Raw genomic sequence first — 71,171 nt, forward strand, 5'->3', positions numbered from 1 at the left:
CATGGATTCTGATTTACATTTCGACAGTCACGTTAAATCAGTAACAAAATCAGCCTACTATCACCTCAAAAATGTAGCAAGACTTAGAGGGCTCATGTCAGCACAGGACTTAGAAAAACTTGTACATGCCTTTATTACTAGTAGGCTAGACTACTGTAATGGTCTCCTTGCAGGTCTTCCAAAAAAAACTGTCAGGCAGCTACAGCTTGTTCAGAACGCTGCTGCAAGAGTTCTTACAAAGACCAAAAAATGTGAGCACATTACACCAATTCTTAAATCCTTACATTGGCTCCCTGTATGTCAGAGGATTGATTTCAAAATCCTCCTGCTCACATATAAATCACTACATGGTCTAGGGCCGAAGTATATCACTGATATGCTCCCACTACATAAGCCTTCTAGACCACTAAGATCTTCTGAGACCAATCTGTTAGTGATTCCCAGAGTAAACAACAATCACGGGAGAGCATCATTTAGTCACTATGCAACAAATAGCTGGAATAAACTTCCTGAAGATGTAAGACTTGCCCCAACTCTGACCACTTTTAAAACTAGACTGAAAACTTTTATGTTCACCATAGCTTTCTGCTAAATCTTTTAATGTCTGCACTGTTTTTAATTATTGCAAATATGTTTTTATTCTCCTTGTCTTTCTGTAATGCATTTTAATTTTGCCTTTATTTTATTTTAATTCTTTTTTCTTCACTTTATTGTATGACATGTCATGATGTGAAGCACTTTGAGTCTGCCTTGTGGATGAAATGTGCTATACAAATAAAGTTGCCTTGCCTTGCCTAAAAATAACACAGAGACACTGACTTCTTATAATCCACAGTTTTATTTTAGGACGGTATAACCTTTTTGAATGTATCAATCATTTAAAATGTTTATTTCGTAAAGTAATGAACATAAAGAAGATTATGGAAAATCAGCTTTCCTTCCTCTCGGACGTTTGTGCCGTTATCTTCACCGACTGCCTTCCTGTGTACCGAACCTGAAGTGGTTTATTGAACACTGAGCCTCGGCACTGCAACCTTGTCTGTCTGCATGTGTGGGTCCTGTCTTCTCTGTCTGATGGATGGAGGTGAAGTTTCTGCAGAATCCTCCCTCAGTTTCACATCTCTGTATTATTGTATTGTAATGTAGAAATATGAATTTTTATAAGATGAATCCAAAGCTTTAATTTTCTGCAGGGAGTAGAACCAGTTGATATGAAACCATTTCATTCTCCAGTTCTCTTCATAAAATAAAGCACCAAACACTTTATCATGTTATTCATCAGTGAAAGCTTTATTATTATATAAAGACAGTTATTAAACACATCTACTTGCTGAGCTACACACATTACTCTCTAGCTACTTTACAGCAGTCACACAAGGCTTTATAGTTTCCTCTACAAACGTTGTCCTCAGATTGTTCAGAGCAGCAGGTGTGTTCCTCCTGCTCCCCCCATGCAGAGCTCCTGTCCTGGCCTCCATCCAGACCCTCTAGGCCTTACACTGGCTCCTGTGGAGGGACTGCATCTGGTTGTGGTTGTGATGGAGGACCTTGCAGGAGTACAGCTCTCCTGCCATCCAGCGCTCCTGGCTCAGGCTCAGGGTGCTGCTGCTGCTGTAGAGTCCGCTCTTCTCCTCCTCTGAGCTGCTCAGTACCCCCTCCGTCACCTTGGTGCCGTCCACCTCCCAGCTCACCACGGCTCCCTGAGGAGAGTAGCCGGTCAGCAGGCAGGCCAGCGTGGCCGAGCCCCCAGAGAGCTGCTCAGAGGAGGGGGGAAGCAGGGAGACTGAGGGCCGGATCATGGAGCCAGCTGGAGGGGAGAGCAGAGACACACGAGGAGCAGATTAACTTCCACTGTAGGAAAGACAGCTGAACATGACAGAGGTGACGTTACTGAGGGTTAGCTGTGTGCATGATGCTGTGGTCACACAGAGACATGGGATGGAGGGAGGATTTAACAAATACAACGCTGACTGGAGTTCTGTCATTTACAGGAACCAATCTTCTCCTGCGGCTCTCCTCATTAAATCATTATAGAATCATATACAATGTGACTGAGGAGTCATTGGAATAGAAAAGTTTCATTAATCATCTGTAAACTGTAAGCAGTGAAAGACTTTGACATCTGTCTGTTTCACTTCCTTTTCATCACTTTGAACTAACGAACCGTGAACACAAACTGCAGCGACACTGAATGTACAATAAACCCTCTTATTTGTTTGATCAACATTAGATTTTATAACGTACAGCTAACACACTAACAGATGTTTCAATGTTACAAAATAAAATACTGCATCTACTTCATCAAAACATAATCTATAATAGGAAAATAATATGCAGTGTTTTCCTAAACTCCAATATCAGCCTAGATTAATGAATAATAAATATCCAAAAAGTATAAATGATCAAAAATAATGATTCGTTTCATCACATTTACTTTTGACAAAGCGATTATAATATTGAACGTTGTAGAAATCATAAATCTGTGATACTTACAGTTAACGATGAGTTTGGTTCCTCCACCAAAAGTCCACCACAGTGATACAACCTCGTTAAGTGGCCGTACAAAAACCTCCTGCACTGTGAACAAGCATCTGTCCACTGAAAACAGAGTTATTTTATAGTAAGAATGCATAATTAATCATTTATTTGAATTAAGTAATGATTCATCTCCTATTCCTTCAACGTCTACATCTTTTTTTTTTAACAATTTTATAGCATATTTTTAAATTTGAGAGACAAATCTATCCACTGAAAACACTTTTTTTAATAATATAGAAATAATTATATTTAATTAAATCTACAAAATCTTTCAAATTATATGGACATAATACATATGTTAAATGTATTATAAAAATAAAGACTGATTATACCATATTTTTTTTTAACTTTTCTACTCCAGACAGAAAAAGATTAAATCCTCCTCATAAGTCATATTTTCAGTCTTATTTAAGTTCATACATGGTTAAATGAACATGATGTTTATAGATAATGATGATTTACAAAATCATATGATGAAAAAGTGAAATATCTGATAGATTTGCATTAAATCCTGTCAGTAAATGAACAGCAGACAAACGTTTCATACCAACCACAGTGAACACAAACGTATCCTTAAATCCTCAACTGCACTTTTAATGTGAGTGTTTTCCTCTGTTCCATTAAGATCCTCCATGTTGTTCATCCGAGCCGTATTCCTCCTGATTTTGTGTCCCACGTTGCCTTCAGTCTGTTGAGAGCAGAGAAATCATTTCCATAGAGAGGAGGCTTTGCATCGTCAGCTGATCCTCCAGTGAACTGAGAAGCTTTATAGTCCTGTGAGTTCAACACTGCAGGACTCAGATCTGTCAGTCAACACAGCAGAGACCACAACCACCATGACTCTCATCACCATCCTCATCTGGACGCTGGCCTGCTGCTGGTTTACAGGTTCGTTGGCTCGGCAACATCTCAAACACGACGCCTCGCCTTTTCTCTCCTTTCCTTCTGCTGATGAATGAATGATTTGTTTTGTCCTGCAGGATGCAGCGGTCAGGTGACTGTGACTCAGCCTCCAGTAGTGAGATCTACTCCAGGATCCACTGTCACTCTCACCTGTAAGACTAGTCGACATGTTTACAATGGTATGGTGTTGAACTGGTATCAACAGAAATCTGGACAGCCTCCAAAGCTCCTGATATATTTAGCTATCTATCGTCAATCAGGAACACCATCTCGGTTTAGTGGCAGTGGAAGCAGCTCTGACTTCACTTTGACCATCAGTGGAGTTCAGGCTGAAGATGCAGCAGTTTATTACTGTCAGAGTCTCCATGAGATAAACAGGGCCCGGGTGTTCACACAGTGATTTGTCGTCGTACAAAAACCTCCCTCAGTCAGACTGCAGAGAAGCTGAGCTGTTCCAGCAGGAACCTTCTGCAGCTGCTGAGGAGACACAGACCAGTAAACACAGAGCTGACACAAACCTCACCAAGCACACACTAAACCTCACAAACCCTTCTGCTACAACTAGTTATTTACCATATTTTCTGGTTATAAACTCTCAGACGCCATATTTAACTCATATACATTAAGGAGCATTAAATCAATGGGATTTTAACATCCCTGAGGGCAGTAACTAAATAAAAGACTCTACCCTCATGGTATAAAACGTTTTTCAAAGTGAAATAAAGGTGATGCACATGATCATTCTCCACGCTGTTGAACCATTACCAGCCACGGAGTACAAGAGCTGCCTACATTCACTCACAGCTGAACTAAAGTACAAATTTGATTATACTTCTACTCCACTACATTTCTGGTCAGGGAAATATACTTTTCACATTTGTTTTGTACCTCTAGGTCTACAATTGTTGCTTTGGCTATTCAGATTCTTTATATCACAAAATATAATCAGTTTATAAGATATCATATGTTATTATATATCCAATGTATTAATTCACTTAGCTTGATCTTATTAAGTGCTTGGGTCATAGTAATGAGGATCAATTACAGTAAAAGTGCACATAATCATTATTTTTATATTGTTGCTGCACAATTATTGAAGTCACTTCTTCATGCAGGACTGTTACTTGTATTGGAGTAGTTTGATGTTTTTTTGTATTGTCCCCTTGTTTTACTCATTTCAACTCTCTTTGTGGTTATATGGCTTATATAACGTCGCCAGAGGGCGCTGTTTACCAGAAGCAGGAATGCATTGACGGTGTTATTACCAATAAATTACATCAGCACAGCCACCCAGGTGATCACTGGACTTCATGCCTTGTCTTCACCTTCAGATTCACGCAGTAGCATAAAAAGTCACAGTTCTGCCTGACCTCCGACCCTTGCCTTTAAATAAAACAGGCTGCTGTGCTGCATTACCGCCTCAGACCTCAGAGATGTCTAGGGGAAGTTGATCTTTGGCCTTTGCGGAAGGAAAGTTGTTATTGTAAAAAAAAAAAAGAAAAAAAAATCACGTGCCTCAAGCCTTCAGATTGCATTTTCCTCACACACAGGCTTCTGATTATTATGCCTTGGTTGCGTCGACTACACTGGACGTGTGAACATGATCGGGCAGAGAACAGCGCTGTACAATTTAAGTTTAAAATAAAAATAAATAATGATTAGCCTATCAAGCTAGCTAGCTAGACCTCCTGGCATGTGTATTTACAGCTTCTTCGTTCCCTCCTTGTTGTTGTTGGTGGAAATTCTCAAGTTGAAATCGACGCGCAAATCGCAACGGACGACGACGGGAAATGCAAGTTTTGAAGGTTTTTAGTTGTTGAAATGAAATCACACACACTCTTCACACACTCCCGTGTCACATACCTCAGGCGGGATTCGAAGCGGCTTCCCTGCGACGGCGGTCTGCGTTCTTAACCGCTGGACCACCTCTGGCACGGCTCCAAGAAGCAGAGACAGAAGATGAGAGTGAAGCTGCAGAGGCACGACGTTGACAGCCTGAGACCTGGTCTGGTGTTCTTTAGGGCGGTCCTACAGGTTCCTCTGGTGGTTATACTGTTCTTTCAGGAGGTTTCAGTGAGGGTCGTTCTGGAGGTTCTAGGATCCTTCAAGATGTTCTAGTGGTCATGGAGGAGCATCTCTTTTAACACACTGGAACCTGTTGTACTTCTTCTCTGTGTGACAGTTTACCTCTCAGACCATCAGGTGGCTCAGCTGTTAGAAACACAGCTTCATCGTCTGCATATCGGTGGTCCAAACTTCAGTGTTTGTTCTTTCTTTCTCTGTAATTTAGTATATTTTTGAACATGAAGTCGTTTTGATGTTCTACTGCTTGTCTGGTCTTTGCCCTTGAGGTCAGGAATCAGGGTTTTCAATCGGGGGAAGTGTGTTCAAGTCCGGGTTAAGGTTAAGATTGTGTGTATGTTCTATTTAATTTTTGTGTTTTTAAATATGGGAAAATCTATTCCTCTCATGTTTTTATGGGGTAAATCTGTGATGAACACAAAAATGCTTTGAAGCACAATATCTGGTGGAGTTAACCCTTAAAAAACATGCTCAATTAATATTTTTTTCCACTTTAAACGAGTCAGTCTTCTTCTACTTCAGCCTGAAATATACATACCAAATATGAATTATATTTTGAGGATTTTAACCCTTTAAAGGCCAATATGTTTACATAACTTCCCCGTTTTTTTATTGAAAAAAAATAATAACTAAAAACTAATAACTAAAAAACTAAACTAATTTCCATGAAATAAATTTCAAGTAGTAATTGATTAGTATTATTATTAGGCCCTGAGATGGGTCAATGATTGGCAGCAACATCGGTTTTTATGCATTGTTATTTTTTCTACAGTGTCAGATTTAAAAAAAACTTACACTCGTGTCCCTAAGTACAGAAAATGTCACCTTCCCAAAAAGGGCTGTAAAAATATGGTATATTAACATTTTTTCCACTTTAAACGAGTCAGTCTTATAAAACTACTTCAGTCTGAAATATACATACCAAATATGAATTATATTTTAAGAATTTTAACCCTTTAAAGGTCAATATGTTTACATAACTCCCCATTTTTATAGAAAAAAAGTAAAATAATTTCCATAAAAATAAAATTAATTTCAAGTAGTAATTGATTACAATTATTATTATTAGGCCCTGAGATGGGTCAATTATTCATTTTTTGACCGGTAAACACCTGCCAAAATGAGCAGCCCCACATAAACCTGCAGTTCCACCAAGTAAACATCTCGCCAGTCTCGGATTGAGCTTCTCCCATGCTGGTTTGTCAGGTCAACAATATGCTGCAGGATTTCCTCTGTCAGCAGCAGCTTAAATCTATGCCACCGCCAGAATCACTGACCCGGCCATTGTGTCAGTCCCGGGACCAAACCGCTGGGATGTAGCAGATGTAGCGGAGCATCGCAGAGTTCGTTAGGGACCAAATAATTCTTCCAGTTTTTGAAGTCCATCCTGCCCCAACTTCATCCATCTCCCCTCCACTCTTATCTTCCGATGAGTCGGAGTTGGACTCCAGCTGGTCTTCTACCTCGGCCTCCTCCATGTCAGCCTCAGAGTCCTCGGAGGAGGATGAGGAGCCATCCTCGCACTCGGAGTGCATGATAATGTCCAGAGCCTCCTGTGTGCAGTAATGTCTGTCTGCCATCTCCAAAATGACTACTCCTGCACTACTGCTCATACTTTTGACCATGGCTGCAGTGCACCTGCATAAACAACCAGAGTGAGAACCAATTTTGTTTTGGTTCTCGTGCTACTAATTTTTTTTATTATTTAATTAGTTTAGAACGCAGAGTGTGGCTTCTAAGAGAAAAGATTTATGAAGACGGACACACACACACACACACCATTATCCAACATCAAAGATGACACACACTTGTCATTTTAGTAGCAAGGGCCCTTGCAGAAAACAGTAAAAAGAGTGACATTTTGAGACATGCTTAAAATGGGGAAAAAGTAGCGCCACCTGGTGGATTTAACATATAAAACTGTTAAATGAAAAGCCAGTAGTCCAAAAGGAAATATTAACATAAAGGAATGCATTAGTTATGTTGAGATAAATGTGGGATAAAAATAGCCATTTTCAATGGTTTACAATGGGACATTTTTTGTCACTAGGAACAAATGTGTCGGTTTTTGTGTAGCTTAGCCATTTTAGGCTAATTTAACAAACTGAGATGAAAATTCTAAAATGTTTCAAAAATGAATATCTTCTGGAAAATGTGAGCTATATTCATTTAAACGAGACAAAATGGCTTGAAAATAAAAAACAGAATGGCACAAAATGTCCCCAGGAACTCTTAAGGGTTAAGTACATGTTTGTGTGTCCGGGTTTAAAAAGGTCACAAAGGAACAGACAAACATCGGAAACGTTGCGTCACTTTCGCAGCTTTCGTTGATGTTGCTGAGATTCAAACTGACAACGTTTGAATCTTTGTGAACTCAGTTCCTCTCACAGCGTCCTTACAGCTCAGCTGGTAGAAGAAAAACATCCCACCTGTGTGTGTTTTTCTTTCTGTCAACCAACTGTTTCATAAAGGTTTCTTTTATTGTGAAAAGCCTTTCTTGAATGAGCCAAGCGAACTGAACCAGGATTAGCATCTTTCAAAAAGACACTCGGAGCAGAACCTGAATTCACCAAAACGCCTCAGAGGAGGAAATGAATCTGAACTGAACAAAAGTTCTCTGAGTGACACGTTTGGTTTCTTCTTTTAGGACAAATAGCAAAAGCATGTTATCAACTTTATCAACTTAAGATTCAACCTGTTTCACACTGATGTTTTTGGAACGCTTGATGACAACTTGATGAAAGAGCTTTTTCACAAAAAGCAGAGTGATAGTATTTATTTATCCATAAACACAACTTTGACATTGATTGAAGAATGACAGTCCCTTTAAGGGATTATTACCCATTTAAAAAAACCTTAAACAATGCAGATAATCCTTTAACCTTCAGAGGAAAGCAAGGACATGCTCAAAATACTAGCCACAAGTAACCTAAAGGATTTGAAGGCTTAAACAAATCTTGAATGGAGAAGATAAGCAAGTGTGCAGTTTTCTAGCATTCCCCCTGAGACCTCTATAGTATCACAGCTGAAGCATCCAGATTAGACTGATGTCATGATCAGGAGAAGAGCAAAGGTCTGTACAAATTAAATGTCATGGTAATATGGAGTCAGCCAGAAGAGGGCGGCCTGTATCTATTTACCAGCAAAGGCAGAAGGAGCAGAGAGATGCAGAGTCCAACGTTTCTTCTGAATCAGTCCACAGGGAGATGTAGCCTCTACTTCCTCCACCTCCTCTCTCCCTTTCACTTCCACAACCACAGCTGGGCCCAAACGGGTTTTGCATGATTTGAATGCATCGCTGCTCCTCGCAGTTTTAAGTTCTCGTGTCACCGTGAGTCTGAACTGTTTTCTCGTACTCACACTGAAAACTGCTTCAGGATGATGTTGCCAATAACTCTGATTGTCATGCTGGGTTTTTTGAGTCAGGGTGAGAGGTTTTGAAGACATATGTGATCATTTTTACAGCTGATGTCTTCTCATGTTTGCGTGCTATTTTCTTTATGTCTTAATCTCTGTATGATTGTTATAATTTAGACTGCTGCTGCATGTTGTTGGCTATTCCATTTCATTCTCAAAATCTCATTTCATTTCTCATTTCAGAGACTTCTGCCCAAAAATTTCTGACTCAGGCCGACAAATCCAAGTCTGTTAGTGTTGGAGGGACTGTGGAACTCACCGCCACGGGGAGCTCAGATATTGGTGGTGATCTCAGTTGGTACCTTCATAAACCTGGACAGGCTCCCAAACTTCTTATATATGGAGTATCAACTAGCTTCTCTGGAACGCCGTCTTGATTCAGTGGCAGTAGATCTGGTTCTCGCTACACTTTAACCATCAGTGGAGTTCAGGCTGAAGATGCTGGAGATTACTACTGTCTGGGTTACCATACTGGCTATGTGTTCACACAGTGATTTGTCGCCGTACAAAAACCTCCTTCAGTGTGACTGAAGTGAGAACGGCCTGCTGCAGGTCATGATATAAAAATCCATTCAGTTTCTTCTTCAAAATATTATATTCTCTTCAAATGTCACAGCAAAATAAACAAACGACTATTAGCTTTCATTTTCTGCAGGGAGTAGTACTTGAAGTTGTACTCTTAAAAAATGCCAACTCCCCAACATAAATACCAGCTAAACTCCATTCCACGCAGAAATGCAATGAGTTTGCATTCTTTTATACTAATAAAATTGAAGGCATCAGACGCGCTATCAATATCTCAAACAAAAAAGTTGGATCACCACTCTGTTCAGGCAAAAGTAACACAGCAATGATGGCCAGCTTTAATGCCATAGACTCTAAAACTCTAGTGGAAACGGTGCCAAATCTAAAATCATCCACCTGCTGCCTTGATGCTTTACCTACCAACTTTTTTAAGAATGTTTTTGACTGCCTATCAATAGACGTATTGCAAATAGTTAATAACTCCATTCAATCAGGCAATTTCCCAAAAACCTTCAAAACTGCAGTCATTAAACCTCTTCTAAAAAAGCGGAGCCTAGATGCCTCTATTATCAACAACTACAGACCAATTTCAAATCTACCCTTCATAAGTAAAATAATTGAGAAAGTTGTCCTCAGACAACTAAATCACTTCCTGGCTTCAACTGGCTGCCACAACAACTTCCAGTCAGGATTTCAACCTTTTCATAGCACCGAGACGGCCCTTATTAAAGTTGTAAATGACATCCGTCTTAACACAGACTCTGGCAAAACTTCAATATTAATGCTATTAGACCTCAGTGCTGTATTTGACACTGTCGACCACTCAATACTTTTGGACAGGTTGGAAAACTGGGTGGGGCTCTCAGGCACAGTCTTAAGCTGGTTCAAGTCATATCTACAAGATAGGAACTATTTTGTTTCCATTGGCGACTTTGTATCAGAACCTACCAATGTAACGTGTGGAGTCCCCCAAGGTTCAATCTTGGGGCCGACTTTATTCAACATCTACATGCTCCCACTAGGACAAATCATGCAAAATAATAACATTGAGCACCATTGCTATGCCGATGACACCCAAATCTATGTAGCACTATCACCAAACGACTCTCGCCCCATAGATCTTCTGTGCCAATGCATTGAGCAAGTCAAAGACCGGATGTGCCAAAACTTCCTACAACTAAATGAGGACAAAACTGAGATAATTGTTTTTGGTGCTAAAAAAGAAAGGTTTAAAGTAATTCAACACCTTCACTCTCTGTCCCTGAAAACCTCAAACAAAGCCAGAAATCTTGGGGTTATTATGGATTCTGATTTACATTTCTACAGTCACGTTAAATCAGTAACAAAATCAGCCTACTATCACCTCAAAAATGTAGCAAGACTTAGAGGGCTCATGTCAGCTCAAGACTTAGAAAAACTTGTACATGCCTTTATTACTAGTAGGCTAGACTACTGTAATGGTCTCCTTGCAGGTCTTCTGAAAAAAACTGTCAGGCAGCTACAGCTTGTTCAGAACGCTGCTGCTAGAGTTCTTACAAAGACGAAAAAATGTGAGCACATTACACCAATTCTTAAATCCTTAAATTGGCTCCCTTACACTTACACAGAATGCAGTGTAAGTGTCTTCAATCCAGAATACAAGGTCCTTTAATAAGTCAGTTAGTCAACAAAAAGAAAATAGTCAAGTTTAGTCATTCAGAAGTCCTACCACACCGGTGAACTCCAAGTGTGAAAGAAAGGATAGGTGATCCTTCCTGCAGGACAAACCCTGTATCAGCTCTAATTATCCTTCGTCAAGGAGAATTCAGAATCCAAATCCAAATCAAGTGATCCCAGGAAAAACCTAGCCTGTGTAAAACAAGGCTATTACTTTTAATGTCATGAATTCAATCTATGGCCATAATGAACATCATAACAAACTCAAAATACTATTGTAATTCAGTAGTATTCAACTCATGAATGCTTAGCTTTTTAACCATTAATTATGATTACGGTAATATTAAGTCATGAACTAGTCTAAATTACATCAAACATATACATCACATTCACATTCAAACATATTTCAAGTACACATCAATTTTCTCCTTAACAGGCTACATATTAATATTAAACACCAGCAGCGCACAATGACGCAGCTGCGCCGCACATGTACAGCATATAACACAAATGTACAGAAATATCCATCACACCTTGTTATAACTACAGCATGAACATTACTTTTATATAGTAGCAAAGCAACAAATACTCTCCATGACAGCGCACGTGGAAAAACACCAAAGCTAATAGTTAGCTCCTGATTTCGTGTCCCACGTTGCCTTCAGTCTGTTGAGAGCAGAGAAATCATTTCCATAGAGAGGAGGCTTTGCATCGTCAGCTGATCCTCCAGTGAACTGAGAAGCTTTATAGTCCTGTGAGTTCAACACTGCAGGACTCAGATCTGTCAGTCAACACAGCAGAGACCACAACCACCATGACTCTCATCACCATCCTCATCTGGACGCTGGCCTGCTGCTGGTTTACAGGTTCGTTGGCTCGGCAACATCTCAAACACGACGCCTGGCCTTTTCTCTCCTTTCCTTCTGCTGATGAATGAATGATTTGTTTTGTCCTGCAGGATGCAGCGGTCAGGTGACTGTGACTCAGCCTCCAGTAGTGACATCTACTCCAGGATCCACTGTCGCTCTCACCTGTAAGACTAGTCGACCTGTTCACACATATGATGATGGAGATAGCGCTTTGTTCTGGTATCAACAGAAATCTGGACAGCCTCCAAAGCTGCTGATAAAATACGCTCACACACGTCAATCAGGAACACCATCTCGGTTTAGTGGCAGTGGAAGCAGCTCTGACTTCACTTTGACCATCAGTGGAGTTCAGGCTGAAGATGCAGTAGTTTATTACTGTCAGAGTCTCCATCTCATAAACAGTGCTTGGGTGTTCACACAGTGATTTGTCGTCGTACAAAAACCTCCCTCAGTCAGACTGCAGAGAAGCTGAGCTGTTCCAGCAGGAACCTTCTGCAGCTGCTGAGGAGACACAGACCAGTGAACACAGAGCTGACACAAACCTCACCAAGCACACACATTACTGGGATCTCTGCCTCTCACTTCAAAGTATTATTTCTTAACATTTTCAGATATTTCTCCAGTTTCATTATCAGCCCAACCTTGGTTCAGAGTGATCGGGCCTCCAGCTGCAACCGTGTTGTTTCTGCTCCAATTCAGGGAAATATTTTTTGATTTCATCTGAAAAAAAACATCAAACCATTGTTTAGACAAACTACTGTCTGTTCTTGTGTCTTGGTGCTAAAAGCAGTGTGACCTGGAAAATGTTATACTTTTAAAGAAGTGTTTACCTTTTTAGTATTTGTTATCCCTTAAAATGTATCAACTTTTAATTAAATGCAAACAGACCGTTAAAATGCAGGAGACAGGTTTCCTCCTTCATGTGTAATATGCAGGTGAAGGTCACATGATCAGCTCCTGAAGAGAGTGTAACGTTAAACAAAAGCAGACAGGAAGGCCTGTCTTGAATGATCCTGATAAACTGAATCAGGACTTAACTGTGGGTATTTTGCTGTATGCAGATGATACTGCGCTGCTGGCTGAATCAGAAGATGATTTACAGATTATGTTACATTTATTAAAGACCTGGTGTTACAGATGGAGGCTGTCAATAAATCAGAGTAAAACACAGATAATTCATTTTTGGAAAAAAAGGGTTCCAAGAAGTGGGAACATTTTCACTTTCTGGAACATGACATTGGAATATGAATCTGAGTACAAATATTTGGGATTCCCTCTTGATGAATTTATGACTTACGAAAATGGAATTAAACTCTTGGCTGGTTCAGCTAGCAGAGCTTTGGGGTCTGTTGTTAACAAGTTAAAAATATGTAAAGACCTGGGATATTCCACTTACTCTCAACTGTATGATGCATGTGTTTCTCCTATTATGAATTATGCTGCAGGGATATGGGGATTTAAAGAAAGGTCAATTTCAGATGCAGTACAAAACAGAGCTATACGTTGTTTTCTGGGCATTCATAAATGTGCTGCTCAGGGTGACATGGGTTGGATTCCTGGATCAATAAGGAGGAAATGTGAAATGATTAGACTGTGGAATCGTTTCATTAATATGTCAGATAATAGGATCAGTAAGAAGGTTTTCCTTTGGAGTGAAGTTCAGAATGTTCCATGGGCTGCAGAGCTTCATGCTGTCTTCAGAGAAGCTGAACTATATTACTGAATATACTGAATAATATTTTTGATTTGATTCATTTAACACAATTAAAATGCACAACAGAAACAGAGGAGACAAAACAAGGAGAGGCATGAAACCCATAGTGTCACACAGCGGTGAGGGGTGTCCTGTCTTGGGTTTTCTGTCTTGTGAATGTTTTATTTTGAAAAGTAACTCTCCTCTCGTTTCAGGTCACTTGCTCTTCCTCATGTGTCTCTGGTCTGACATCATCCCTAATCCCTGATTGTTGTCCCCTGTGCTCCCCTCCCTGATGTCTATATAGACTGTGTCTTCCCCTGTCTCGTTGCCAGGGTATTTCGTCCCACGTATACGTCCAGCCCTTGACCACAGCCATCGTTCTCGACCAAGTTTTGTATATTCCAGAGTTTCAGGTTTTCCTCAAGACGAGTGATTTTTGGTTTTGTAATGTTTTAAGTTCCAGGTTCATAGTTAGATATTCTCGTAGTAGTGATTTACCTTAGTTTGTATTCTCGTCGTAGTTTTTGTCCTCCTCTTTTGGGAGCGTTTTCTGTTCTTTAGCCCTGTTAGCGATATTGTTATATTCCTCCCTTGCTGGAGCGTTTTCTGTTCTTGAGTTCTTCCTAGTGTTAGTGTTGCTATTCCTTTTCGTAGCCTCGTGCCCTCCCTTTTGGAGAGTTTTTCCGTTCTAGAGTTATTCATAGAGTAAGAGTAGTTAATCCTTTTGTAGCCCCGTATCCTCCCTTTTGGAGCGTTTTCTGTTTATTAAAGTTCATAGATTAGTCCTCGCTAGATTAGACGATTAGTTAGCCTTTTCTTTTGTATCCTCCCCTTCGGAGCGCTTTTCCGTTTTGGTGTTTGTTGCGTCCGCTGCCTACCCTTTCCCTTCCCCGTCTCTCCCTTTTTCCTGAAGGCAGGGATCAAGCATTTCATAGCCGAATTTCGTTGTCACTCTGTTTATTGGAATCTTGCAAAGTCTGTGAATAAAAGCTTGGTTCTACTGTCCTCACTCTGCGCCTGAGTCCTCCTTCAAGTCCAGTCCTGACACATAGGAGCTTACAATAATATCATATATTATAAAATCAGTAACAAAATAGATCAGAGACATATAAAGCAGAATATGATTTCATAATCCAACTATCGATGACCCACTATCCTGCACCCCCAACATCACTGCTGTGGCCCGATCCTGCAGATTTGCCCTCTACAATATCCGCAGGATTCGGACTTTCCTCACAAAGGATGCAATGCAACTCCTGGTCCAAGCACTGGTCATCTCCCGCCTTGACTACTGCAACTCTCTCCTGCGATTAAACCATTGCAGCGTATCCAGAACGCTGCAGCATGCCTTATCTTCAATCTACCCAAATTCTCCCATGTGACCCCCCTCCTCCGTGACCTCCACTGGCTCCCTGTTGCAGCACGCATCCAATTCAAGACGATGGCACTGGCCTTCAGGGCCATCAATGGAACAACACCCATCTACCTTCAAATACTGGTCAAACCTCATGCCCCGAAGCGAGGACTTCGACTCTACATGACCCACTAACACCCCAAGGATAAGCGGTAGACAATGGATGGATGGATGGATGGATGGATGGACATGATTGATCCCCCAAATCCATCAGTGTAACATCTGGAGCATCTCCATTAACAGCCAGCAGAGGGCAGCATGCAACTATTTAAAGTACAAAGGCCTTTGGGAAAATTGACAAAGACAGAAACAGCAGAGAGGTGAGAAACAGAGAGTCAGCAGTTTCTTCATGTTCTGAATCAGTCCACAGGGAGATGTAGCCTCTACTTCCTCCACCTCCTCTCTCCCTTTCACTTCCACAACCACAGCTGGGCCCAAACGGGTTTTGCATGATTTGAATGCATCGCTGCTCCTCGCAGTTTTAAGTTCTCGTGTCACCGTGAGTCTGAACTGTTTTCTCGTACTCACACTGAAAACTGCTTCAGGATGATGTTGCCAATAACTCTGATTGTCATGCTGGGTTTTCTGAGTCAGGGTGAGAGGTTTTGAAGACATATGTGATCATTTTTACAGCTGATGTCTTCTCATGTTTGCGTGCTATTTTCTCTTCAAATGTCACAGAGAAATAATCATACGACCATCTCCTCTACTAACAGATGTATTAGATACTGAAAATATCAAGACGGTATTTTTCATGTTGAATATGTAAAAGAAATACAAACACAGGCTCATTATGATCCAGTTTTATTTAATGATGGTTTATGGTTCATGCTACATTCTTGATGAATAAATCGTTTCTCTTTGTGTGAAACAAATAAAACTCAGAGAAATCATTCCCATAGAGAGGAAGCTTTATTTATTGAACTATTAGTTTATTTAATAGGGACAGTGCATATTTATGGACATCAGTTTAAATACACAATGTAAATACTCGATAGTACAATGGCTAGTTTTCATCTATTGTACCCAGGCAGAAACCATAGAAACCATAAAAACAAAGTAACATACATACAACACCCTCATATTTAATCTGAGGGTCAAGACAAACACTAACAACAACAGACAAGACAAGATGCAACAGGACATGTGAGTGACACACATAATGAAGTGTGTGATGCAGTGAAAAGTGAGTGCAGCTTTGATTTTCCCTGAGCCACAATTTTAAATGAGTCTTAAAGTTCATAAACGTGGGACGGTCCCGTATTATGAGGGGCAGGCAATTTGCATCGTCAGCTGATCCTCCAGTGAACTGAGAAGCTTTATAGTCCTGTGAGTTCAACACTGCAGGACTCAGATCTGTCAGTCAACACAGCAGAGACCACAACCACCATGACTCTCATCACCATCCTCATCTGGACGCTGGCCTGCTGCTGGTTTACAGGTTCGTTGGCTCGGCAACATCTCAAACACGACGCCTCGCCTTTTCTCTCCTTTCCTTCTGCTGATGAATGAATGATTTGTTTTGTCCTGCAGGATGCAGCGGTCAGGTGACTGTGACTCAGCCTCCAGTAGTGACATCTACTCCAGGATCCACTGTCGCTCTCACCTGCAAGACTAGTCGACCTGTTCACAATAATGATTTTTTGTCCTGGTATCAACAGAAATCTGGACAGCCTCCAAAGCTCCTGATATATTACGCTAGCACACTTCAATCAGGAACACCATCTCGGTTTAGTGGCAGTGGAAGCAGCTCTGACTTCACGTTGACCATCAGTGGAGTTCAGGCTGAAGATGCAGCAGTTTATTACTGTCAGAGTTACCACTATATAAACAGTGCTTCGGTGTTCACACAGTGATTTGTCGTCGTACAAAAACCTCCCTCAGTCAGACTGCAGAGAAGCTGAGCTGTTCCAGCAGGAACCTTCTGCAGCTGCTGAGGAGACACAGACCAGTGAACACAGAGCTGACACAAACCTCACCAAGCACAAGCTAAACCTCACAAACCCTTCTGCTACAACTAGTTATTTACCATATTTTCTGGTTATAAACTCTCAGACGCCATAGTTAACTTATATACATTAAGGGGCATTAAATCAATGGGATTTTAACATCCCTGAGGGCAGTAACTAAATTAAACATTTGTTTTGTACCTCTAGGTGTTGCTTTGGCTATTCAGATTCTCCATATCACAAAATATAATCAGTTTATAAGATATCATATGTTATTATAGATCCAATGTATTAATTCACTTAGCTTGATCTAATTAAGTAATGAGGATCAATTACAGTAAAAGTGCACATAATCATTATTTTTATATTGTTGCTCCTGCAGAATTATTGAAGTCACTTTTTAATGCAGGACTGTTACTTGTATCTGAGTAGTTTGATGTTTTTTTGTATTGTCCCCTTGTTTTACTCATTTGAACTCTCTTTGTGGTTATATGTCTTAAAGTCGCCAGAGGGCGCTGTCGACCAGAAGCAGGAATGCATTGACGGTGTTATTACCAATACATTACGTCAGCACAGCCACCCAGGTGATCACTGGACTTCATGCCTTGTCTTCACCTTCAGATTCACGCAGTAGCATAAAAAGTCACAGTTCTGCCTTACCTCCGACCCTTGCCTTTAAATAAAACAGGCTGCTGTGCTGCATTACCGCCTCAGACCTCAGAGACGTCTAGGGGAAGTTGATCTTTGGCCTTTGCGGAAGGAAAGTTGTTATTGTAAAAAAAAAAAAAAAAAAAAAAAAAATCACGTGCCTCCAGCCTTCAGATTGCATTTTCCTCAGACACAGGCTTCTGATTATTACGCCTTGGTTGCGTCGACTACACTGGACGTGTGAACATGATCGGGCAGAGAACAGCGCTAAAAACAATCCTGCAGTTGACGTGTCAGCTTCTGTGGGTATGTAAGACATGTAAGACTTCACCTGAGCGTTTTGTTTCTCTGCTGTGTCACCAATAATGGTCGGCCCTAATGACGTCACCATTCATTTATGTCTGTTTAAGGTCATAGAATAACCGAGCTGCCATTAGGAGACACGGATGCATTGCTCTGTATTATCTACTACATGGGGGATAGTTGATTGAGTCTCACTTTTCGGACGTCACGTGACACAGGAGTGCGCGCGCGTGTGTGTGTGTGTGTGTGTGTGTGTGTGTGTGTGTGTGTGTGTGTGCGTGTGTGTGTGTGTGCGCGTGTGTGTGTGTGTGTGTGCGCGCGTGTGTGTGTGTTAGAGACAGGAACTAATACAATTCAGACTCCCCTTCCTCTTCCTTAGAAAGTTATGGTTCTTGGCTATAAATAAAATGTTTCTAAATTCATCAGATTCGTGATGAAACTCGTGTTGTGCATTTGTGCGAAGTAACAAAAAAAAAAAGAAGCAGCCTCTAGGAACTAGTGTAACATTTAATTCAAACAACAAGAAAACATGAACACTGAATAGAATATCTGCCCATTTTAAAACCAACCCACATTTTAACTACTTACTTCGTGGGCATGCATTTCACTGACCTTTCAAAACCATAATAAACTAACAATATAAACATTGTTTTCAATCTTTCAAACATATCATTTAATCTCGTAAAATACCTCAACGGAGGTGTGTGTGTGTGTGTGTCTCACAAAGCTAGTAGTATTCTGTCTGAATAGATTCCCTTTGTTTACCAGGTGGTGGGGTTGCTGGTGGGCCTGAGTGGAGTCTACCTGCTGCTGCACCTCAGACACAGCATTTTATTTTTTTCTCACAGCTACATCGTCCTGCCAGCTATCCTCGCTCTCGCCAGCGCCACATTTCTGTTGGCGGCCGGCTGCCTCGGCTCCTGGCTCAGCCTCAGGGACTCCACCTTTCTGCAGGGACTGGTAAGGTTTGTGTGTGTGTGTGTGTGTGTGTGTGTGTGTGTGTGTGTGTGTGTGTTGGGACTGTACACACAGTAATACAGTGTTTTCTTCTCCAGTTTGTTTATCTGCTGGTTGTAGTATTTTGTCTGGAAAGTACGGCTTCAGCGTTGGCTTACTTCCACTCTACAAAGGTACAAAAGACACACAAGCAAACCATGTGCTGCACTTTCGTGACTATTCTGGAATAATTGCACGTTTACTTTATTCACGCCTTCTGCCTTCTTGTTTAGTTGGATTCAGAAATAGCTCCCCTCGGAGGAGTGTTTCACGAATACACCGGCAGCAGCCAGGACGCCGACTCTCGAGCTGTGGATGCGACGCAAGAATCGGTGTGTTCGAGCATCCGATACCTCAAGCATGTTTGTATCCGTATAATGTCTCTTTATCAAGGCAGGTACTTTGTCATTTAAATGTATTTTGTCTTTCGATTCAGTTTCAGTGTTGTGGCGTCCATGACTACAGGGATTGGCTGGAAACCTCCTGGTTTAACCGTACAGGAGGCCTCAGGGTTCCTCACAGCTGCTGCAACTCTACTTTCCCCTCCTGCAATGGCACTGTGGAGCAGCCATGGCTGCTTTATGCACAGGTAGATGTATCCAGATAAATTCAACACCAATAAACACTTCAAGCTCCAGCATGAATGTCTGTTTGAACCCCCCCCTCCCCGCGTCTCTTTCAGGGCTGCCAGTTGAAGCTGGAGACGAGCTTACAGTTTGAGCTGAGGTTTATCATCTGGGGCTTCCCGCTGGTTTTTCTGGTGGAGGTGCGAATTACTTCATACCATTTTCTGAATGTTAATTATCTATCTGGCTCTATTCTAATTATATTCTACTTGGTAGAAAACTGGGGAACCCAAATCAATTTCCTATTGGAAAAAGTGAATTATTGAGCATTGTTTAATTTGGCTGTTAACTGGAGTATGTTTCTCCTTTGCTTTCCTCTTATCATGCAGGTTGTTGTGTTTCTGACAGTAGCACAGCTGATGAGGTACCAACCACTCGTGGATTATCAAGTACTGGACAAAGACTAAAGACACTGTGAAAGATGGGACAGCGTTGTCATTTTGTGCTATAATGCTACATAGTACAGAATGTCATATTGTGTCATGCAATCTCTCACCTGCCCCGAAACGGCTGAATAATACAAGTTCACTCCAGTGCATCACGACAATTGTGACACAGAAGTGGTGAAAGATGCTGTATTTTGTGAAGTTGTATTGTGAATTATTTCTGTATGTCTGACACCAAAAATCATCCAAATGTTTTATGGAAAGCTGTTGATTGCTTTAAATATAGTGTTGCACCATTCAGACCAACAATGTGTCTGTTACTGATTAATTGGAATAAATAACGTTGTTGGTCCCCAGTGAGATTAAGCACAAAATGAATGACTTGTTGTGAATATGACAGTAACACACTGTTTAGCTCAACGTTGGTGCGTGTGTTGATTACTGTACGTTGGCCACGCTGTCTCTCCTGCAGAGGCGTGGCTGGACGCGAGGGGGCGTGGCGGGCTTTGTCACGTAACGCGCGCGCGCTCCTTCCTCGATTTCTTCCCGACGTGAGGCTTGACTTGGAGGAAAGTCTACGTCGCTCAGAAAGGAGAAATAGGAGACGGACGCAGACACACCAAACACCCTTGAAGCTGGTAATGCATACGACGTCGATAAATGTTTCCCGAAGCGTAGCCGTGCGCGTTTATATGTTCCGATGTGTGCTGTTTGGTCAAATGCGAATCACTGCCATGCGCTCTCGTGGCCCTTGTAGCCGTTGGGTTAGCTAGCCGCGGCTAACGTTAGCATCCGCGGCCTGTTAGCAGGCCGCTGGGGTTTTCGGCGCGGGGACGTGCATGCATTCAACCGACGCTCTCCAAAAATAGGGGCACGGTGCTTTGCGTTAGCTAGCCGGCAGGTGACCGCCACGTTAATTACTTGAAGTGCCTACCGGGGGCGTGTTCGTATCTACGCAATGTAGCCTCGAATGTGCCCCCCCCGGTTTGTTGGACACGTTTAACGTTACCCTTCACGTTAGAGGAGGCAGCGAGCATGTAGCTAGCCTGCTAGCTTTCTCATGCTACTTACGCTAAACGGGCCTCTGTCCATTTCCGAGTCGCAGATCCACTCGTGAAATGGCTCTGCTCTTGGTAATGAACGCAAAATAGAGCTAATTGCCTTTCTATAAACTGGAGGTAGTGGCTACAGAAGACTATGCTAAGCTAATACAAGAGTAAATATAATGGTAACCGTCGTTAATGGCTCAACCTGTGGGGTTAACCTGACACGCCTCTTTCCACTGGATGCTGGACAAAATAATGTAACACGACTAGTTTTCCCCTCGGAGGGCGGCAGCTCATTGCTCAATATTATTATTAACAATAATGGTTATTGGTGTTTATAATCCACCAATGTCTACCTTTTCTCTCCTGGCAATGGTTCATGGGGAGAGCTTCCCATCCTTTCTGTTTACCATGTGTTGTGTCAGCAACGTTGAATACACCTTTTTTTTTTCTTGGTAAACTGTACATGGCAAAACCATTTTTATATAAAACGTAGATTTTTGTGTTGCTGGAGGTGTGAGGAAATAACCTTTTATGATCTGTTTTATCCAAGTTGAACTTTCATGAGACAAGCTGAACTGGCTACAATCCAGAAAAGTCAATACTGCACTCGGTTATATTCCAACTAATTTCATAATGTGCACTGTGTTGATTTTAAATAAATAAAATTAAAAAAAGCACTAGCAGATTTGGCTTATAACTGCAGTAGTGAGGGCCAGTAATGACTTCTCAAGCCCACTCAAAATCATAGAGGAAATTTATGTAAGTTTGCAATGATATAACAATACAAATTGGTCACTAAAAAAGACATCAGTAGAAATTGGAGACAGTCTTCTGTTTTACATAATTTCTGGCAATGTCATGCTTTTGCTTCTTAAGAAAACACTGTTTGTGTCCGTGTCAAATGTATGTACTTCTCAATGTTTGCTTGTTTGATCAATGCAACGTTGACAGAGCTGTTTTTTGTCTTCAGCCTCAGGAGCAGTGAAGTGTCTTCATGGCAGTTCGTCGAGGACACATTAAGTACTTGAAAGTGAGTATGAGCTCTCAGCTTGCATTTCAAACATCACGGAAATGTGTAATCTTATCAACAGAATGTACAATCAGATATTTTTGGTCTCGAGGTGGTTGACAAAGAATTCGATGTTCAGATCCAGTAATCTGGTTGCAAAAATTTGGCTGCAAGAAATTTGAAGACTACAAAGTGTTTCCCTTTGGACAGAGCCTTATTATAATATTGCGTAAAGGCTGTTGCGACTGTACACAGTGATCTGTTATTTTTTGATGCAACTAATGATTTGATTTTTAAAATGACGGGATTAAGAGAAATCAAAAAGTGATGCATGCCAGCTCCCATCAGCTATGCCCATGTTTACGGGTTTAATACAGGACTCTCATTCATTCTCTCGGGCAGTGTATCTTACCCACCAGAATACACAATTACAACCCTTCTCTCGCATGAATGGACCTCTGTCAGGTTGGCCGCTAGACTGGTTCCCTTTCAGGCCTGATCCCGTTTGAGCCACCAGCAAATGTGTCCACCAGGACACACTGCTGAACAGAGAGTGGAAGTAGCTTTTTAATGTATTTTGAAGTCGGGCTCCATTCTCAGTGTGGGCACTTTTACATTGTGAACTAATTTCAGGCCCTTTGGGCTGGTTCTCAGACTAGACTGCAGACCAACATGTGACTGAGGTTATCTTGGGTTAAGAGAGTTACTTACCTTAATGCAAATGTAAAACTTGTTTGTGCTCTTTTATATCGGTTTTCTCAACCTTTTGTAGCTTGAGCAAGGACCACCTTCCCAAATAAATGAGAAAGTATAACATTATGAAATGTTCTACTCTCATCACTGTCTGCCATTATGAATACAAATATAATGTATATAGGATCACACATCCGTGGGAAAGTTGGCTAGCTAACAGTGTTACAACACGTTTGTCTCTACCTGATGATGTGTCGTGATTGGTGTGGTGATACTTAACAACAAAATATATTTTTAATCTCATCATTTGGCAGTACATCTGAGGTCCACTAGATCTGAGTCCCACCAATTGGCTCCTGCCCAGTGTTTGAGAATAGCTTCTTTATATTACATGACATTCCATTGTTTGAATTTCAGTCTGGCTTAGTGTAAACCACTACTTTGAGACCAATTTCTGGTTTAAAACCAGTCACATGCTTGTGCAAAATAATAAGTTCCCATTATGTAGTCTTCAAAGGTTTTAATCCATGGTTTTCTGTTGTATTGAAAACTGTATTTTTTTTTGTTGCATTTACTGTGGTGTGATCCTGTTGTTTGAGTTGGATGGAATGAATGAATGGAACAGACAGACACAGAGGTTGAAAAGGCTTTGGGAAGTACCCCTCCTGGAGTAGGGACTTTTTCATGTAGGAACTAAATTCAATCCGCTTCATCCGAACCAAATTGTAATTCTGTGTACTTTTCATGAATTTGCTTAATGCTTGAGGTCATCCACAAACATTCTTGTCTTTAAAAAAACAAACATGGGATTAGGGATTTTTTTGTTCTTAAAATTAAGGTACTTCTTTTCAGAAAGCATGCATTTTTTGTGCAGCAAAACATTGTAAGACCTGTGTAGTCTATGTATTGTTTAAACTATAGCCCTGTGTACTAGGGCTGTTCGATTTTGCCTAAAAATAAAATCTCGATTTTGTTCTCTCAAAATCCAATTTTCGATTACGATTACGATTATTTTGTGAAATGAAAAAAGGCAAAGAAATTATTTCAAATATGCTGCTTTTTTATTGAACATTTCCCCCATTGGGCTTTAAATGCAATTTGCTCTTATTAAACAAAAAATGAATGAATAAAGTGCAAAACTCTTTTTGTAAAATAAATAAAGTTTGAAAAAATATAAGAAAAAAATCAGCAAATCAGCACTTGCAAACATACAGTAAGTTATATTTCCAATTAAATAAAACAAGACATTTTCTAATTAAACTAAACTGGGTCTTTGCATGCTAAATAATAATGTAACCCATGAAGGAGGTAGAGGTGTGTGAAAAATCGATTTTACGAGTTTCACGTTTTAACATCGTTCTAAATACATAATCGCGATTACGATTTAAAATCGATTAATCGAACAGCCCTACTGTGTACTTACCCCGCTTTGTGCTTTCCGGCCCACTTGGCTGACCTACAGGAGGTGTATGACATGTCGAACGGTTATGAAGACCACATGGGAGGGGACGAGGGAAAGGACTCGAAGACCAACCTGATAGTGAACTACCTGCCTCAGAGCATGACGCAGGACGAGCTGCGGAGCCTCTTCAGCAGCATCGGAGAGGTGGAGTCTGCCAAGCTGATTCGAGACAAAGTCGCAGGTATGCTACTCTCTGAAGCGATAATACCTGTGACAGACCAGAGGGACGCTTAAACACAAGATTTTGTTTTAAATGGCAAAGGGTTTGTGTTACGATCTCTGAATACATCAGTGGTGGTTCAGCTTTATGACTTGAGGTATGGTTTGGCCTGTCGCTCATTTTCAAATGACCTTTTATTGACAGGATATCTACTGAAGGGCCTATTTTCTGGCCCCAGTGTCTTAATTGTAACTTTTATTTGAAATATATCCAAGATTGAGTTGGGTAGTAGTTTGCTCAGTTTTTCACCACCATAGACTTGTTTTTATTCATTTCAACCTGCTCTGTAGACAGTCTATTTGTTTGTTTAGCTCAGCATGCAATGTTAAGATTTGTTTTTGTTTTAAAATATTTATTTGTTTGCAGATTTTTTTAACTATACAACGTTTTTTTTGTTTTATTTTATTGTTTTCCTTTTTTTTTCTCTAGGCCACAGTTTAGGGTACGGATTTGTTAACTATCTTAACCCTAGTGATGCAGACAGAGCTATCAGTACTCTGAATGGACTAAGGCTACAGTCCAAAACTATCAAGGTAACGTGCAACAAGGTGTTCTACAATTCTCAAACCAAAGATGTCATGTCGTATAACTCTCCTGTGGCTCCTGTGCTGTCCGCTAACTAGCTAGTACATGTCAGCCCGTGGAAGTGAGACTGCTTTTACAGCTCACTGCCCTATCTGACATGTCTGTAGAGTTTGAATTTAATTTGAATTTGACACATTCTGTCAAATTGTATTTCATGTATTTAAATCCGGAAAAATTGCTTTTTCGATCAGGTGGAGTTTTTTTTGTTTTGTTGCTGTAATGTTCTTTTGTGCTTCTAATATTTGCTTATATACATAAAATCAATCAGGTTTCTTTTATAGTCCAAAAGTTTTAAAACTTTTCAGATGAATTAGTTATCATTGTCGATCCCAAAAAGTGCTAAAAATGCCAACAGTTCATTGTACTTTTTTAGTGTTTATTTCTTTCTTTTGTTTTGTACGTTTGCACCCGTAGAGTTTTAATCTGGCAATCGTTGCTTCCTGTTGCTAGGTTTCTTTTGCACGGCCCAGCTCTGATACAATAAAGGATGCCAACCTGTATATCAGCGGCCTGCCAAAGGCCATGACCCAGAAGGATGTGGAGGACATGTTTTCACGTTTTGGACACATCATTAACTCCCGTGTACTTGTTGACCAGGCCACGGGTACAACAGGTAAATGACTTGCTTACTTTTAAAAATTCTCTTTGCTAACATATGTTGTTGAAAAGAGGGAGTGCTTGTATCAGAATAGGCACTCACCAGCTGCTGTCTCATACCCAGGCTCGTCCCGTGGGGTGGCTTTTATCAGGTTTGACAAGCGTGCGGAGGCGGAGGAGGCTGTCAAAACCCTGAACGGCCAAAAACCACCTGGAGCCGCCGAGCCAATCACCGTGAAGTTTGCTGCCAACCCAAATCAGGCGAAGAACACACAGCTCATCTCTCAGCTCTACCATAACCAGTCCCGACGCTTCGGAGGGCCAGTACACCACCAGGCACAGCGCTTCAGGTAATACACTAACTATGCATTTATTTTGTTTTCCAAAGTAAAGAAGGCAATGTTTAAATCAAGCCTGATGTTGCCTATAACATAAAAGAATGATGATCCATTCAGGGTATTGGGAAATTGCGATAGGCATTTTATTTATATTTTTTGGATAAGGGAGGTCGATTTTTGCGATGTGCCCTGTCTGAACAGCTCAATTGGTTAACCTATAGACGACGTTTGTAACTGTTCTCAGTGGTTAACTGACGCTGGTTTAACGGTGACATCCCTGACCACACAATTAATCCTGAAAATAATCAACAAATGAATCAGTTAATGAAAGTTAGCATTAGTTTAAGATTGTAAAACAAAAAAACAGGTAAATATAATAATAATCAAACTGTTGATGTGGTGATAAAAATGCAAATATTTCATTTCGGTGTTGATTAATCCACAAGTAAACAATCTCTTCTCCAGGTTCTCCCCCATGGGCGTTGATCACATGAGTAATGTCGGAAATGTCAGTGTCCCTGGCAACGCCACCTCCGGCTGGTGCATCTTCATCTACAACCTGGGCCAGGACGCCGACGAGAGCATCCTCTGGCAGATGTTCGGCCCCTTCGGCGCCGTCACCAACGTCAAGGTGATCCGAGACTTCAACACCAACAAGTGCAAAGGCTTCGGCTTCGTTACCATGACGAACTACGAGGAGGCAGCCATGGCCATCGCCAGCCTGAACGGCTACCGGCTCGGAGACAAGATGCTGCAAGTGTCCTTTAAGACCAGCAAGGGCCACAAGTAGAGAGAGCTGGACAATCGGGTGTAGAGGAGAGATGGAAATAACCTGCGCCAGGCTTTTATAGCAGAGAGCAGAAGTATGAATTTTCATAGTCTGGCACATCTGTTTGGGTTTTAGTGTATTCAGAGTTAAACGACACGCTTCTGCACCTTTGTACTTGTCTAAAAGAGTGTTTAGGGTTTTTTTTCCTTCATCTTTACACTCATGCTTGGAGCTTGAGGACACTCAGTAGTTTTCATTTTTAGTGAGGGGATGGCAAGTGCAGAATCCCATGATAACCTCAAGATAACTTAATGAAAATTATCTAAAAAGTTAAAAAATACTGTCCTTACGTGTTGCATGTTTAACTGTAGGGGACTAGATAAAGGAGGCAAGCACGTCGTTCCGAGCAGCGCACTAGAGAATACGGTGCAAAAGGAAAGCCCCTTAAAATGTTCACCAATTGTTGACATTTTTGTGGATGATATAAAGAAGGAGACAAACAAGAATTCGCTTGTAACCAGTGGTTTAGTTTTGAGAAAGCAGTGCTCTATCCTGGATCCTCCTCATAAATAGAAATAGATGCCTTAAATTATCATCCATTGGAGACACAGAACTACAATACCACTCACTGTCTTGAGTCAGTCTAAGAGCAAAGCACTTTGAACCAGTCTGCTTTAGGTTACTATGAATATCCGTCTTTTTGATGTTGATCTATGACTGATTACCCTCCTACCATGTTAACACTTTTAAGCATGACAAGCTTTGGAGGTTGATGTTTTTGTTTTATTATCCCTGTTTAAAGTGTCTTTTTACTATAAGTTGTGTTTCAGGAGAGTCCTGTTCAATATGAACCCCATTCAATGAGTAGGGAATTAAGATGGACCAAAGTCAGGGAGAGATTTGATCCCATTACAGAAGAGTTTTCTGGGCAGATTGAAGGTAAAGCTTTTTTTAAAGAGGTACTAAGGTTATATCTGAGAACAACATCACTTTGGCTCAGTATGTCGTTCTGTTTTTTCTTTGATTTTGAGTTAATTTGTTTTCTTTTAGTTTGGAAAATGTTTTTCTTTTTCTTTCTCAAGGCATTGATTTCTATTTGTTAAAATGTAACTCCCAAACTTGTTTTAACAAGTGCTTACTTCAAGTTTGGAGACAAATTAATGGCCTTTTGTTAATGATTTCAGTTTTGATTTGCTTTTCTTTTCTTCCTTTCTTTTGTTTTGGTTGTTTTACTTTGAGCATAAACCATTAAATTTTATTTCTTTTTGCCGAAAGTTTTGTTTGGTTTGTTTTTTTTATTTACCTTTTTAGATTTGGTTTGGCAATTTGTTCTATTATTTTTCTTGTAGCAAATCTGCAGTGTTCATCAAAGATCCACGGTCACAAGAAAACAGGCTTTTACCGAAAGTGTTTTCATGGGACGCTTTTAAATGAAAGAAACATAGGGAAGACATTTCATAAGCAACTATTCTAAGATGTGTTTGAACCTCTGAACAATAACTAGTAACTAGCTAAAAATAATTAGCAAGTTTATGCTGTAAGTTGGAACTTTTGGTGCATTTTACTTTATTTTAATTGTGCATTGGCGTCGGGCTCAGTAAATTTGATTCCCGGGTGTTATGGGCGGGTGATGTATATTCACATTTCATTTAATTTGCCAACCGAAGTGTAGTTATCTCAAGTGAAGCCAGATTTGCTGTGCATCCGCAGCACTTGATATTTCAACACGGCATATAAGTACAGCAGTACAAGGTTTAGGCTTTTACCCCCGAACCCATGGCTCTGATCGTTGTCGAAAGGGGGATACTTTTTATCCAGCCAGGCTTCGGACAGCTCAGTGATACATTTACATCACAGTTCGTCTTTTAAAAGTGATGATTCTGGTGCATTGTCTTGTTCTTCGCGGCGGTTGAAAGGTGAACCATTACCATCGGTACCACCATTGTTCTTGATTTAACCACAAATTGAACAACATTTTAATATCGTTTTTGGGAGCAGTATCTCCCACACTTTAAGGATTTGCTTTTAAAAAAAAAATGTTGTTGCAAAAATCCACCTGAAGCTGCGTTAAATGCCTCTTTAATCTGTGTGCCCCCTTCAAAATGGGGTATGCCCTTTGCAATCTTCTGATTTTTGATCTTAAAAGTGCTTTGATTTAGTAATTCCATGTTATTTTTGTGTCATAAACCTTAACTTTGTGCAATATTTTGTGGCTTGCTCAAAGCAGCCAATAGAAAGTCGTAGTCTTGGACTGTCATCCTTTTATTTTCTATAATTTCTTTTTTCTACTGACGTTTATGTTACTGCTTGTTTTTGCAGCAGTCTAGTTGAAGTTGCATGATTAATGCAAGTGAATTTGTTTCAGGGGCAATCAGATTAAACTGCATTCCGCCTTAATTTATAAATGGTGTAAGTTACATCGGGAGGCGCAACTATTTATTTGACAATGTATGCTGTCATACTTGTTACTACTTTGAGTGTTTTTAAATGGATTATTTTGTTTCCTTGGTTTTGAAGGACACTAAGTTCAAGTCCAATAAATGTCTTCTAACATTGGATCATTTCAATAAAAACACAAAGGCTTTTCAGAGTTTAAAGAATTAAATCTCTTCAGAAGCCTATTGAGAATTTGCTGTATTTTATTGACAGGTGCCACAGGTATGGCCGTGCACAGTTGGACTTTTATTCAGATCTTAGATATAATTTAGCATTATTATCAGGTCACTTAAGTTCTTATTACCCTTAGACGATGTCAACTAGCCTTCAGCTGCTCACATTATATCTGCCCGGTTTTTATGTTCTCAGACCAGTTGTGGGAGACGTCTGCATATTTACTCCTGCAATATATTTGAACACAGTACATTTTGTGCGGCTTTTAGTGGCTTTTTGCATTTACTTTCCAGTTCATAGGTTAGAATTTATTGTGGAGGGGGAAACCGCCTTCACCAGAAATGTTTTCCATTATATTATATATTTCCACCTCCAAAGTGAGGCTTTATTTGGCACAGGCTCTCAAATATTGGATAATAAAGATTGGAAAAGCGTTGCCTGGTCTGATGATCAGAAAACGAGAAAGGTGTATCTAAGAAAAGTGGCTCCACAACGTTGTCACATACCTTCTAATATATGCAGAAGTACTGCCTGAGGTACACAGACCTCACGGATCTAACGCTTAACGGATCCTAATAAAGTTCTAAAAAATGAAGTCTAAAAATAAAAGCACTCATTGAGAGTATTTGGAGTACAGCAGGTGTTTATTAGAAAACATCAACACAAAATTTGAAGGTATAAAAACGATCATCTTAGTAGGACAATTTAAATATTGAATCATATCATGAATGTTGCTTTTAATAGCTATAAATACCAAGTCTTAACATAAAGGTTCACTTCATGAAAATGAATTTGCTCCTGGTCAGTTTTCGTTTACTTCCAAGTCTTTCGGGTTCTCAGAATTATTGTCAAAAACTGAGATCATTTTAAGGCAACTCAAAACCTTGATCAAACTTCATTAGGAATGTCTAAGTGTCACTGTCTGATCAATGCTAATCTCTTCTAACGCATGTCATTGCAACACATTAGCACGTCTGCCTGAGTGTTTAAGATTCAGGTTACATGTAATGCAACTCATCACAGTCGAATACTGGAATCATACAGTTTATCAAGTAATCACCAGTTGTTGGGGCCTCAGACGATGGCCCCCTTGATCCGAAGAGGTGGATCTATGTGCTGTAGAAGGCGGTGTCCTTTGCTGTCCATCCTATCAAAGGAGTCTCAGACTTGGCAGAGGTTGTAGCAGGCCAGAGGTCTCTCCAGCACGTTCTCGCCGTCCGCCTCGCACACGTAATCGCACCGGTGTGCGATCAGAGGAGCATCGGACATCGCCACACTCTGGTTGCCAAAGGAGATTACCGTGTCTCTCTGTAGGGAAGAGGTCACCAAGAGTACAGTTAGTTAAACGTCTCAAAGGTTTGCTTTTTCTCAAGAAAAACATCAATATTTATTACAGCTTATGAAATTGAATGAGGTAAAAAAAAAAAAAAAAAGTCCCCTATAATTAGGAGTAGCATTTTGTATTGCTTCTATTCACGTCAACGTGGAAATGTGATTTGATCTGATGACAGAAATGTGTGAAAGGAGTCAAAAATTTGCAATGTTTTTTAAAAAGCCAACCAAGCACAAACTAAGGCACCATCAAAATAACCAAATTATAACAAATTGTGATTATCATTTAGTAATAACGCCCGGTTTCAAATATGAAAATGACCAAAATATATCTCAAAAAATCAGAACAGGATCCTACTAAATGGCTAATGCACTGAAAACATTACTTTATTTAAAATTCAACATTTCAAGGGACATGACCAAGCATAATTTCTGTTATCGGGTCCTACATGAGCAGATACAGAAACAATTATTTAAATCAAGAATTTGTGTAATAATCTGATCACAGTTTTGACCAAATACCTACATGAATTCTTCTCATCAATCTCAGCCGTAGCCTTCTATGCTAACATGCTAATCTGAGATGGTGAACATCGTACCTGCTAGCAGCAGCATGTGAGGTTTTCTCATTATGATGTTCTTTCTTAATATTTCATACTTTAGAGGGATACTTCAGTTTTCGGTGGTTCAAATCCAAAATAAATGATCCTCTTACCCGGTTTGGGCCGCCTCCGTTATTGGCGGCAGCAGCGGCGGCCGTTGAAGCAGGAGTGGCTGCCTTCTCAAAGTCCTCCTTACATAGATGAGCCATAATCCCTGCGGCTAAGGCATCGCCAAGAACATTGATCATCGTCCGGAACCGATCGCTGCGAATGAGAGGGAGAAAATAATACACATAACTCCGACAGTCCTATAAGATCTACGTCTGTTCTGTATAGGAAGCCGTCATATTCTGGTGGGACTCACAGAACCCAATCGATGGCCACGATCAGTGAGATGTCAGCAGGCGGCAACCCCACAGAGGTCAGGACAATCACCATGGTAACCAGACCGGCCTGAGGAATCCCTGCTGCGCCGATGCTGGCTGCCGTCGCCGTTATACTGACGGGATAAGAGCCAGGGGAGGGGGGATGTGAGACCAAATGCTTCTCAACACCGAGAACTTCATCCCGACCATGAGTTTGTTCTCACCTGATGGTGACCAGCTGGCCAAAGTCCAAGTCATACTCGTTGACCTGAGCGATGAAGATGGCCGCCACCGCCTCGTACAGAGCTGTCCCGTCCATGTTGATGGTCGCTCCCACCGGCAGCACGAAGCGAGCGATCTGCCGGTCCACTCCGCAGTTCTCCAGGAGACACTTCATGGTGATGGGCAACGTGGCGGAGCTGCGGAGGGAGAGAGCAAGGAGGTCTGGTCCAGGTGCTCAGTGGACTTCAGTCTTTCCTTCTCAAACAGCCTCCTCTTACCTGGATGACGTGGCCAGTGCAATGACGAGAGCCTGCAGCAGCCCCCGGATGAAGGGGAAGGGGTTTTTGTGCGTGAAGAAGAAGAAGAAGAGAGGCAGCAGGATGAGGCCGTGCACAAACAGACCGGCGAGGACCGTGATGAAGTACATGCCCAGCTTCTCTCCCAGGTGGGCCGGGTCGTGCATGTCCAGGATCTTCCCGGCCACGAGGAACACGATGCCGAAGGGGAAGTACCTGCATGGAGGGAAGTCAATTCTTTATTTCGACAGCGAATAACATTAGGATTCCCTGCATTTCAACGCTTAAAATGCATGAGCTTGTGACAAAATACTCGACTTGAATGATTCATGACAACATTTTGGTGCTCCAGTCCACAAAGTTTTCCAAGTTTGCCGTGGAAGAACGTGACCGGCCTGACCTCAACCGCTTTGGGATCAATTGGATTGCCGACTGTGAGCCTTGTTTGCCTTTATCCCCCAGCGTCAGCGCCAGACTGGGGGCGGTTACAGCAGCAGATCCATGCATTTGGAATGAGCATTGGTGACAACATACTTTGGGCCACACGCAGTGATGCTATCCCACCCGCTTTTATCTATTTGTTAGATGACTCACTACTAATCCTATTCATGCCTGCCGTGAGAACCAGCAAGGACACTTGACTCTTCCCTGAGCTGCTGTGTGAGATTTATTTGAAGGAGTAATCCGGCTCTGCCGTGTGTTTGTCTGTCGTCTTTTGGGACACGTGTGTGTGTGTGTGTGTGTGTGTGTGTGTGTGTGTGTGTGTGTGTGTGACACAATGTGTCTATTTTTGAAGGTGTGTGTGGGAGAATGCAATCTTACCACATAGCCGCGTTGATAATCTTCATGACGCACTCGTTGATGCACTGGCACACGTTGACCAACGGTGCTCCACGTTCTCCCATCTTCCCCAGCAGCAGACCTGAGAACAGGCGGTATATTCACATGTTTGAAGTTAGTAATGATGGTGCCACTGTCTCACTGATAAAGGGTTTCCACTTACATAATTAAGGTTAATTAACAGCTACTTTGTTCTACTCCATTTCAGTGGGAAAAAGTGCACTTTTATTTCCACGTTTACATAAAATAAACCATAAATAAACAGAATACAGAAAGACGATGGAAAGATTATCCAATATTTCACAAAAACAAAAATATGACAAAAAGTTACAGATGTGTCGTATATAAAGTAGTCCACCATGAACAGCTACAACAGTAAAATTCTTCTTATTAGATCAGAAACCATCTATAAATACAAACAATCTACAAAATATATTTTATCAGTTATAGAGACCATTATTCCAGCTGGGAGCAGCCGTTGCCATGTTTAGAGCCACGTGGAAGCTATAGATATGCTCTGTTGAATTAAGGACTTTTTATGTTTATATAAAAAGTTCTATACTTTTCCATAAGTAGAGAATGTTTACTCACACAATAATAAGCTTGTTGTATGCAAGATAATATCTTTCTAATTAACTAAAGAGCCAAAAGGACAAAGCATCATATTCAATCATTTTTATAGAACCTGGCAACCCAAAAATAGTGTTTGGAGATGTTTTCTGTGGGATTGTCTTACCCATGGTGGCGGAGAAGATGACAATCCCCAGTACGTTCATGCCCTTGCTGCTACTCGGGGCGATTTTATACTTGATGTCGGGAGCGGGGGTGATCTCCAGGAAGACCGGGTGGCCCAGCTGAGGGTTGTGGTAGTCGGGCATGACGTACACATAGTTGGCCTGAGAGTCTTTCACATCAGAGTTCTGAACAATAGGTACCAGGTCCGTCCGGTACTGGAGTTGGGATGGAAGAACACAACCACAGAGGTTTGTGAATATGTGTTGAACATTGAATTAATGACCAGTATTGTACAATCCATTGTGAGTTTCCTCCTTTATGTCCACTCACCTGCTGAAAAGTTGCTTCAATTAGATTTGAAGGGATCATGTTCCTGTGAAAGACAATATACAGACGAATCAGATCATACATAAATAAATAAACAGACTTTGGCTATTATCACTGCTATTGTTTGGTGCATAACATGAGCTGAAGACTTTTGTATATGCTTTTATGATGTCTTGCAGCAATTCTTGTGCTGTACTTGAAAAGTAACTATTTTTCAACGTGGACCCTATTTCCCCATGTGTTTGTGCCTAATAGGGACAACAATTGGTCCAGTATTGAACAAAAGCATCTTCTCTGTCTATTTTATACTTTTTATTATTTAGAAAGTTTGTCTGTATGAGCGAACGTTTTGGAGATTCACTTAAATCTTTTAAAGTAACGTGTTGGATATTGGATATTCAGTTGTCTTCTACTTGGACACAATAACAAACAGATTGGATCCTTTCCATAATGTACTGGTTCAATTTAACAGAAATGTTTGTCCCCATTAGTCAGTGAGACACAAAACAATTGGAAAATCTGGTTCAAGTGGAAAAATACAGAGGTCAAATGTCAAGCTTAAATGAAATATGCCTTTATTTATTTATTGACCATTTGGGATCACATCCTTGGTCATATTGTGCTCTTATTTAACAATTTTTCAAAGCAGAAATTTCTATTATGTGGAAATGCTGCTTTTATTTATGTAAATAATTGGAATATTTCTTATGCGACTGACTGTCATAATCACCATACATTCTCGATTGACTTCTGGGGCCATGCATAAATTATATGTACCCACAAAAACCATGCATAAGCCATTCCCCACACATAAACTGGTATTTATAAAAGAAATAGTGTTAATATCAGACCATACACAGTTTTCTAGAAATACCTGCAGGGAGAGTCATAACCATATAATGTAACCTTATTTTTAGATGATACAAAAAACGAGGAGGCTTCATACTAAAATCGTGTATACTTTTCTAACAGAGGGGATTATAAACTTCAACACAACCAGGAGAAGCAGAGAGAGGCGCTCACGTGGACAGACATCATCATACTGAGGACACAAGCTTGTCAAACATGTAACTAACGTGTTTGACAAGCTTGTGTCCTCAGTATGACGACGTAAGACGGCTGAAACGTACACCCGATCTTTGGCTTACAGCAACAGATACAGCCTACTAATAATAATCAGGTTTAAGGAGGAGGAATTAGTGGATCTTTGACATGAATTGCCCCTGCAGTAAGCCTGGGCGCACACACACCTGACTGCAGTCTACCTGACACGACGTAATACTGCGCAAGGACCTTCTGAGAAAGGGCAGGCTTAACAGATCACAGCTAAGTGTCTCCCTATTCTTAGCCGACCTGCTGCGTAGGTGTGACACTGCACGTGTGTTTTTTTTCCTATTTCTTTGGATATAGCGGCAAAATCGCTCCCCCGCTGACAAAAAAAAGGTGCATATTCACATTCTGATCGATAGAAAGGTGCCATTTTTGTTGATTTTATTATATCTTGTGCCGTTTGGTCACAACAAACCACATTTCTAGGCGAATTGAACGCTTTCTGTTCTCATCGTGAAGTTGTGAGACATATTCGGCTCTCCAAGAACTCAAACTGATCGCTTGCGATCTTGTGATTAGTAGCATCCTGTTCCTTGGGGAAGCACAGCAAGGTCACAGCAAATCCTCATCCTGGAAAAACAACACTAATAAGATTGAATCGGAAAATCTGGAATCTCCGGAAAAGCCGGTACCAAGAGTCGGCTTTTCTCCATCTCATGGAAGAAGTGAAGCTGGAAAATACTTTTGTCACCTGAGCCTTTCCAAAAATATCAGAGCCCCCGTCACTATGTCGTCCCATTGTATTTAATGTGACATCAGCTTCCAAAAATCTGTTGTATAGTCAGCTGCTCTACATCCAGATGGATTGGCACCAATGTTCATGGTTCTTTTCCTCTGTTAACATTGTCATTGCCAGCATGTTAGCATGCTGAGATTAGCATTCAATTAAAGCGTTGCGATGCCTAAAGCCCTGATTATGCTTCCGCGTAGTGACAACGCAACGGCAACGCAACGGCAACGCAACGGCCACGCAGTTGCTTGGAGACCGTGATGGTTCTGCGTTGGGTTTACGTGTCGAAATGCAATTCAATGCCACACCGGTAAAGGGCGCTATGTTTTTTGTAAAGACTGACCGACCGACTGAGACTCTTGACGTATATCGTCGTTAGCCTCGTTATAGCCTATTTGTTTACTTTCCGGCTTTAAACGTCCACAATTTTTCAGAACTTGGTGTTTTATTTCTTTGTGCAAAAGCGAGAAGGTGCAAACAATAAAACGAGGTGCAAACAATAAAAGTAGCCTTTTAAAAGTTTAAATGGCCGTGTTTATGAGTGGAAACCGGATAGCGGTCTCCAGCGGATGTAGTTAGCGGACCAATCACAGCCAATGCCGCTGCGTTGGCGTTGCGTCGTCTCGACACGCGTCTAGGATTTTTGGGAGGTGCACGTCAGGCCCTTGCGTTGGACGTAAGGGGTCCGCAAGCCCCCTTGCGTTGTGTCGACGCGGAAGCATAACTTGGGCTTAAGAGCAGCTGCACTGAGCCACTGGCAAGGCTGCAAACTGGTGTTCGTCACGGAAGAAGGAATTACATCGAATCGTGCCAGAGGTCAGGTGCCGAGCAGCGCGGCCATGTTGGAAATCACATACTTATAAGCCGTTCCGTCTGATCGTGACGTAGAATCGAGTATGTAGCGTGTAAAAATTGGATAGTGTGGATTTTGTGTTGGTGAGAAATTCCCCGATGGATACATTTGCGAAGAGTTTCTGAGTACGAGACGTGAGCTTCTGCCCCACAATGCATTGCACCTGGGTGCCTCGAGACTGGGTGACAGTCTTAGCCAGGCTAAATATGTTATCATGCAAGAAAGTAAACATTCGTTTTAATAACATCCATTTGTCGGTGTTTACCTGATGAGGTCCAGCAGGGCGTCGGCGGAGGTCATGACCGGCCCCGAGCTTGAGTGGTGGCCATCTTTCTCTGAGCCCGTCCCCGGGTGAATGATGAGCACCAGTACGATGCCGACGATGACAGCGATGAAGGTCGTCCACAGGTAATAGGTGATGGTCAGGACTCCCAGCCGACCGCTTGCCTTCGTGTCCATGGCTGACAGGCCGGACATGAGACTGGAGAACAGAAGGGCTTCTGGTTACAGCTGCTAGGAATTCCAGGTGTGAATATGTGAATACAAATATTGCATTGGGGCTTAATCTTACAGTTGTAATAACATGAGGAAGTGTATCTGTTGGTCTAATGGAGGAGTGATGCATTTCATAATTCTTCTCTGAACGGGGTACGAGAGAATGAGACCGCTTTAATCTAACAGCTTCAAAACACTGCGGCTGTTGGCTGGTGTTTCTGAGCCTGGACCTAAGCAGATGAGGAGTTTTCTTACCTGGAGGTGATAAGCGGCAGAATCAACATCTTTAGCATCCTCATCAGCAGCTCTCCAGGGAAGGAGAAGTAGATCTTAGCCTGCATGAGAGAGAAACGCCTGAAGCAAAACCTCATTTCTAGTAAGGGCCCAAGACCAACACAATGCTGTTTTAAATTATTTGGTGACGTATTATTTAAAGCGCCAACATTCACTCTCTTTTACTTCTGTTTTTGGTCTCCACCAAGGGAAAAATATCGGGCTTTTAACTGCTTTTAACTATATTAATATCCCTTCACTCTGTCTGTCTGATGTGTGAAACCTCTCTGTGGGTTCGATGCCTTTCTTCTCGATTTATAGCAGCTTTGACTATTTCTGCACTTGACACCCGTTTCCCTGTTATAGGCCTACGTCCTGCTTCTATCTGCCTTCCTGTTACATTAAATGACAGAAGTGACCAGGACAGACTGGCTGTCAGAAGTTCCACCGCATTCCCGTAAAGGTGACAATATATATTGAGAGTCTGTCAGATCCAAAGACATATTCTACCCATCCATACCTGTGTGGACAGGTTGAGCGAGCGGAGGCCAAATCCAAGCACACAGCCCATCACCACGGCGAAGACCGAGAGCGTCAGCAGGCCGTTCCTCTTGCCGTAGTCTTTCACGTACTCCCTGGCTTTCACCGACACCAAGCTCGCCATCCACTTCTTCAAACATTTCGTCATGATTCAGGTTTTTCGGACTGTATTCCAGCAGGGACGCCCCCAACCCCCCTCCCACCCCCCCCTGCCCCCCAGCCCGTGTGACTGCGGATGTCCCGAGTGAATGCAGGGTCGATTCAGCGGGGGCTGTGTGTCCACACAGGGATCCGAGGGCTGAGGACGGCTAGTGGAGCTGATCAAAGGTGGGTCCTGTCTGACGCTGAGGAGCTCATCCCGACTGTGAGAGGAAGCGGTGACTCGCTGATTCCTGGAGAAGCGTCGCCTAAAAGGATTATCCCTATCCCATGCTTCTCCACGGGCCAACGCGGCTCATTACAGAGGCTCAACACTGATAAGCTCCACCATGCATGGCTCATTATGGGTTATTACTACCCGCCTCCCAGAAACAAGTGCTTGCTCTTTTGACCTCTGTGACTTTCATTCAGGTGGACGAGGTCACTGAAACGCCAACTTTTGCTCCTCAGTCGTCGGTGTTTAGGACGCGCCCTGACACTTGTCTTTGGCACTCATAGGCTGTCTGCTCAGGAATCGCAGGCCATAAGGTCAGGACTTGGCATTTGAATTGGAAAACCTTGTTGATCTCCGATGAGCAGAATGTGTTTTATTTATGTATGGCTGTAACAGGAAAATAATCTAAAATAAAAATGTTTCAGCCACAAAGAGAGCTAGCATGCGATTGTTGGGCTGAGTCCATGTCCGTTCTCACGTCTCGTTAATTCCGTAGTCGACCTGTGTCTGCCGACGTCACGCTGATCTGGGAACGGATCCGATGTTGACTGCTGTCCAACAATGTCTGCCTAAGTCACCTGTCACCAATCCAATAACATCTAATCCTCGCCTTGAACAATACACGCAGCAAGATCAACGAAAGCTGCAAAAGGGACGCAACCTTTCCAAGGTTTGTCTTTTGGACACACAAACATGTACTTAAACACTGAAAGTAGTCTTTTACTGAGACTTCCATGTGGAAAATGAACATCTTCTAATCAAAGTGAAGGGACTGAGTAGGAGATAGTGGAATGAATTATGAAACAGTTCTGCTAACGTGAAAAATACATCTTGATGTCAATTTTCTATTTCTGAAGTGGAAGATAGGTCTGAAATGTGTCATGTGTCTATTAGGGTGAATATGTAGTGTGTGCTTGGTGAGGTTTGTGTCAGCTCTGTGTTCACTGGTCTGTGTCTCCTCAGCAGCTGCAGAAGGTTCCTGCTGGAACAGCTCAGCTTCTCTGCAGTCTGACTGAGGGAGGTTTTTGTACGACGACAAATCACTGTGTGAACACCCAAGCACCGCTTATGACATGGAAACTCTGACAGTAATAAACTGCTGCATCTTCAGCCTGAACTCCACTGATGGTCAAAGTGAAGTCAGAGTTCCTTCCACTGCCACTAAACCGAGATGGTGTTCCTGATTGACGTGTGCTAGCTAAATATATCAGGAGCTTTGGAGGCTGTCCAGATTTCTGTTGATACCAGGACAAATAACTACCACCGTAAACAGGCTGACTAGTCTTACAGGTGAGAGTGACAGTGGATCCTGGAGTAGATGTCACTACTGGAGGCTGAGTCACAGTCACCTGACCGCTGCATCCTGCAGGACAAAACAAATCATTCATTCATCAGCAGAAGGAAAGGAGAGAAAAGGCGAGGCGTCGTGTTTGAGATGTTGCCGAGCCAACGAACCTGTAAACCAGCAGCAGGCCAGCGTCCAGATGAGGATGGTGATGAGAGTCATGGTGGTTGTGGTCTCTGCTGTGTTGACTGACAGATCTGAGTCCTGCAGTGTTGAACTCACAGGACTATAAAGCTTCTCAGTTCACTGGAGGATCAGCTGACGATGCAAATTGCCTGCCCCTCATAATACGGGACCGTCCCACGTTGATGAACTTTAAGACTCATTTAAAATTGTGGCTCAGGGAAAATCAAAGCTGCACTCACTTTTAACTGCATCACACACTTCATTATGTGTGTCACTCACATGTCCTGTTGCATCTTGTCTTGTCTGTTGTTGTTAGTGTTTGTCTTGACCCTCAGATTAAATATGAGGGTGTTGTATGTATGTTACTTTGTTTTTATGTTTTCTATGTTTTCTGCCTGGGTACAATAGATGAAAACTAGCCATTGTACTATCGAGTATTTACATTGTGTATTTAAACTGATGTCCATAAATATGCACTGTCCCTATTAAATAAACAAATAGTTCAATAAATAAAGCCTCCTCTCTATGGGAATGATTTCTCTGAGTTTTATTTGTTTCACACAAAGAGAAACGATTTATTCATCAAGAATGTAGCATGAACCATAAACCATCATTAAATAAAACTGGATCATAATGAGCCTATTTTTGTATTTCTTTTACATATTCAACAAGAAAAATACCGTCTTGATATTTTCAGTATTTAATACATCTGTTAGTAGAGGAGATGGTCGTATGTTTATTTCACTGACATTTGAAGAGAAAATTGGACGCAAACATGAGAAGACATCAGCTGTAAAAATGATCACATATGTTTTCAAAACCTCTCACCCTGACTCAGAAAACCCAGCATGACAATCAGAGTTATTGGCAACATCATCCTGAAGCAGTTTTCAGTGTGAGTACGAGAAAACAGTTCAGACTCACGGTGACACGAGAACTTAAAACTGCGAGGAGCAGCGATGCATTCAAATCATGCAAAACCCGTTTGGGCCCAGCTGTGGTTGTGGAAGTGAAAGGGAGAGAGGAGGTGGAGGAAGTAGAGGCTACATCTCCCTGTGGACTGATTCAGAAGAAACGTTGGACTCTGCATCTCTCTGCTCCTTCTGCCTTTGCTGGTAAATAGATACAGGCCGCCCTCTTCTGGCTGACTCCATATTACCATGACATTTAATTTGTACAGCCCTTTGCTCTTCTCCTGATCATGACATCAGTCTAATCTGGATGCTTCAGCTGTGATACTATAGAGGTCTCAGGGGGAATGCTAGAAAACTGCACACTTGCTTATCTTCTCCATTCAAGATTTGTTTAAGCCCTCAAATCCTTTAGGTTTCTTGTGGCTTGTATTTTGAGCATGTCCTTGCTTTCCTCTGAAGGTTAAAGGATTATCTGCATTGTTTAAGGTTTTTTTAAATGGGTAATAATCCCTTAAAGGGACTGTCATTCTTCAATCAATGTAAAAGTTGTGTTTATGGATAAATAAATAATATCACTCTGCTTTTTGTGAAAAAGCTCTTTCATCAAGTTGTCATCAAGCGTTCCAAAAACATCAGTGTGAAACAGGTTGAATCTTAAGTTGATAAAGTTGATAACATGCTTTTGCTATTTGTCCTAAAAGAAGAAACCAAACGTGTCACTCAGAGAACGTTTGTTCAGTTCAGATTAATTTCCTCCTCTGAGGCGTTTTGGTGAATTCAGGCTCTGCTCCGAGTGTCTTTTTGAAAGATGCTGATCCTGGTTCAGTTCACTTGGCTCATTCAAGAAAGGCTTTTCACATTAAAAGAAACCTTTATGAAACAGTTGGTTGACAGAAAGAAAAACACACACAGGTGGGATGTTTTTCTTCTACCAGCTGAGTTGTAAGGACACTGTGAGAGGAAATGAGTTCACAAAGATTCAAACGTTGTCAGTTTGAATCTCAGCAACATCAACGAAAGCTGCAAAAGTGACGCAACGTTTCCGATGTTTGTCTGTTCCTTTGTGACCTTTTTAAACCTGGACACACAAACATGTACTTAAACACAGCACTTGAGTAAATGTGCTTTGTTTATATTCTGAAAGTAGTTTTATGTGTTTTACTGAGACTTCCATGTGGAAAATGAACATCTTCTAATCAAAGTGAAGGGACTGAGTAGGAGATGGTGGAATGAATTATGAAACAGTTCTGCTAATGTGAAAAATGCATCATGATGTCAATTTTCTATTTCTGAATTGGAAGATAGGTCTGAAATGTGTCATGTGTCTATTAGGGTGAATATGTAGTGTGTGCTTGGTGAGGTTTGTGTCAGCTCTGTGTTCACTGGTCTGTGTCTCCTCAGCAGCTGCAGAAGGTTCCTGCTGGAACAGCTCAGCTTCTCTGCAGTCTGACTGAGGGAGGTTTTTGTACGACGACAAATCACTGTGTGAACACACTGCCAGTGTGGTCACTCTGACAGTAATAAACTGCTGCATCTTCAGCCTGAACTCCACTGATGGTCAAAGTGAAGTCAGAGCTGCTTCCACTGCCACTAAACCGAGATGGTGTTCCTGATTGACGTGTGCTAGCTGCATATATCAGGAGCTTTGGAGGCTGTCCAGATTTCTGTTGATACCAGGACAAATGATTATTATTGTGAACAGGTCGACTAGTCTTACAGGTGAGAGCGACAGTGGATCCTGGAGTAGATGTCACTACTGGAGGCTGAGTCACAGTCACCTGACCGCTGCATCCTGCAGGACAAAACAAATCATTCATTCATCAGCAGAAGGAAAGGAGAGAAAAGGCGAGGCGTCGTGTTTGAGATGTTGCCGAGCCAACGAACCTGTAAACCAGCAGCAGGCCAGCGTCCAGATGAGGATGGTGATGAGAGTCATGGTGGTTGTGGTCTCTGCTGTGTTGACTGACAGATCTGAGTCCTGCAGTGTTGAACTCACAGGACTATAAAGCTTCTCAGTTCACTGGAGGATCAGCTGACGATGCAAATTGCCTGCCCCTCATAATACGGGACCGTCCCACGTTTATGAACTTTAAGACACTTTTAAGACACTCACTTTTAACTGCATCACACACTTCATTATGTGTGTCACTCACATGTCCTGTTGCATCTTGTCTTGTCTGTTGTTGTTAGTGTTTGTCTTGACCCTCAGATTAAATATGAGGGTGTTGTATGTATGTTACTTTGTTTTTATGGTTTCTATGTTTTCTGCCTGGGTACAATAGATGAAAACTAGCCATTGTACTATCGAGTATTTACATTGTGTATTTAAACTGATGTCCATAAATATGCACTGTCCCTATTAAATAAACAAATAGTTCAATAAATAAAGCCTCCTCTCTATGGGAATGATTTCTCTGAGTTTTATTTGTTTCACACAAAGAGAAACGATTTATTCATCAAGAATGTAGCATGAACCATAAACCATCATTAAATAAAACTGGATCATAATGAGCCTGTTTTTGTATTTCTTTTTAATTCAACAAGAAAAATACCGTCTTGATATTTTCAGTATCTAATACATCTGTTAGTAGAGGAGATGGTCGTATGTTTATTTCACTGACATTTGAAGAGAAAGTTGGACGCAAACATGAGAAGACATCAGCTGTAAAAATGATCACATATGTCTTCAAAACCTCTCACCCTGACTCAGAAAACCCAGCATGACAATCAGAGTTATTGGCAACATCATCCTGAAGCAGTTTTCAGTGTGAGTACGAGAAAACAGTTCAGACTCACGGTGACACGAGAACTTAAAACTGCGAGGAGCAGCGATGCATTCAAATCATGCAAAACCCGTTTGGGCCCAGCTGTGGTTGTGGAAGTGAAAGGGAGAGAGGAGGTGGAGGAAGTAGAGGCTACATCTCCCTGTGGACTGATCCAGAACATGAAGAAACTGGTGACTCCCTGTTTCTCACCTCTCTGCTGTTTCTGTCTTTGTCAACTTTCCCAAAGGCCTTTGTACTGATAAATAGTTGCATGCTGCCCTCTGCTGGCTGTTAATGGAGATGCTCCAGATGTGACACTGATGGATTTAGGGGATCAATCATGTGTGAAGGGTTAACGATCCCTTTAGAGGCTTTAATTCTTCAAACAAATTCAGGGCTTCATCCCAAAGCTGTGTGTATGGATTATGAAGTCATATTCTGCTTTATATGTCTCTGCTCTATTTTGTTACTGATTTTATAATAGATGATGTTATTATAACATCCTATGGGTTTCATGCCTCTCCTTGTTTTGTCTCCTCTGTTTCTGTTGTGCATTTTAATTGTGTTAAATGAATCAAATCAAAAATATTATTCTGCTTTTTTCTCCAATAGAAATTTGAATGAGTTTAACATCATCAAGCGTTCCACAAACATCCGTGTGAAACAGGTTCAATTATTTGCAGCTCTGACACATTTCAGCTGAGATTTGAGTCACTTCCTGTTAGGAAAGTTTATTTAAAAAATATTTGACTCTTCATCCTAAAAGAAGCAAGAAGTTTTGTCCAGTTGGGACTGATTTCCTCCTCTGAGACGTTTGATGAATTGTCTTCATGATACAGACTGATTTTTGATTGATTGATTAAATGTATTATTGTGTCATGCATAATCAATATGCCCAGCCCACAAGTTTAGTTTAGTTTAGTTTAGTTTTTTATTTGTGCAAATAAGCAAGATTAAAAAAAAGGCAAAAAGATTTGCATAGACATACATAGATGCACGGGTGGGACAAAAGAAACCCCGAAGGGCTTATTAAGGATGTCCACCTGACATTAAAATACAATAAGGTAAAGAAAATAAAGTAAAAGAAAAAAAAGACAAACAAAAGTCAAATTAAAGAGATAAAACAACTACAAAGTCATTTTACAAAAATGAGAATACATTTGAGTAAAAGTAAAAAAGCAAAGTAAAGATGTAACTAACAAGCAAAAAGACAATACAGCATACATTCAGTTTATCACATTATCATAGGCTTTTAAAATTAGGTACATTTTAAGATATTTTTTGAAAGTAGCTAAAGATGAGTGTTTACGTGGAGTAGCTGGAAAACTGTTCCAAACGACTGGACCTCTGTCCCTAATAGAAAACTGTCCCAGATTTGTTCTGAAAAATTGCCGGTGAAGGAGATCTACAGATCTGGTCTGATGACTATGGATCTGTGACCTGGTTATAAAAGAACTGTTAAAAGAAGAGGGAAGTAAATTATTGAAAAACTGGAAAACAAAAGTGCCGATCTGAAGAGTATTCACATCATATATGCTTAACAACTCCAGATTCCGAAATAATGGAGCACTATGAACGTCCCAACTGGAGTTGGTTACAGATCTAACAAATGTTTTCTGTAACAGAAAAATCGAATTTACACTGGTTTTGTATGTACTAGCCCATACTATATTACCATAGGATATAAAGGGATAAATAAGGCAGTAATATAAATCCATACAAATTTTCCTTGACAGCACGTGTCTTACTCGTCTAATAACCCCAATGTTTCTAGCCAATTTATTGGACACCTGTGATATGTGTTTTTTCCAATTGAGCTTATGGTCAATAAAAACCCCAAGGAACTTAACATTGGAAACATTAGCAAGTGCATTGTTCGCCATAAAAATTGGCTGGATCGGATCGGATAGAATAATATTTTTAGGCTTAAATATCATATAAGCACACTTCTCTCATTAAGGGATAATTTGTTGAATTTGAACCAGTTATCCAGCCGATCGAGTACGCTATTCATTCGATCTATCAACTTGTGTTCATCTTTATCGGTAATGAAAATATTTGTGTCATCGGCATACAAAATAAAAAGAGCTTCATCAGATATTAAATGCAAATCATTAATATAAATAAGGAATAAAAGAGGTCCAAGTATGGAACCTTGAGGAACTCCACACTGTAGATGACTGTAAGTCGAGTTAGCTCCATTCCATACTACATACTGTTTCCTGTTGAACAGATAACTTTTAAACCAATCAAGCTCAGTCCCAGAAACCCCATGAGCCTGAAGCTTAGTTAATAATATATTCGGATCAACGGTATCAAAAGCCTTGGATAAATCAATGAACACTCCAATTGTGAGTTCCTTGTTGTCCAAAGCTGTAGATATTCTGTTAACTAATTGGACCAGGGCCATAGAGGTAGAATGTTTGGCACGGAAACCAAACTGATAATCATACAATAAATTATTGTCTTTAAGATGTGCAATTAATCTATTATATACAATTTTTTCAAGAATTTTGGAGAAGCAAGGTAATAAAGAAATTGGTCTATAATTTGAAAATAGTGATGGATCCCCATTTTTAAATATGGGAATAACCTTAGCCCATTTCAGTTGGTCTGGTACTACACCTGATTGAAGAGAACAGATAAAAATGTGACACAGTGGTTTTACAATGGTGGGGAGACACTGCTTCACTAATTTCATTTTGAGATCATCAAAACCAGCACTTGTTGACTTTAGACTTGATACAATATCCCATATTTCTTTTTCATCCACAGTAGAAAAATGAAACATTGATTGACTGGAAGGAGGTCCTGTACTGTTAGAATAGAGTGGTGTTAGAGGGATTTTTGCAGCCAAAGCGGGACCAATATTGACAAAATAAGTATTGAATTCTTCAGCAATTTCAATGGGATCCTCAATACTAGAATCGTTGTTATAAAATATGCTCTGAGAATTAATTTTTGATGAGGGTTTGTTGATAACTTCATTAATAATGGCCCATGTCTTCTTCATATCATTTTTTGATGTATTCAATTTCTGTTGGTAATGATTTCTCTTAGATTTTCTCAACATATGGTTGAGTTTATTTCTGTACTTTGAATACATATTAAAGTTCAGGGGAGAGGGATTTGTCAAATAGTCTTTGTATAGTTTGTGTTTTTTTGATATGCTCTTTTTGAGCTCTTTGGTCAGCCAAGATTTGTGGATTTTGGGCTTAATGGATTGTTTTTCCAATGGAAAGGATTGATTGAAAATGCCAAAGAATTCATTGTTAAAACTAGAGTATGCTTTAATCAAATCATAAGTTGACAAAGTTGAATTCCATTGATTACTAGATAAATTATTTTCAAATTTCTTCACATTAGACATCTTGAAGTTCCTTAACAACACTCTGGTAATATCTTGACCTATTTCATTGGAGTGATAAACTGTAAAAATAGGAAGATGGTCTGATATATCAGTTAATAATATACCAGATAATCCGTTTTTATTTGTATGGTTGGTAATGATGTTGTCAATTATAGATTTACTTGATGAAGTTATTCTAGTGGCTTGTGATATTAGGGGAAAGAAAGCATTAGCAAATAATGTGTTCAAAAATGTTTCTGAATTGGCATGAAGTAAGTTTATGTTAAAATCCCCTAGTATGAAGCACGGCTTCTTTTCTTTCTCAGTGGAATTCAAAAGCTTGTCCAGATTATCAACAAAGGAGTTAACATTTCCATTTGGTGGTCTGTAAACACAGCCGATGACAGTACGGCCAGAAAAACATGGTGCATTCACTACCTCTATGAAGATGGATTCAACATGAGAATTTGTATTGGCAATATCAATTGATAAATCTTCTCGCAGGATGTATTTGATAGAATTTTTCACATAGAGTGATACACCGCCCCCTGGTCTATCTTTTCTGTGGTGATAGAGATGATCATAGCCGTTCATGGAATAAAAAGACACTTTAGAATCATTTAACCAAGTTTCAGTAAAACCCATATCGATAAATGAAGAGGTAATAATGTAAGATAGTCAGTTAGAGACTCAAAGTGCTTTGGTAAGCTTCTCACATTCAAGTGAAATAGTGTGAAGGAATTAAAATCGTTTATATTTTTTCCTACACAGACTGATTTTAAAGAGTCTTCAGTAAAATAATTACATGAGTTTAATGTGTTCTCAGGGTCAATTTTGTCACTATCAGGGTCAGCATGTAAGTAGGGAGAAATATCTAGGTTGTTGGTCATCATAATAAGAGAATCACTGTTAAAAAATGAGTTTGGAAGGAATTAACAGCATTTTAAGTTGGGCGAGGTGTTGTGACTCGAGGTGGGTGAACAATCAGCTGGTCGTAGCGCAGATAGGCCACCATTCCCCTGTCCCGTGCTTCTTTGAGCTGTGGCCACAGTTCGGAGCGTTTCTGTCGCACACGTTCGGTGAAGTCCTCGTTGACATAGATTTTAGAACCTTTGAGTTTGCTTCCTCTTCTCAGGATTTCTTCCTTATCTTTGAATCGCAAAAGTTTCATAAAAATTGTTCTAGGCCTGTTGGACTCCTCATTATATTTTCCATTGCGCCGTGCACATTCAATCTCGATTAGTTTAGGGTCAAGATCGAGCTTCTCAGCCAGCAGTTGTTTTGCTTTAGCTTCCGTGGCTTGCCATGTCTCATTCCTCTCCTCGAGTACTCCATCAATGAGGATGTTGTTTCTCCTTGATTGACTCTCCAAATATTCAGATTTGTTAGTGATTTTGTCCATAGAGGGTTGTACCAGAAGACACTGGTTCGATAGTTTACTGAGGGCAGCAGAGTTATCGGACAGCTTTTTGTGGAAATCATCCATGCCCTTTTGAGAGTATTGCAAACTGTTTTTGATATCCTGTACATCTTTTAAAATGTTGTCAACCCTTAGGGTGGTGGCATCAACAAACATTTTCACAAACGATTTGAAGTTTGATTCTTGCTGATTCATCAGATCTTTGAAAAAAGTTTTTTGTTGCTCAAGAAGCTCATGCACAGTGGTTAAAGTAAGAGATTCCTCATCTTGTTGGGTTTTTTTTGGGCCCATGTTTATTGATGTGGATTGATTTGATAGCAACAGTAATTTAAAAAAAGAAGAAGTTTTTACCGGTAGTGCTTGAGTTTGATGGTGATGCTAGCCTGGGCTGCTGGGCCTAGCCTGGGCTGCTGGAGGTAGCCTGGGCTGATGGGCCTAGCCTGGGCTGCTGGAGGTAGCCTGGGCTGCTGGAGGTAGCCTGGGCTGCTGGGCCTAGCCTGGCCTGCTGGAGGTAGCCTGGGCTGCTGGAGGTAGCCTGGGCTGCTGGGCCTAGCCTGGGCTGCTGGAGGTAGCCTGGGCTGCTGGAGGTAGCCTAGGCTACTGGGCCTAGCCTGGGCTGCTGGAGGTAGCCTGGGCTGCTGGGCCTAGCCTGGGCTGCTGGGCCAAGCCTGGGCTGCTGGAGGTAGCCTGGGCTGTTGGAGGTAGCCTGGGCTGCTGGAGGTAGCCTGGGCTGCTGGAGGTAGCCTGGGCTGCTGGGCCTAGCCTGGGCTGCTGGGCCAAGCCTGGGCTGCTGGAGGTAGCCTGGGCTGTTGGAGGTAGCCTGGGCTGCTGGAGGTAGCCTGGGCTGCTGGAGGTAGCCTGGCCTGCTGGAGGTAGTCTGGCCTAGTGAAATAGTGTGAAGGAATTAAAATCGTTTATATTTTTTCCTACACAGACTGATTTTAAAGAGTCTTCAGTAAAATAATTACATGAGTTTAATGTGTTCTCAGGGTCAATTTTGTCACTATCAGGGTCAGCATGTAAGTAGGGAGAAATATCTAGGTTGTTGGTCATCATAATAAGAGAATCACTGTTAAAAAATGAGTTTGGAAGGAATTAACAGCATTTTAAGTTGGGCGAGGTGTTGTGACTCGAGGTGGGTGAACAATCAGCTGGTCGTAGCGCAGATAGGCCACCATTCCCCTGTCCCGTGCTTCTTTGAGCTGTGGCCACAGTTCGGAGCGTTTCTGTCGCACACGTTCGGTGAAGTCCTCGTTGACATAGATTTTAGAACCTTTGAGTTTGCTTCCTCTTCTCAGGATTTCTTCCTTATCTTTGCCTCCTGGGCTGCTGGAGGTAGCCTCCTGGGCTGCTGGAGGTAGCCTGGGCTGCTGGAGGTAGCCTGGGTTGCTGGAGGTAGCCTGGCCTGCTGGAGGTAGCCTGGGCTGCTGGAGGTAGCCTGGGCTGCTGGAGGTAGCCTGGCCTGCTGGAGGTAGTCTGGGCAAGGTGGATGGTGGCTACCTGCGCTGGTAGCTGCTGCTGGAGCCTCTGCCTTGTAGATGGCTCTGCTGCTGCTCTGCTGCTGCTGATTGCTGCTGCTCTGCTGCTAGGGCTGCAAGGGCTTACAAGACACCAATATTAGACAACAAAAAGACCAGAAACCAAAAGTAGATGCTTAACAACACTAATACTAACAAAATAAACCATCCTGACGTTTCGTCCAGGCTTTTGCAACAAAAGAGGCTAACTTAAAAACATTGAAATTAAACAACCCTTCAATCCTGTCATCATCAGTGCTCCAAAACATGTCAGGATACTGAATAAACATTTAGTTGAAAAAAGGTATTCTCAGCTCATCATAAAAAGGACAATATAAAATCAAATGAGATTCATTTTCTACCTCTCCTAAGTCACAAAGTTCACAAAGTCTGTGTTCCTCTGGGATGTTTTTAAATCTGCCGACTTCAAGGGCCAGAGGAAGGATTCCTGTTCTTAACTGAGCACACAAGGATCTTTGATTTCTCCCTAAGTTTGCTTTTACATTAAATTCAGTAGCATAGTTATGTTTGATTTGAATATATGTTCGATATTTCGGTTTTAACAAGATGTCATTTAACCACTTTTTTTCAAATCCAAAGAGTAACTTTTCTCTAATTGTGTTTCCACTGCATGATAAATTATTTCTATAGATATACTGTAGTTCAGCTTCTCTGAAGACAGCATGAAGCTCTGCAGCCCATGGACCATTCTGAACTTCACTCCAAAGGAAAACCTTCTTACTGATCCTATTATCTGACATATTAATGAAACGATTCCACAGTCTAATCATTTCACATTTCCTCCTTATTGATCCAGGAATCCAACCCATGTCACCCTGAGCAGCACATTTATGAATGCCCAGAAAACAACGTATAGCTCTGTTTTGTACTGCATCTGAAATTGACCTTTCTTTAAATCCCCATATCCCTGCAGCATAATTCATAATAGGAGAAACACATGCATCATACAGTTGAGAGTAAGTGGAATATCCCAGGTCTTTACATATTTGTAACTTGTTAACAACAGACCCCAAAGCTCTGCTAGCTGAACCAGCCAAGAGTTTAATTCCATTTTCGTAAGTCATAAATTCATCAAGAGGGAATCCCAAATATTTGTACTCAGATTCATATTCCAATGTCATGTTCCAGAAAGTGAAAATGTTCCCACTTCTTGGAACCCTTTTTTTCCAAAAATGAATTATCTGTGTTTGACTCTGATTTATTGACAGCCTCCATCTGTAACACCAGGTCTTTAATAAATGTAACATAATCTGTAAATCATCTTCTGATTCAGCCAACAGCGCAGTATCATCTGCATACAGCAAAATACCCACAGTTAAGTCCTGGTTCAGTTTATCAGGATCATTCAAGACAGGCCTTCCTGTCTGCTTTTGTTTAACGTTACACTCTCTTCAGGAGCTGATCCTGTGACCTTCACCTGCATATTACACATGATGCAGGAAACCTGTCTCCTGCATTTTAACGGTCTGTTTGCATTTAATTAAAAGTTGATATATTTTAAGGGATAACAAATACTAAAAAGGTAAACACTTCTTTAAAAGTATAAAATGTTCCAGGTCACACTGCTTTTAGCACCAAGACACAAGAACAGACAGTAGTTTGTCTAAACAATGGTTTGACCTTTTTTTCAGATGAATTCAAAAACTATTTCCCTGAATTGGAGCAGAAACAACACGGTTGCAGCTGGAGGCCCGATCACTCTGAACCAAGGTTGGGCTGATAATGAAACTGGAGAAATATCTGAAAATGTTAAGAAATAATACTTTGAAGTGAGAGGCAGAGATCCCAGTAATGTGTGTGCTTGGTGAGGTTTGTGTCAGCTCTGTGTTCACTGGTCTGTGTCTCCTCAGCAGCTGCAGAAGGTTCCTGCTGGAACAGCTCAGCTTCTCTGCAGTCTGACTGAGGGAGGTTTTTGTACGACGACAAATCACTGTGTGAACACTGGCCCACTGTGGTAACTCTGACAGTAATAAACTGCTGCATCTTCAGCCTGAACTCCACTGATGGTCAAAGTGAAGTCAGAGCTGCTTCCACTGCCACTAAACCGAGATGGTGTTCCTGATTGAAGTTTGCGAGCGTATCTTATCAGGAGCTTTGGAGGCTGTCCAGACTTCTGTTGATACCAGTGCAAATACTGATCACTATCTGCATACACAGGTTGACTAATCTTACAGGTGAGAGCGACAGTGGATCCTGGAGTAGATGTCACTACTGGAGGCTGAGTCACAGTCACCTGACTGCTGCATCCTGCAGGACAAAACAAATCATTCATTCATCAGCAGAAGGAAAGGAGAGAAAAGGCGAGGCGTCGTGTTTGAGATGTTGCCGAGCCAACGAACCTGTAAAACAGCAGCAGGCCAGCGTCCAGATGAGGATGGTGATGAGAGTCATGGTGGTTGTGGTCTCTGCTGTGTTGACTGACAGATCTGAGTCCTGCAGTGTTGAACTCACAGGACTATAAAGCTTCTCAGTTCACTGGAGGATCAGCTGACGATGCAAAGCCTCCTCTCTATGGAAATGATTTCTCTGCTCTCAACAGACTGAAGGCAACGTGGGACACGAAATCAGGAGCTAACTATTAGCTGGTGTGTGTTTCCACGTGTGCTGTCACGGAGAGTATGTGTTGCTTTGCTACTATATTAAAGTAATGTTCATGCTGTAGTTATAACAAGGTGTGATGGATATTTCTGTACATTTGTGTTATATGCTGTACATGTGCAGCGCAGCTGTGTCATTGTGCTCTGTTGGTGTTTAATATTAATATGTAGCCTGTTAAGGAGAACATTGATGTGTACTTGAAATATGCTTGAATGTGAATGTGATGTATATGATTTGATGTCATTTAGACTAGTTAATGACTTAATATTAATCATAATTCATGGTTAAAAAGCTAAGCATTCATGAGTTGAATACTACTGAATTACAATAGTATTTTGAGAGTTTGTTATGATGTTCATTATGGCCATAGATTGAATTCATGACATAAGAAGTAATAGCCTTGTTTTACACAGGCTAGGTTTTTTCCTGGGATGACTTGATTTGGATTTGGATTCTGAATTCTCCTTGACGAAGGAGAATTAGAGCTGATACAGGGTTTATCCTGCAGGAAGGATCACCTATCCTTTCTTTCACACTTGGAGTTCACCGGTGTGGTAGGACTTCTGAATGACTAAACTTGACTATTTTCTTTGTGTTGACTAACTGACTTATTAAAGGACCTTGCATTCTGGATTGAAGACACTTAGACTGCATTCTGGATTGAAGACACTTACACTGCATTCTGGATTGAAGACACTTACACTGCATTCTGGATTGAAGACACTTACACTGCATTCTGGATTGAAGACACTTACACTGCATTCTGGATTGAAGACACTTAGACTGCATTCTGGATTGAAGACACTTAAACTCCATTCTGGATTGAAGACACTTAGACTGCATTCTGGATTGAAGACACTTAGACTGCATTCTGGATTGAAGACACTTACACTGCATTCTGGATTGAAGACATTTATACTGCATTCTGGATTGAAGACAGCACAGACAAGCTGAACTTAAAAAGGACCACGAACATTTAAGGACACAACAGCGGGACACTTTATTGTATTAAGTGAGCTGTGTGTTTCATGGGATTGTTGTTGTGTGTTAAAGCGTGAAAGCGCTGTAAAATTATTAATGTTGAAATTGTCGTGCCAAATACAGTGGTATTGTTTAATTCCTCTGTGATAACTGGTTGAAAAGGGGAACTATTTTATTTTCAGTTTTCAATACATTTCATATGTTTTAGTAAAGGTTATTGCCTATCACTTATCTTGTCTGGTGCTTCCATGTGTGGTCAATGTGTCACTTAGCTCCTCCCGAACCTAGAGCAACTGTTACTTACAAAGATTAGGTTATCACGGTTACAAATAGGACTGTGGAATGTAATGGTTTTATAACTACTAGTACTACTCCCTGCAGATAATGAAAGCTAATGGTCGTATGTTTATTTGAAGAGAAAATATTATATTTTGAGGATGAAATTAATTGGATTTTTAAATGATAACTAATAAATTGTAAAAGTCTGAGTAGATTTTAACCTCCCCAGCTCACTCTCAAAGAGACTGAACGAACTGATAAGAATATGAGTTTAAAACTGCATGTGGAAGAGCGTCTGTGAGTCTGTTTCAGTTTTATTTAGAGTCATTGTGGTTCTGCTTGGTGACTCTGCTTGGTGTTGTGTTCACTGGACCAGTTATTCTCATCACCGTCTCTTCAACAACCCTCTGCACCTGCAAGCAGGCCGTTCTCACTTCAGTCACACTGAAGGAGGTTTTTGTACGGCGACAAATCACTGTGTGAACACCGGGGCATTGTTTATCTCGTGGTAACTCTGACAGTAATAAACTGCTGCATCTTCAGCCTGAACTCCACTGATGGTCAAAGTGAAGTCAGAGCTGCTTCCACTGCCACTAAACCGAGATGGTGTTCCTGATTCAAGTGTGCTAGCATAATATATCAAGAGCTTTGGAGGCTGTCCAGATTTCTGTTGATACCAGGACAAATACTCATCTCCATCATCGTAAACAGGTTGACTATTCTTACAGGTGAGAGCGACAGTGGATCCTGGAGTAGATGTCAATACTGGAGGCTGAGTCACAGTCACCTGACCGCTGCATCCTGCAGGACAAAACAAATCATTCATTCATCAGCAGAAGGAAAGGAGAGAAAAGGCGAGGCGTCGTGTTTGAGATGTTGCCCGAGCCAACGAACCTGTAAACCAGCAGCAGGCCAGCGTCCAGATGAGGATGGTGATGAGAGTCATGGTGGTTGTGGTCTCTGCTGTGTTGACTGACAGATCTGAGTCCTGCAGTGTTGAACTCACAGGACTATAAAGCTTCTCAGTTCACTGGAGGATCAGCTGACGATGCAAATTGCCTGCCCCTCATAATACGGGACGGTCCCACGTTTATGAACTTTAAGACTCATTTAAAATTGTGGCTCAGGGAAAATCAAAGCTGCACTCACTTTTAACTGCATCACACACTTCATTATGTGTGTCACTCACATGTCCTGTTGCATCTTGTCTTGTCTGTTGTTGTTAGTGTTTGTCTTGACCCTCTGATTAAATATGAGGGTGTTGTATGTATGTTACTTTGTTTTTATGTTTTCTATGTTTTCTGCCTGGGTACAATAGATGAAAACTAGCCATTGTACTATCGAGTATTTACATTGTGTATTTAAACTGATGTCCATAAATATGCACTGTCCCTATTAAATAAACAAATAGTTGAATAAATAAAGCCTCCTCTCTATGGGAATGATTTCTCTGAGTTTTATTTGTTTCACACAAAGAGAAACGATTTATTCATCAAGAATGTAGCATGAACCATAAACCATCATTAAATAAAACTGGATCTTAATGAGCCTGTGTTTGTATTTCTTTTACATATTCAACATGAAAAATACCTTCTTGATATTTTCAGTATCTAATACATCTGTTAGTAGAGGAGATGGTCGTATGTTTATTTCACTGACATTTGAAGAGAAAATTGGACTCAAACATGAGAAGACATCAGCTGTAAAAATGATCACATATGTTTTCAAAACCTCTCACCCTGACTCAGAAAACCCAGCATGACAATCAGAGTTATTGGCAACATCATCCTGAAGCAGTTTTCAGTGTGAGAACGAGAAAACAGTTCAGACTCACGGTGACACGAGAACTTAAAACTGCGAGGAGCAGTGATGCATTCAAATCATGCAAAACCCGTTTGGGCCCAGCTGTGGTTGTGGAAGTGAAAGGGAGAGAGGAGGTGGAGGAAGTAGAGGCTACATCTCCCTGTGGACTGATTCAGAAGAAACGTCGGACTGCATCTCTCTGCTCCTTCTGCCTTTGCTGGTAAATAGATACAGGCCGCCCTCTTCTGGCTGACTCCATACTACTGTAACCCAGTAGAAAACAGATATTGTTATTTCCCTTAAAATATATTTGTTATTTATTTCACCCTCTTTAATTTATTATTCTGTCAATAATATTATTTTGCACACACATAGTCCTTATTTGTTGTATTATATGCATGATAGGAAAGAGGAAGTAGTCCCACCCTCTTCTCGCGAGAGTTACAGTGCGTGAGTGAGAGTATAGAGTAGCGCGGCGCAGAGTCAGAGCAGCGGTACGAGCAGATGAGAAACACGGAAGAGAAAGACAATAAGAAGTCACGAAAACGGCGGTTGTTAACTCACTTATCAACACAGAATAACCCGTGAGAGTGTACCTACCTGAAGCAGAGAGGTGGTCGAGGACCTGTGGGTTATTGTTTTCGGCAGAGGCTTGGTGAGTCGCTCGAGCTAACTAGCGCTAGCCCATGCTAACCGGAGTAGCCACATCGTGATTCAGTCTGTGAGAGGGCAGAAAGCTTGTTTACTCATGAACGTGACCTGCCGCTACTGTTTACTGTGTGTTTTAAGAGTTAAAGCTGCATATTTTGCTCTGATAATCTGATGAAAATATGAGGTGTGCTATTTATTTTCCTGTGTGTGTGTATTCACTCTGAGATGCACTGTTTAGGGTGTGTGTCTGTTAAATACTGCTTAACATGTCCATTTATCACAGAGGCAGAAACTCTGAAGCACTGAATTGATATTGTGATGTGTGTTAAAGGTGCATTTAGCTAATTTTCAGTTCATAATTCAATGAAAATGTGTGAAATGGTTAAAAAGGATTAAAATGAACAATATTTCATGTGGAAAACTGAGTTAAAATTTTCATAATTCATGGTAAAGAAGCTAAAATGATCATAATTCATGGTTAAATAGCTAAAATAATTCATGTTGATTTAAAATGATTAAGAATGTGTGAAAATACTCACCTTGAGATAAAAATAAAAGAACTGTAAAGTTAAAAAGATAATTCATTTAATCACTATTGTGTTCCAGTAGTGTATTGAGATTTATAGTATGTATTGAATGTGGCCATAAGAGAAGTTTGATGATTCTGTGTTAAGTGATAGCCCTGTCTTTATACAGGCTAGGTTTTTTTGAGACCCTTGAGAAACCTTTTGATGTGGATCTGGATTCTCCTGATTGAGGGAGATGGCAAGCCAGTGAAATGTTCCTTGCCCAAAGGAGCAGAGAACCAGCACCTGAGCCGAGGAGGACATCCAGCCCTTCTTCACCTTAACTGAGTGTGTCTGTGGTAGGACCACCACACACACACCTGACTCTTTGAACTTTCCCCTGACTTGACTTACACACAATTGACTGAAGCGCGCTGACCAACAACAAGAACATTCAAGAACATTAAAGGAACGTTACGGTTCCTATTGGGCACTTTTATTTGGTTTTATGTTAAAGAGAGACTGTGAAACATTGAGCAATCAGATGTCATTGCATTGAATTTTATTTTGATTTTATTTTATTTTCATACAGTTCAATACAGTCAACTTACTTTAAATATACGCCGTGGCTCCATTTATTTATTGTGTCTGTCACTTCCTCTTTAAACCCTCCTCTACGAACCTAGTCTCTGGTCCAAACTCTATAGTAACTAGTGGGTTACACTACCATGACATTTAATTTGTACAGACCTTTGCTCTTCTCCTGATCATGACATCAGTCTAATCTGGATGCTTCAGCTGTGATACTATAGAGGTCTCAGGGGGAATGCTAGAAAACTGCACACTTGGTTATCTTCTCCATTCAAGATTTGTTTAAGCCCTCAAATCCTTTAGTTTCTTGTGGCTTGTATTTTGAGCATGTCCTTGCTTTCCTCTGAAGGTTAAAGGATTATCTGCATTGTTTAAGGTTTTTTTAAATGGGTAATAATCCCTTAAAGGGACTGTCATTCTTCAATCAATGTCAGGGCTTCACCTCAAAGTTGTGTTTATGGATGAATAAATAATATCACTCTGCTTTTTGTGAAAAAGCTCTTTCATCAAGTTGTCATCAAGCGTTCCAAAAACATCAGTGTGAAACAGGTTGAATCTTAAGTTGATAAAGTTGATAACATGCTTTTGCTATTTGTCCTAAAAGAAGAAACCAAACGTGTCACTCAGAGAACTTTTGTTCAGTTCAGATTAATTTCCTCCTCTGAGGCGTTTTGGTGAATTCAGGCTCTGCTCCGAGTGTCTTTTTGAAAGATGCTGATCCTGGTTCAGTTCGCAGCAACATCAACGAAAGCTGCAAAAGTGATGCAACGTTTCCGATGTTTGTCTGTTCCTTTGTGACCTTTTTAAACCCGGACACACAAACATGTACTTAAACACAGCACTTGAGTAAATGTGCTTTGTTTATATTCTGAAAGTAGTTTTATGTGTTTTACTGAGACTTCCATGTGGAAAATGAACGTCTTCTAGTCAAAGTGAAGGGACTGAGTAGGAGATAGTGGAATGAATTATGAAACAGTTCTGCTAACATGAAAAATGCATCTTGATTTCAATTTTCTATTTCTGAATTGGAAGATAGGTCTGAAATGTGTCATGTGTCTATTAGGGTGAATATGTAGTGTGTGCTTGGTGAGGTTTGTGTCAGCTCTGTGTTCACTGGTCTGTGTCTCCTCAGCAGCTGCAGAAGGTTCCTGCTGGAACAGCTCAGCTTCTCTGCAGTCTGACTGAGGGAGGTTTTTGTACAACGACAAATCACTGTGTGAACACTGGCCCACTGTGGAGACTCTGACAGTAATAAACTGCTGCATCTTCAGCCTGAACTCCACTGATGGTCAAAGTGAAGTCAGAGTTCCTTCCACTGCCACTAAACCGAGATGGTGTTCCTGATTCAAGTGTGCTAACGTAACTTATCAGGAGCTTTGGAGGCTGTTCAGACTTCTGTTGATACCAGGACAACAAAATGCCACCTTCAACAGGCTGACTAGTCTTACAGGTGAGAGCGACAGTGGATCCTGGAGTAGATGTCACTACTGGAGGCTGAGTCACAGTCACCTGACCGCTGCATCCTGCAGGACAAAACAAATCATTCATTCATCAGCAGAAGGAAAGGAGAGAAAAGGCGAGGCGTCGTGTTTGAGATTTTGCCGAGCCAACGAACCTGTAAACCAGCAGCAGGCCAGCGTCCAGATGAGGATGGTGATGAGAGTCATGGTGGTTGTGGTCTCTGCTGTGTTGACTGACAGATCTGAGTCCTGCAGTGTTGAACTCACAGGACTATAAAGCTTCTCAGTTCACTGGAGGATCAGCTGACGATGCAAAGCCTCCTCTCTATGGAAATGATTTCTCTGCTCTCAACAGACTGAAGGCAACGTGGGACACGAAATCAGGAGGAATACGGCTCAGATGAACAACATGGAGGATCTTAATGGAACAGAGGAAAACACTCACATTAAAAGTGCAGTTGAGGATTTAAGGATACGTTTGTGTTCACTGTGGTTCGTATGAAACGTTTGTCTGCTGTTCATTTACTGACAGGATTTAATGAAATCTATCAGATATTTCACTTTTTCATCATATGATTTTGTAAATCATCATTATCTATAAGCATCATGTTCATTTAAACATGTATGAACTTAAATAAGACTGAAAATATGACTTATGAGGAGGATGTAATCTTTTTCTCTCTGGAGTAGAAAATTAAAAAAAATCATATAATAAATCTTTATTTTTACAGTAAGTTTAAATCCATATAATTTGAAAGATTTTGTAAATTAAATTAAATATAATTATTTCTATATTAATTTAAAAAGTGATTTCATTGGATAGATTTGTCTCTCAAATTTAAAAATATGCTATAAAATTGTTAAAAAATCATATAGAAGTTGAAGGAATAGGAGATAAATCATGACTTAATAAAAACAAATGATTAATTTTGCATTCTTACTATAAAATAACTCTGTTTTCAGTGGACAGATGCTTGTTCACAGTGCAGGAGGTTTTTGTACGGCCACTTAACGAGGTTGTATCACTGTGGTTGACTTTTGGTGGAGGAACCAATCTCATCGTTAACTGTAAGTATCACAGATTTATGATTTCTACAACGTTCAATATTATAATTGTTTTGTTTAAAGTAAATGTGATGAACCAAATCATTATTTAGGATCATTTATACTTTTTGGATATTTATTATTCATTAATCTAGGGTGATATTGGAGTTTAGGAAAACACTGCATATTATTTTCCTATTATAGATTATGTTTTGGTGAATTAGATGCAGTATTTTATTTTGTAACATTGAAACATCTGTTAGTGTGTTAGCTGTACGTTATAAAATCTAATGTTGATCAAACAAATAAGAGGGTTTATTGTACATTCAGTGTCGCTGCAGTTTGTGTTCACGGTTCGTTAGTTCAAAGTGATGAAAAGGAAGTGAAACAGACAGATGTCAAAGTCTTTCACTGCTTACAGTTTACAGATCATTAATGAAACTTTTCTATTCCAATGACTCCTCAGTCACATTGTATATGATTCTATAATGATTTAATGAGGAGAGCCGCAGGAGAAGATTGGTTCCTGTAAATGACAGAACTCCAGTCAGCGTTGTATTTGTTAAATCCTCCCTCCATCCCATGTCTCTGTGTGACCACAGCATCATGCACACAGCTAACCCTCAGTAACATCACCTCTGTCATGTTCAGCTGTCTTTCCTACAGTGGAAGTTAATCTGCTCCTCGTGTGTCTCTGCTCTCCCCTCCAGCTGGCTCCATGATCCGGCCCTCAGTCTCCCTGCTTCCCCCCTCCTCTGAGGAGCTCTCTGGGGGCTCGGCCACGCTGGCCTGCCTGCTGACCGGCTACTCTCCTCAGGGAGCCGTGGTGAGCTGGGAGGTGGACGGCACCGAGGTGACGGAGGGGGTCCTGAGCAGCTCAGAGGAGGAGAAGAGCGGACTCTACAGCAGCAGCAGCACCCTGAGCCTGAGCAAGGAGCGCTGGATGGCAGGAGAGCTGTACTCCTGCAAGGTCCTCCATCACAACCACAACCAGATGCAGTCCCTCCACAGGAGCCAGTGTAAGGCCTAGAGGGTCTGGATGGAGGCCAGGACAGGAGCTCTGCATGGGGGGAGCAGGAGGAACACACCTGCTGCTCTGAACAATCTGAGGACAACGTTTGTAGAGGAAACTATAAAGCCTTGTGTGACTGCTGTAAAGTAGCTAGAGAGTAATGTGTGTAGCTCAGCAAGTAGATGTGTGCGTTTAATAACTGTCTTTTTATAATAATAATAAAGCTTTCACTGATGAATTACATGATAAAGTGTTTGGTGTTTTATTTTATGAAGAGAAGTAAAGAATGAAATGGTTTCATATCAACTGGTCCTACTCCCTGCAGAAAATGAAAGCTAATCAAGCATATTGTGATGTGAATATGCTGGGGGACACATTTCGGTGATGTAATTAGCATCACCTGTGTATCAAGAGAATTGAGTACAGGTGTGTGTGTGTGATTGCGGGCGGGAGGTCGTCTGGAAGGTGATAAAGGACAGAGCAGACGGGGCACGAGGGGAGCATCTGACTACTGCGGTTCGGCACTCTTGGGAGGGAGGGTGTCGTTCGCAGCCGTTTAGGACTGCCGGCGATGAAGATAGTTAGAGAGGGGGTCAGAGGTTCCTGTGTGAGGAGGGGAGGTCTGCTGCCTCCTGTAGGAAGTTAGGGCCGGGCTTTAGAAGAGTGCAGGACCCGCCACTGCTCTTCATACTCCCTGCTGCTGCGCGCGACACTGACGCCAGCCGAACTGTCTGTACCGTCCAGCGAAGCCGCTCCCCGGGGAGTTGGACGGCATCACAAGCTCAGACCCCGGGGGAGGGTCTCGTCAAGCGGGCGAGTTAAGTTTGACCAATATTGTTGTTAAATGTATTTCTGTATGTGTGTGTTTTATATAGGCCGTTCTGTAGTGCAGAGGGGGAGGAGGTTACAGGTGGTAGCGCTATCGTCATAAGCGGGACATCCATACGGGTCACTTTAAACGGTGAGAGTGGGTTGCTGTGATTTCTCAAGTTGCTGTGATTGATAAATTGCAGTGCCTCCTGCGTTGAGGGTGTTGCGTGCTGTGATTTGAAATGGTGTGCCTTAAGCTAGAAACTAGCCCTGTGTGTGCTGTGTAGTGGTTCTTCACCTAGATGAAACGTGCAGTGATCGTCCTGTGGTGACTGGTGACCTCTAGTCATTTGTAGTCCTCTTTACCTCTATGCAATAGTTTTATATATTCAACATGTGATCATTTAATAAAGATTGTATATTTTCCTATACCGTTGTGATTATTTAAAGGCTCTGACACTGGCAGTATTTTCCTGCCAAAGGATAAAACCCATATTTATTACACTGGTGGCAGCGGTGGGATAACTAAAAATGTCAGTCTGAAAATAATTCACCTCAACCTGTAGAGGCTAGTACAAGTCGGTCAAACATTTCTCCCTCACTTAGTAGTCAGGCTATAACTCCACGGCCAATCTTTATGCCTGAAACTTTTACTGGGGTGGGACGAAACTGGCCAGATTGGGCTGAACAGTTTGAAATAGCAGCTGATGTAAATAATTGGAATGAACCACTGAGATTAAAGTTCATGGGCCTTCTTTTGTCAGGCCGAGCTCGCGAGGTATATAGTGGTTTATCTGCAACAGCTAAAGCCGATTATCTCTTGCTTAAAGATGCAATGGGTAGGTGTTTAGACCCATGCGTTAGTGATGACTGGAACAGGGCTAGCTTCTCTTCTCGAAGGAGGCTACATAACGAGTCAACTAGAGAATTTGGCATTGCACTCCGACGACTGGTTACTAAAGCTTACCCCTCAGCGGATCCTAATACACAAGATTTGTTGGCGAAAGACAATTTTATTGCAAATGTTGGAAATGGGGAGTTGCGTGTCAGCCTTCGTAGTGCTAAACCAACATCCCTGGAGAACGCCATTAACCTTGCTGCAGAGCTCGAGCTTATTAGAGGTTTAGAGAGCAGTTGTTTAGCTCCTGATGCCAAGGTGCGTGGAGTTGTTGAGAAGTCCGCCAGAGATGAACAAATTGACACACTGCTAGGGGTTGTAGAGGGCTTACGGCAGGAAGTTAAAGCCCTGCAAACAACTGTACAGGCGTTAGCCAGCCCAATTAAATCTGTCCCTATACCCACAGTGTCATCTCCAGTCTCTCATTCTGTTAAAACTTCCATTCTCCCGCCTAAACGCGACGCTGAGAGAGGTGGAGGATGCTGGGAGTGTGGGTGTAATCGTCATATACGACGTGATTGCCCTTATTTGCAGGTAAACTAGAGGGGGCGTGCATAGAGGGCCACACGCTCGCCCCCCCTTCTGCATCCATCGTGGCCCCTGATATCTTGAAGGGTGGTTCCGGCTATCTTAGAGCTAAAATAGGTGGGTTTGACTGTCATGTACTTGTAGACACTGGAGCCTCATGCTCTGTTATTCCTAAACAATTGTGGCTTTCGGTTACAAAAGGGGGATGTGATTTGATAGACTATGATGGCAGAGCTACAGCAGCTAATGGGGGGGGGAATGCAGATTTCGGGGTGCTGGCAGACTATATGCCAGCTTGATTCTCTTGCGCTTGTAGCTGAGTTTTTGGTTTCTGACATCCCCTCTGAAGAGATTTTGTTGGGCTTTGACTTTCTATCAAGGTATGGTGCTGTGGTTGACCTGGGGAAGAAACAATGCCAGATTATGGGCAAGCAGTTACCCCTGGTTGACCTCAATCCATCATTAGAGCCTCAAACAGTTGTCGTCAAGTCCGATACTGTGGTGCCCCCACGTAGTGAGGCCATTGTTTGGGCTCAGGTTAAAAATAGGTGGGGAGATTATGCAGAGGGGATGCTGGAGCCCTCCACCTCTATCTCCAAACACTGTGACATTTTGGTAGCTCGAGTGGTTTGTAGAGTTCAGCAGGGCACACTGCCTATACGAGTCATTAATGTAACTAATGATAGTCTAATGCTAAAGAGTGGCATGAAAGTAGGCACATTATTTACTGACATTGAAGTGGAGGACGAGGTGGCAGAGCAGTGTGGGGACAGCGACAGAGGGGAACGTTTACAGCCTTGGACAGTTGAGACACTTATGAGTCAGTTTGGGGTGGAGGAGAAGGGTTTTTCCCCAGAGGAGTTGAAAGCAGTTAGACAGCTACTGCATGAGAACATCACTGTGTTTAGCCAGGGGGAGACTGACTTAGGCAGGACTCACCTGACCCCACATGAAATTGATACCGGAGATGCTAAGCCAATTAAAATGCATCCCCGAAGGGTCCCTCTCCACCTACAGCAAGAGGTGACAGAGAACTTAAAGCAAATGCTCGCTGGTGGGGTTGTTCGGCCTTCTTGTAGTCCATGGGCAGCTCCAGTCGTGCTTGTTAAAAAGAAGGGCGGTGGTCTACGGTTTTGTGTCGACTATAGGAAAATCAATGAGGTCACTAGGAAGGACGCATATCCTCTCCCTAGGATCGACGATGCTCTGGATAGCCTTAGCCATGCTCGCTGGTTTTCCACTCTTGATTTAGCAAGCGGGTATTGGCAGGTGGAAGTAGATCCGAAAGATCGCCATAAGACTGCTTTTACCACACGCCAGGGGCTGTTTGAGTTTAATGTCTTGAGTTTTGGCCTTTGTAATGCACCTAGCACCTTTCAGAGGTTAATGGATTTAATACTTGCTGATCTGCAGTGGACTACCTGCTTAGTTTATTTGGATGACATAATTGTTTTTGGCCGCACTTTTCAAGAACATCTGATGCGCCTGGGTGGTGTGCTTGGAAAACTTCAGCAGGCCAACCTTAAGGTTAAACCATCTAAGTGTGATTTGTTCTCTACACAAGTCCATTACCTCGGGCATGTCATCTCTGCTGCAGGAGTGATGCCAGATCCAGCTAAGGTGGAGGCAGTCAGAGAGTGGCCTGTCCCAACCAACCAGACCGAGGTCCAGAGCTTTATAGGGCTAGCCTCATACTATCGACGTTTTGTAAGGGGTTTTGCTGATATTGCACGCCCTTTGCATCAGCTGGTAGAGAAGGGGAGGCGTTTTCGATGGAGTGAGGACTGTCAAAGTGCTTTTGATCAACTTAAGGCTAGTCTAATTATTGCTCCTGTGCTAGCTTATCCAGACCCCAGTAAACCATTTATCTTGGACACTGATGCTAGTGACGTGGGGATTGGGGCAGTGTTGTCCCAGGAAGAGGGAGGACTGGAGCAAGTTGTTGCGTATGCTAGCAGGGCTCTTACAAAGCAAGAACGCAAATATGCTACTACTAAAAAAGAGCTCTTAGGTATGGTGGCATTTACAAAACACTTCAGACACTATTTGTTAGGTAAAGAATTTGTTTTGCGCACTGACCATAATTCCCTGCGGTGGCTGCATAATTTTCAGGGCTTGGAGGGGCAGTTGGCTCGCTGGGTGGAACAGCTTGCCAATTTTCAATACAAGATTGTCCATCGTCCAGGCAAGCTACATAGCAATGCCGATGCCCTCTCCAGGTTGCCAGCTTTTCTTGGAAACAAGCAGCAGGCCAGTCAGGGAACAATAGGCAAGGCTACCTCAAAAGTGTTTGCAGTACAAGAGGTTTTGTCTCCTATAGTGTCCAGTGAGGAAGGGGAGATAGATGAGTTGTCTGAGGCACAGATGGCTGACGTTTTGCTGCAGCGAATAATTGATTGTAAAAATCAGGCTGGTAGTCCGATGCCAGAAGATTCTGACCTGCAGAGATATGGCCCTGTTTGGAACCAGCTTCAGGTGCAGCAGGCTAGGCTAGTGAGGATTCCTCCTGCACATTCTGATGCTGCATCACAGGTGCAGGTGGTGCTGCCTCAGTCAATGGTGCCTAAAGTTCTGGAACAGTTGCAGTGTTTCTACTGGGGGCCATTTGGGGGTGCAAAAATTGCAAGGAAAGGTTAAAGACCGTTTTTATTGGCCAGGGTGGTTTGGAGATGTTAAAGCATGGGTTAAAGAATGTGTAGATTGTGCTTCCCGCAAGACTCAGGGGAGACAGCCATGTGCACCTTTGCAACCGTCAGTTACATCTCGGCCTTTTGAGCGTGTGGCACTTGATATTCTTGGCCCTCTTCCGGAGACCCCAGGAAAAAATAAGTACATTCTAGTTGTTGGCGACTATTTTTCCAAGTGGACAGAGGCTTTTCCACTGCCTAATCAGGAAGCGCATACTATCGCTAAAGTCTTGACTGAGGAATGGGTGTGTCGATTCGGGGCACCACGCAGTATCCACTCCGACCAAGGTCGCAACTTTGAGTCGGCTCTGTTTAAAGAATTATGTAGGCTTTTGCATATGCATAAATCTCGGACAACCCCTTACCACCCCCAGTCAGACGGGTTAATTGAGCGTTTTAATCGTACCCTTTTGTCTATGCTGTCTCTTTTTGTTGAGGATAATCAGTTGAACACTCTTTTGCCTTATGTTATGTTAGCCTACCGCAGCAGTGTTCATGCAAGCACCGCCTTCACCCCATATAGGGTATTGTTTGGACAAGAAATTGTTTTGCCTGTCGACATTATGTTAAACGTAGGCAATCAGGAGTCATTTGCCTCAGTGGACAATTATGTGTCTAGGCTGAGGGACACTTTGTCTACTGTAATAGAGGCAGTCAAAAGGCACCAGGCCAAGGCCTCAGAACAACAGAAAATGTACTATGATTTTCGGGCTAATTTCCAATATTACTCTGTGGGGGAACTAGTCTGGGTTCGGAATAAAGCTAGGAAGCGTGGGGTGTGTCCAAAACTACAGAGGCGGTATAAAGGTCCGTTTAGAGTCGTGGACAGGGTGACGGATGTGCTCTATAGGCTAGTGCTAGTGGAGGGAGGCCAAGAGAGTGTTGTTCACTTTAATCGACTTAAACCCTTTACGTCTCCTTTGCCAGTGCCATCAAATCCCACAACATCCCGAGGAAGCGAACAGAGGAATCAGTTGACTCCATCTAGCCGACATCAGCGCTCTGGGGTCCAGTTTGGTGCTAATTGGGTCTACCATCGTTATCCTCGCCATGATGCCTCTGCAGAAGTGAGGACACCACCAGCAGAAGTGAGGACACCACCAGTGGGTCGGACTGATTGGAGTCCTGCCTTGGCGGATGTCGTAGGAATACAGACGGCCCAATCGGGAGACCCATCAGCCACTGAATTAACCCCTCCTTCAGATGTGACTGTATCCTGTCCAGAGCAGGCACACCAACTTCCTGGTGTGTCCTCAGTTGAGGAAGGACGTCCACTACGTCAGCGTAGACCTCCCGTTTGGTCGCAAGATTATCGTATGTCATCCTAGTGACTCGAGGACGAGTCCTTTTTTTTCAAGAGAGGGGAAAGTGTGATGTGAATATGCTGGGGGACACATTTCGGTGATTAGCATCACCTGTGTATCAAGAGAATTGAGTACAGGTGTGTGTGTGTGATTGCGGGCGGGAGGTCGTCTGGAAGGTGATAAAGGACAGAGCAGACGGGGCACGAGGGGAGCATCTGACTACTGCGGTTCGGCACTCTTGGGAGGGAGGGTGTCGTTCGCAGCCGTTTAGGACTGCCGGCGATGAAGATAGTTAGAGAGGGGGTCAGAGGTTCCTGTGTGAGGAGGGGAGGTCTGCTGCCTCCTGTAGGAAGTTAGGGCCGGGCTTTAGAAGAGTGCAGGAGCCGCCACTGCTCTTCATACTCCCTGCTGCTGCGCGCGACACTGACGCCAGCCGAACTGTCTGTACCGTCCAGCGAAGCCGCTCCCCGGGGAGTTGGACGGCATCACAAGCTCAGACCCCGGGGGAGGGTCTCGTCAAGCGGGCGAGTTAAGTTTGACCAATATTGTTGTTAAATGTATTTCTGTATGTGCGTGTTTTATATAGGCCGTTGTGTAGTGCAGAGGGGGAGGAGGTTACAGGTGGTAGAGCTATCGTCATAAGCGGGACATCCATACGGGTCACTTTAAACGGTGAGAGTGGATTGCTGTGATTTCTCAAGTTGCTGTGATTGATAAATTGCAGTGCCTCCTGCGTTGAGGGTGTTGCGTGCTGTGATTTGAAATGGTGTGCCTTAAGCTAGAAACTAGCCCTGTGTGTGCTGTGTAGTGGTTCTTCACCTAGATGAAACGTGCAGTGATCGTCCTGTGGTGACTGGTGACCTCTAGTCATTTGTAGTCCTCTTTACCTCTATGCAATAGTTTTATATATTCAACATGTGATCATTTAATAAAGATTGTATATTTTCCTATACCGTTGTGATTATTTAAAGGCTCTGACACTGGCAGTATTTTCCTGCCAAAGGATAAAACCCATATTTATTACAATATCATTTCAAGTACCGCGGTGAAGTTAGTTTTAAGTTGGATATTCGACGGATGTTCACTCCGGTTCCAGCCGCGACTTTACTGAGGTTTGCCCAGTGTTGGCAGCAGGAGAACGGCTCCAGGGCCTCGCGCTAAGTCGTCCTTAAATTACTTACCATGAATACAAAATGATTGCATTTTTTTCAATAACTTCCACATCACGTGACCCAGTGACTTCAAACCAGTATCAAATTGTATAACCAAACTGATCAAATAAGACACACCACATTTTATGCTGTTAGTGCTTTGTCTATTTTGTATGAATATTAATATGCAGAAATTATAACATTCAGTTTTGCTTACCTCCTCAACTGCACAAGCATGCAGGTGCCCCTTGAGGTTTTTTATCACATGTGTGTGCTTTTTGATGCAGAGGAGTACACTCATTTGATAAAACAGAGCAAAACATACCTCGACATTTTGAAAATCCAGGACATGAAGCTGGAATAAAGTGGGCGTGTAATGGGAGAGGAGGAAAGCACCAGTGAGAAATCTGCTAACAGTGCTGTTGGAAAGTCACCTTTTACACTTGCTTTTCAAGTCAGGCGGGACCAAGCAAAGTGTGACATCCTATCAGAAGATGCAGTTGTCATAAACAACCATTACCTCTGTCCCGGTGTCATCAATGTGCTGTTAAAAAACTATATGGGGATTTTCCCATTGTGGAGTGGGTTGTTGCTTGGGGATCTGTCACGGCATGGAAAATGCATGACCTTCAAAACAGACGGAAAAGAAAAAAACAGGGATACCAACTGCCATGTTGAGCTCTGGTTTGGTTTGGTCAAGCACTCCATCCTCTTAAAGAAGAAGTACCTAAGACCTGCAGAGTTCATATCCAAAATGTTTGCCTCAATGCAAGGAAGATCACATTGGGCAACATAATATGCCAATGCAGATACTGGATAAAAACATTACAAGTTCTCGCAGGCCAGATGATGACCATGAAGAACAGTGGAGCAAGCGGGACAGCTCTACTGGTCAATTGAAGTCCAAGTCCAGCTCAAAGTACTTCAATCCACCAGAGAAACTACCAAACCCCAGGAGCCTACATGCCAAAAAAGTGAAGAAAAGGAAAGAGGCTCAGGATCAACAAGTTACAGATGCACAGGTAAATATGTTTTTTTACTTGAGGCAATATGTGTTTAAATGGTTGTTTAGATATATACAGTGGAGATCAAAATTAGAGAACAAAGTATTAATACTTGATTTATTCTGAAGTGTAAGTGAAGGTATGTTGCATGTTGCTGAAGGAGGTTCACATAAACATTTGCATTCATCCAGCCATGTAGCTGTACAAGAGGCCCAACTCCTGCTGCAGAAAACATCCCCCAAACCATGACACTTCCTCCTCCAAATTTAACTGACTTCTTTACACACTTTGGGTTCATTCTTTCTGCTGATGAGAGGTTTGGTCACTGTAGAGTGGGCTTTCGGTCCAAATTGTCTTAAACGGCGAGACACTGTGCCAAGACAGATCCTTGTCCTGTTCAGCACTGAACTGGCGAGCAACTCCAGCTGCAGCTTTTCCAAAACCTTTTCATTCCCAGTGTCAATATTAAACTGCATTAATGCATTTCCTGGAAATTCTCATTTGCAGTTAACCTTACTATGGAAAAAGAGGGACACAGAAATGGTCATTTCAGTGCTCCCTTCACAGATTAAGGGGCACAGCATCCTCATCCACCATAGTGAGCAATGCTCACTTCGACCATACAAGTGGTTGACAGGGGAGGTACGTGACTGCATGTTTTCAAGTATCATAAGTTTCACTCTGCATTGTGACATACCTACTTTATATAGCATTTCAAGGCTTATATCAAAAGAGTTCAATTACTAAGATACTCTTAAAATGCTGGAAAGTTCAGACAATTTTAGTGTGTATTAACTGAATAATTATTATTTTTGTTTTTTATTTTGTTGTTTTTGCCAGGTTATTGAGGGCCTGTTTCATGTTGCTGCCCACACATTCAAGGTGGTGGACACCGTGTACATTATGAATCATTACTCAGCAGGTGGGATTCTGTTCAGTGACAGAACTGAGCTACCTCGTCACAGTTTACCAAAGGTAATGTGTGTGGTGATTGTTGGTCTGTTTGTGCATGGTGATGATGTGGGGTGTGGTGGGGTGGGGAATGACTTGGAGGTTCATGGTCATACATTAGCTACATGGAGTAAAAAATGGTCTAAATTCAAATCAAGTACTACATTACCTGAGATGATTGATTTTTTTTAATCCTCTGTGTTTAAAATCCCCTCATGAAATATTTGGTTTAAAGTTAATCAACCTACTATTGGACATCCATACCAACACTTCTATCTAGAAGTTCCTAGGCACAACAAATACAGTGCACAATAAAATAATTGTCATGGGTAAACCATGAATCTGTCATTAGAAGTATGCATGTTTGTTTTCATCCTTTTTTATTTGATGGGTCTTGTAGGTAAACTTTGACAACTATAAAGCTGTTCTGTCATTTGTGCTCATCAACAACAACCACTGGAACTTGCTGGTTTGTAATTCTTTTGTTTTTGTTTTTTATTTCATACTTTTGTATTCTGTATTATTTGTCTTTTAATGCGCACTATTTAACTATTAATGTAAAAAAGATAATTTGTGATTAATAGTAATGTTCCTCTTTGTTCTGTCACAGTACATTAATGCAGAAACCAGCACAGTATTTCTGATGGATCCAGCAGCATTGTCATCAGAGCTTGAGGACTCTAAACATGCTCCTAAAAGAATACAGTAAATCCACATTTAAGCTAGTTTTGAAAATTCTTATACAAATACATATAAATGTTTAAAGTGAATAACAGTCATTTACATTAATATTCACAAACAACAGTAACTGAAGTGTAGAGGTCAGTATTCAGTCAGTAACATTTATGGCTGATTTGCTCCAGTCCATCAAACATTGGTTATTCACTGGTGGTACCACATGTAACAAAATCACTATTTAAAGTGTATTAAAATGAACCTTATTTAGGGAATACTTAAGGATGAGGAGGACACGCCATGGCAAAGCAGACTGGGTGGATGTTAGGTGGAAAGGGGGTTATGAGC

General features: G+C 41.7%; 3 protein-coding genes, 1 long non-coding RNA gene and 2 pseudogenes across 9 annotated transcripts; 4 read left to right on the plus strand and 2 right to left on the minus strand.

Annotated features, from left to right (window-relative positions):
- Positions 1-1,315: 1,315 nt before the first annotated feature.
- On the minus strand, positions 1,316-3,507 carry LOC311015913 (Ig lambda-1 chain C region pseudogene; annotated as a pseudogene). 3 transcript variants are annotated; one of them, XR_014599274.1, is made up of 3 exons: positions 3,090-3,413; positions 2,494-2,598; positions 1,316-1,807 (listed from the first exon to the last, which is right to left on the minus strand). The product of XR_014599274.1 is annotated as an Ig lambda-1 chain C region pseudogene (transcript). The 3 variants fall into 3 exon arrangements; XR_014599276.1 differs by having other exon boundaries at positions 3,086-3,411; XR_014599273.1 differs by lacking the exon at positions 2,494-2,598 and having other exon boundaries at positions 3,090-3,507.
- Positions 3,508-17,759: 14,252 nt separating this feature from the next.
- tspan37 (tetraspanin 37) lies at positions 17,760-20,412 on the plus strand. Its single transcript, XM_084012681.1, has 7 exons — positions 17,760-18,003; positions 18,769-18,960; positions 19,056-19,130; positions 19,230-19,328; positions 19,433-19,585; positions 19,679-19,762; positions 19,952-20,412. The coding sequence occupies exons 1-7, from the start codon at positions 17,944-17,946 to the stop codon at positions 20,027-20,029; spliced, it is 741 nt and encodes a 246-aa protein (XP_083868807.1). The 5' UTR covers positions 17,760-17,943; the 3' UTR covers positions 20,030-20,412.
- A 136-nt stretch (positions 20,413-20,548) lies between these two features.
- elavl1a (ELAV like RNA binding protein 1a) lies at positions 20,549-29,358 on the plus strand. Of its 2 annotated transcripts, none has more exons than XM_084012679.1 (7): positions 20,549-20,646; positions 22,028-22,087; positions 24,210-24,402; positions 24,871-24,974; positions 25,477-25,639; positions 25,748-25,973; positions 26,427-29,358. In XM_084012679.1, the coding sequence occupies exons 2-7, from the start codon at positions 22,052-22,054 to the stop codon at positions 26,749-26,751; spliced, it is 1,047 nt and encodes a 348-aa protein (XP_083868805.1). In that variant the 5' UTR covers positions 20,549-20,646; positions 22,028-22,051; the 3' UTR covers positions 26,752-29,358. The 2 variants fall into 2 exon arrangements, with proteins under 2 accessions (XP_083868805.1, XP_083868806.1); XM_084012680.1 differs by having other exon boundaries at positions 20,552-20,646; positions 24,222-24,402.
- A 616-nt stretch (positions 29,359-29,974) lies between these two features.
- Positions 29,975-38,236, minus strand: slc1a8b (solute carrier family 1 member 8b). Its single transcript, XM_084013134.1, has 11 exons — positions 38,041-38,236; positions 37,503-37,582; positions 37,018-37,233; positions 34,063-34,105; positions 33,734-33,947; positions 32,980-33,079; positions 32,140-32,373; positions 31,864-32,058; positions 31,639-31,773; positions 31,388-31,538; positions 29,975-30,648 (listed from the first exon to the last, which is right to left on the minus strand). Exons 1-11 carry the CDS (start codon positions 38,206-38,208, stop codon positions 30,502-30,504), a joined length of 1,683 nt encoding a protein of 560 aa, XP_083869260.1. The 5' UTR covers positions 38,209-38,236; the 3' UTR covers positions 29,975-30,501.
- Positions 38,237-59,717: 21,481 nt separating this feature from the next.
- On the plus strand, positions 59,718-61,013 carry LOC311015803 (Ig kappa chain C region, B allele pseudogene; annotated as a pseudogene). The gene is made up of 2 exons (XR_014599277.1): positions 59,718-59,827; positions 60,514-61,013. The product of XR_014599277.1 is annotated as an Ig kappa chain C region, B allele pseudogene (transcript).
- A 9,085-nt stretch (positions 61,014-70,098) lies between these two features.
- LOC311016021 lies at positions 70,099-70,847 on the plus strand. Its single transcript, XR_014597432.1, has 3 exons — positions 70,099-70,172; positions 70,549-70,617; positions 70,759-70,847. It is a non-coding gene; the product is annotated as an uncharacterized lncRNA (long non-coding RNA).
- Positions 70,848-71,171: the final 324 nt, after the last annotated feature.

The sequence above is a fragment of the Eutrigla gurnardus genome (genome assembly GCF_963514095.1).
Source record: "Eutrigla gurnardus genome assembly, chromosome: 7".
Classification (NCBI taxonomy): domain Eukaryota; kingdom Metazoa; phylum Chordata; class Actinopteri; order Perciformes; family Triglidae; genus Eutrigla; species Eutrigla gurnardus.

Coding starts and splice junctions, on each gene's coding strand:
- tspan37 (XM_084012681.1), top strand. CDS start 17,944: ATGATCGGGCAGAGAACAGCGCTAAAAACAATCCTGCAGTTGACGTGT. Junction 19,329..19,432: donor TGGATGCGACGCAAGAATCG/GTGTGTTCGAGC, acceptor CTTTCGATTCAG/TTTCAGTGTTGTGGCGTCCA. Junction 19,763..19,951: donor CGCTGGTTTTTCTGGTGGAG/GTGCGAATTACT, acceptor CTTATCATGCAG/GTTGTTGTGTTTCTGACAGT.
- elavl1a (XM_084012679.1), top strand. CDS start 22,052: ATGGCAGTTCGTCGAGGACACATTAAGTACTTGAAA. Junction 22,088..24,209: donor GACACATTAAGTACTTGAAA/GTGAGTATGAGC, acceptor CCGGCCCACTTG/GCTGACCTACAGGAGGTGTA. Junction 25,640..25,747: donor CCAGGCCACGGGTACAACAG/GTAAATGACTTG, acceptor TCTCATACCCAG/GCTCGTCCCGTGGGGTGGCT.
- slc1a8b (XM_084013134.1), bottom strand. CDS start 38,208: ATGACGAAATGTTTGAAGAAGTGGATGGCGAGCTTGGTGTCGGTGAAA. Junction 31,539..31,638: donor GTGGCCATCGATTGGGTTCT/GTGAGTCCCACC, acceptor TCTCATTCGCAG/CGATCGGTTCCGGACGATGA. Junction 30,649..31,387: donor ACGGAGGCGGCCCAAACCGG/GTAAGAGGATCA, acceptor TCTTCCCTACAG/AGAGACACGGTAATCTCCTT.